We start from the raw sequence: 72,089 nt of genomic DNA on the forward strand, positions 1-72,089 counted from the left end.
CTCTCGTTCTGGCCTATCCTGAAAATGGTGAAGACAAAAGATGCATATCCCAGTGATGTACATGAAAATAGTTAAGATATGTGTGATTTAAATTTTCAAATTAAAAACATATGAAATACATTGAATTTAATTACAATCCTAATGAACCTATGCGGTCAGTAACAATAATTTGTTCAAGTAATATTATACGTTAATATATAAATTATATATAGTATACAAAATGTTGCACACTGTATTGTGCTTACCCTTCTTTTCTTCTTTTTGTCTTCTGGATCATCTCTGCTTCGAGATTTCTCTAACATTTTACTTTTGAATTTGCTGTCCTCGCCTGCAGAATCCACTGAAATTTCTGACTTTGTGTCGCTGGAGTCGACATCCATTATTGCCATCTGTTTGTCTGCTTCACGACTTCCACTCCTGCTGGACAAACTCTTGGAACTCTCGACATCATCAGGGGAATCTACTGCCTCTTCTCCATCTCTGCTAGCCGTAGAGGGCTTCCTCTCTTTTACGACATCCTTGTCCTGTGACTCTTTTGATGTGGAGGAGGATTTGGTGCTGTCAGCTTCCAGCTTTTCTTTTAGACTTGTGTCCTATGAATGAAAAAAATATGAATCATTCAGTTCTTTGAATATCACAAATCTAAAAAGTTTTGATTTATTAAAGTTACTATTAAAGCAAAATTACTTGCCTCTCCTTTTGTTGAACCTCTCTTTTCTAAATCTTTTTTTGCACTGCCTCTACAAAATTGTAATTAATCTATCAATGGCATATACTATATACCGACACCCTCATCACTAAGGTTATTTCAAGTACCAGTAAGTTCCCTTCATATAATAAGGGCCAGTGCCAAATTTATTTACATTATAGTACTTTGCCTTGATGCTTTGTTTGCCTTTTCAACTCAATTGCATATAAATGTAATCATGATAGATATCACTAACCCTCTTTCATTATTTCTCCTTTCCCTCTGTCTATCTCTTTCAGTCTCTCTATCCCTGTCCCAGTTTCGGTCTCTTCCATACTTCTTGTCTTCTCTGACCTTCTCTGAACGTCTTCCAGATTCTGGACGTCTATCTGGGTCTTGCCTCTCCTTCCGGCTTTCCATACGATCTTCTCTGCCAAATCCTCTTCCAGACTTTGGACGATCCAGATTGGCTGCTGACTTCTCATTCTTCATTTTCTCTCGGTTTTCTTTGGAGAATCGAAGTTTTTCTCTCTCCTTTCGCTTGGCTTCCTCGTCTCTAGTTGATTTCCCATCTCCCCTACCTTTCTCCTGTTTCTCTTCTCTGTCGGGATTTTTCAGCAACTACAGTGACAGATTCTAATGTTAAAATAATTCTCAATTTGGCTTAGAATACTTCAAATCATTAGAATATACATGTATGTGCATCATGAAGTTTCCCTGCAATTACATCATAAACATTACTTATAGCATAAATTGAAAATAAATATTGAGTTAATTCAAACTGAACAAACAGTTGCAAGTCATGTCAACATTCATATATTTTATCCAAATCATACAAAACATTATGATGCACTTTTATCCAAGAAAAAAGTGTGTTTCAAGACTCCTCATATATTTCCATATTTCATATGACATTTTGAATACCTTCACAGAAGAATCACCGCTGGAAGCTCTCTCTTTATCTTTGTCTCTGCTCCTGTCTTTTTCTTTTTCTCTGTCTTTCTCTCTTTCCCTTTCTCGTCGCCTTCTCCTTTCTTCCTCTCTTTGTCTGCGCTTCTCTTGTTCTCGTCTTTTGCGTTCTTCCTGAATTTTCTGTTTAAATAGGATAACTCGCACATTAGTGAAATGGTAAAACCAGGATACTTTTTGTTCATTCCCCCAAATGAATAAGTTTAAAGACTGTTTATTTGAAATAAATTGACCATAACTAAGGGTTTCTATACATGTACCATCCCCATGGTTCATAATATAAGAGTACTTAATAATACCGATTGATAATGTTAACAATTCACAATATTTTTCAGATTAATATTTTCAATATCATACCAGAAAGCTTTAGGAATAGTTTATTTAACTTACCAAAATATTTGCCCTTTTCTCTTCTTTACGTTTCTTTAAATATTCGATTAGAGGTGTTGAAGTTTTCAAGCAGCCATGGTTTGCTAAAAGGAAAACACTTAAAAAATTCTAGCTCTGAATTCTTCTTTATTGATTAATTCAATTTATTAAAATTCTTTTATATTAAATACAGGATATCAAAACACAATTCAATTTCAATCCATATATACTATATTTTTAAGGTGGCTGATTAAACTAAAATTTTATTGATTTGGTTAATGTTCTGCCTATATCAAATTGGCTTGATTTCTACAACATGTTCTAAGTTACTACCCTTTGGTAAAATGCCATGTGATGTCATTACTCATTATTATATACAGAAATGCTTGTCTTCATTTTGTGAACAGAAAAAAAAGCAGTTAATCAGCTGGACTAAAGTTATGTATATTCTAATTATTAAAAACTATAGCAAGACAACGCTCAAATTTCAAGACATACAATAATCTTACAATGTTGGAAATACCACAAAGGGAGATAATTCATAGTGACTATACAGACAGGGTGTGTGTATAACAAATCTTTTTTCCCCAAAAATCATTGTACCAGAAAAGACAAAAATTGCCTGATAGTTTATTTGAATACTAAAGATTCAAGTTTGTTCAACCATGATCCTTCCCAAACCAGGGCACAATACAGGTTTAAAGTTTTACATAGTAATCTCTAAGATTCATCAAATTGGGACTCATTTCTTGTTACATTCCATTAGTTTTGTGATGCAATGTTAAAATTCTGGCTACATGAAATATGGCTTTACTTTAGCAATAGGTGGCAGTTATCCGGAAATGTGAAAATGAAAGTAGGAATTCAAATGGTGATTAAAAAGTGCTGTAGCTCTGCTCAGCACATTAAATTAGAAGACTATCTAACTCACATTTCATCTCTTTCTCTTTGGATTCCAGTTCCTCCAGGTATTCATCAATTGTCTTGACGTCATCATTTCCTGGAGACTCCAGCAACTCCTTGAATTTTACGTAATCTGCATCTGTAAATATATGTATTAGTAATATTACTGCTATAAAGATCCATCTACTGCAGATTTCTTGACACATCAAGAAATAAATTTCATTCTTCAAAACACATGAAGGTAAGAACTGTGACACTTCACATTGACATACTTTTCACAGAGCGTGTTCGTGCTTCATGAAAAGTATGTCTGTGTGAGGCGTTGCAGTTCATATTCTCATGTATTTTCAAATTTGAAATTTAGTTTTCATTATCATATTTACATTCTATTTTCAATTCAGACAAAATTACCAGCTTTTAAAAAAGATGCACATTTTACTATATTTATCGAGATTCATACGTGCATTGTTCACAACTGCATCACAAATGGATATCATCATGACTAGTAAAGATATAAAGGCAAAAATGTTGAACATGTCAACATTAAATACCTAAAGTTCATACGAAATATAGTATTGCTTGCCTTGAAACTTTTACAGCTAATCTATATCAGACAAGTTTTGTCCCATGTTATTTTCAACCTGACACATGGATTGATTGATCATTGAAAAATGACTTTGCCCCGATTTGAATTCACCCCAAACCATTTATTCCCATTTCAGGGTAATGAGCACATATTTCAATTCACCCATTCAGGATGAGGGCAAAAATAAAATAGTGGGACTGGTGAAAATTTCCCAGTATGCAGTATTTATCAAATCAAATCATACCTTGCTCCAATGTTCCTTTTTTTGAATCGGGTTTCTTTGTTTTCCTTTTAGGAACTTTCTGGAATGGGGCAAATTCCACAATGGCAGGATATTCATTTCCTATAATACACCACATAACATAATTAAAATTCAGCTTGTTTTGGGAAAAAATTAATTTATACACATAATTTTTTTCACATTACATTTACATTAGGCATACCAATATGCTGTTGTACTTGACTGTTTTCAAATATTTCAAATAATAGGAAAATTTTCAGACACTAAACATACCTTTGCTGTCAATGAACACATATCCATCAAATTTGTCTCTAAAGTTGAAGATTTCTGATGAACTTATAAAGTTGATGTAAGCTCTGGTAAATGCATTGCTTCCTAGGCTGTAAGACATGTTGACATATTTTACTACATGTAATTTTGTTCTCCTGGACAAGCACAAATGAATTCTAGCTGTACTTATGGTGTACAGGTTCAGTCTGGTCCTCAAATGTTCCAGCCTCATTTGATTTAAAACAACATACCATAATGGCTCTATTTGCTCAGTCAGAACTGACATTCATGCTTTGTTTTAAAACCAATGTGTTTTGTGCAAGAATTTTGATGCAACTTACTTATTCTCAATTTGATAAAACTGACTTAAATTCCTATCATGACATAAAAAATTGAAAGAAAAAGTGAGCAAGCTCACATACCCCACACTCCAACATTGCTTGACAATGCTCCACATAATGAATGGTAATGCTATGCATTACTGCAAGAACAGGACAGACGGGCTAAAAATTTTAAGTTCAAAAGGGGCATAACTCCCAAAAAATAGATAAATCATAATTCCTTGGGAATATGTACATCTACACAGTGTGTCCTTATTAACTACAAAGTTTAATGAAATTCTGTTGAGCGGTCTTAGAGGAGTTGCACTGACAAGAACAGGACAGACGGGCTTGAAATTCTAAGTTCAAAAGGGGCATCACTCCCAGAAAAATTATTAAATAAGAATTTCCTGAGAATATGCACATCTACAAAGTGTGTTCTTATTAACTACAAATTTTCACGAAATTCTATTGAGCGATCTCAGAGGAGTTGTGCTGACAACAAAGTGTCAAAAACATTATATCCTTTGTAGCTTCGTTGCGTGGGGTATAATGACACATTTCCCTGCTATGTTCAGTATTTCAATACAAATGCCTATTTTTTCATAATGATGTTCTCATTCCTAAAACATTGAGGTTTGGACAAACTTCATATCCTATAAAAATTCATAATTATTGTTCTCTACCATTTACTTTGTATAATGAAAGATATAGAGTATAATTGAATTATAAAGGTTGAATCCATTCTGAAATTAAAGGGTTTGACAATCAAACCCCAATTTAAATTCATTTACGGTAATTCCAGGATCTACCCATGGTAAGTCATTCAGAAGTACAAATTTAATTTCCTCTTAAACCCTGGCATATATTGGGTATCACTTCAAGAACAATGAGAATCAGACTGACCGACAGGGACTGAATAGGGCAAGAATGCCTGTCACTCCTATTCAAACATCATGAATATCCAAACACAAGTTGTCCACGTACTAGTCTTGATCTGAAGCAGGATAGTCCTGAATCAGGTATTTAGATTTATGTAATTTTAATCATGTACTTTTTGTTATCGTATCATTGTTATGTGATAAAATCTCATAATTATCTTTAACAGAACATAAAAAAGGAATATACACATGTACCTCATGTCAGCTTTTACAAAGTAAAAGAAATCATGTTCAGGCAATGGTGAAATCTGTTCAATCAAAGACTCTGGTGTAAGGCTTGGGGGTAGCCTTCTCATCACAACCTATAAATATAATTCCATATGAGAGAAATCCAGTCCATAAAGCATAAAATTAGCAGTGGCCAAAACCAAATGCAAAAGAAAATGTACTGGTACTTGTGTAACACCCCCCCCCCCCCCCCCTTTCCAAATTCTATCTCTTATTGCAGAAGAAATTTAAAAATCGCTATGTAAAATTAGTATTGAAAAGGGAAATAACCCTGTAAATCCATACTTAAAGGGTTATGTACAGAATGGTCCTAATTTGTCCTCCACTTGCATTATGTAACAAATTCCTGTACATAATGTATGACAGAGATTTTATTTGACGTTCCATGTAATACATTGAACTTTTAAATCCAAGCTTAGATCACCTTGTAACTTTGAATCTTGAGATATCAGGCCTCACGATCAAAAACTGAGAATAGACTTAAATCTTAATTTCAAATTCAACTATCTTTTGAAAAAAATTTCCTTAACAAATAAAATCATCAGCATATGTTTGTGTTTAATTGTTTTTATAAACATGCAGTTTCTTTTAAACACATCTGTGGTAGATAAATCTTAAGATATAAGTAATAAAAATTTGCCGTAAGTCTATTCTCAGACTTCCATACCTCAAGATTGGTAGAAAATGTTACTTCAGTATGAAAGTGTCTTCAATAATGAAAAAGTAAGATATTTTTTCAAAACCTTTGAATGTCATATTCAAATAGTTGTGTTTTCGTAATCAACTCTTGTAGAGTTTTCATTTCATTATGTTCACATATGACAATATATAAAGCAGGGGGCAGTACTTAGCACAATAGCACACTATCGGTCAAGCGTCGACTCCTAAAACACTGAAAACAACACATGTCAATTTTCCTTGATTAAAATATTTGCTGTTTCAAGCAAGAACTATGAACAAAAGTAAAAGCTACCTGAAAATTTTCTACAGTCTTTTTCAGTGAATTATCAAACAAACTGAAGAAGAACTCAGCTTTAGACTTTTCTGTCAAAAAATCATGATGACCTTATCTTTGCTGTTCTGTTTAGTGTTCCTACTTTATGTCAATTGGTTGTAAATGCATATTAGACCTAAAACACATTCTACAGTCAGTTTAGTTAGTACTGATGTAAATATAAACTGAGGAGAAGACGGTCACCAGAAAGAACTGTAAGAAAATTTCCATGACATCCTGCAGTGTTTGCTACCATCATATCCCCAATAATTACAGGAAAACTACATGTGAATTAAAGCTAGTCCTTTCTTATAAATACATTTAATTTGCCTGAAGGCAGACCCACTTTATTTGAGTAAGATATTTTCTCTTTGCTGTTTAAATTCAACATAGATGTTGCCCATGACATAGTGATGAAGATGGAAAAACTCAAAACAACCCCACTGACAGTTCCTATATTATTGGCATTTGCTAGTGATTGTACCAAGATTCATGAGGCAAGTAGACCCTATATTTCAAGCAAAGTGAAGTGTCAAAATTTTTACATGATTATCATGAGAATATTGAAATAACATCTACCTTGAAGCTGGGGTGTGTGTGTTTCATACTTCATCGTGGGTGTAAAGTGGGTGAGGATTATATATTATACAATAAGGGCCTCATTTGACCCCCTAAAATGACTGTCAAATTCCTGATGTGTTATCATTCAAAGTGGTAGTTCATTAGGACTGTGTGGTACACCAATAATTTCGGTGCATCATACCATTCAATTTGCTGCACCAATTAAAAATTTCAGTTCAGTATGGTTTAGATTTTATTTACACTAAAAACAACAAATATGGCATCCGGGTGATGTGCAGAACATGTGGATTTTTATGAAACAAAGATTTAAATCACAACTGTATTGAAACTTAGCATTTTCACTACTGAAATACCAATAGAATATGGTCCACCAGATCTTTGCAGTTTATTTTTAAATGACAAATAACATTTCTCAATCTGTCAGTGCTGCAGTGAAATCAACATCGTAGATAATGACAGTTTGATTGTTTTGACAGTTAATATGAGAGAAGTAAATCAATAAAGGAGAGATTTTCAATTGAATTATGACATATAAATGAAAACAATATCATATACGTTTTAGACTGGCAATAGATTTGCTTAAAATAATCCAAAAAATTATCCTGTACATTAATATAACAAATTTAATAGATTGTCAATGTTTTCTTTTTATCTTTTTATCAAAGTTATAATACATGTATAAAACTTTAATAAAATCAAATTAAGTATGCTACTCATTGAAAATGTTAATTTTTTCACTGTCATCAGATAAATTGGACCTAGCACGAACCAAATCAGAATTTAAAAAAAAACCAACAAATCGTACTGTTCTGAATCCAAACCCAATCGAGCTAACCCTGAATCGTCCCAGCCCTATAGTTCATAGTAGTAAAAATCAAATAGTGGTAATAAGGATATCATGGTCTTAAAAATAATATTTCATTTATTCCAAATTATTGAATACAATCTATTCTCTTTAGAGAAGTCGAGAGGCATAGCCTTCATCGACTTCTCTTCGCAAGCATTCATGTTTTGATTCTGGAAAACGTGTAAATGCCGGAGTCAGTGACGGTTTATTCTTCAACCGACGTTTCGACTCTGATGTACCTGGATTTACGCAATAGACAATTTGTTTTCAAACATTTAACAGTAATGCTCAAAACTGTCATAAAGAAATCAACACTTACTTGCTTTTAATCCATTTTCAACATATCCCTGTCCCGGGTTTACGTTAACTGGTCTTGGGAGCTGTCACAATAGGGGACTAGTTAAGAGAAAAGCAGGCTGACGTAATCAGAGTTGTGATTTAAACCCGGGACAGGGGCATATTGAAAATGGATTAAAAGCAAGTAAGTGTTGATTTCCTTGTGACAGTTTTGTGCATTGCTGTTAAATGTTTGAAAACAAATTATCTATTGCGTAAATCCAGACACATCAGAGTCGAAACGTCGGTTGTTCAGCATAAACCGTCACCGACTCCGGCATTTACACGTTTTCCAGAATCAAAACATGAATGCTTGCGAAGAGAAGTCGATGAAGGCTATGCCTCTCGACTTCTCTAAAGAGAACAAGAGGTACTGTGAGCAATGCTCATTAAGAATACCCCCCGCTTACCCCAATCTCCCAAAGGGTGTTGGTAATAGGTATAAACTACCTCTTTTCTGTGTGTAAAAAACAAATGGCATGACAAACCGAACCATATTGCTACTTCGATGTCCAGTGCGCTTGACCTTTGACCTTTTGACCCCAAAATCAATAGGGAACATCTTCATCCCATGGGTAGTCCATATGTATGATATGGTGACTGTAGGTGGAAAGGATAATGCTTTAGAGCCCGGAAACCATATTGCTACTTCGATGTCCAGTGCGCTTGACCTTTGACCTTTTGACCCCAAAATCAATAGGGAACATCTTCATCCCATGGGTAGTCCATATGTATGATATGGTGACTGTAGGTGGAAAGGATAACGCTTTAGAGCCCGGAAACCATATTGCTACTTCGATGTCCAGTGCGCTTGACCTTTGACCTTTTGACCCCAAAATCGATAGGGAACATCTTCATCCCATGGGTAGTCCATATGTATGATATGGTGACTGTAGGTGGAAAGGATAACGCTTTAGAGCCCGGAAACCATATTGCTACTTCGATGTCCAGTGCACTTGACCTTTGACCTTTTGACCCCAAAATCGATAGGGAACATCTTCATCCCATGGGTAGTCCATATGTATGATATGGTGACGGTAGGTGGAAAGGATAATGCTTTAGAGTCAGGAAACCATTGCGTCTACAGACGGACGGACGGACAGACAGACGGACAACCCGATTCCAGTATACCCCCCCCCCCCCACAACTTGTTGCGGGGGGTATAATAAATACAATCATACTGAAGTTGCATTTTATAGGCCTACCCAATACTCACTGATCTATCAAGTTACCATCTACACGATAAAAACTTTTTTAAAATACCCAATATATGAATACATGTTGTATTAGCTTTAACATGCATGTACCTTCAATATCGTGTATATTGTAAACTGTGCTGGAAAAACATATATGGAAAAAATAAAGCTACTAGATTTAACTGTTAGCAGCGAAAGACGTGTTGTACAAAGGCTTATCAGCCGTGAGATTTGATCGTTAAAACTGTTGCTACCTTTGTTGGTAAAGCTCCCGCATCTTTCCTCTTTTCAACACCTTTGCCGATCTTTACAGTTTTATTTTGCGTCATGTTAAATAAAATACAGTTTCAATCATCAGTGTTTATAAATTTTGTCTGCAACTTCCTGTGCTTGAAAAGCGCATGCGCAATTTTTGACACATAATCGTACCAAGAGATATTCGTGTAAAAGCCACCTTCTTCGTGCGCTCAAACTTTTCCTCCTTTCGAAAAAGATGGATAAGACTGTTTTTAATATTTTTTTTAGACAAGGATGAAACAATTTGATGATCAGATTATTAATTTCATTTACCTGTTTTTGTGGAAATGCAGATCAACCAGGCCTAGACCAATTTTAATCTTGAAACTTTTTAGAATTTTTATATTCGGCGTGGTTCAAAGAAGTCTAATCTTGTTTAGATTGGACGAATAATCAGACGGGAGCATGAAAGACCTCTGATTTTAAAATTAAATTGCAATATATGCATGTTCCAAATTGGAGTGCCTATATAGCTTTATTTTTCACTATTTTCAATGTTTGCCAAATTCAAATTAGCTTAAGGTAGATATTGATAGATTGATGCTAAAAAAAATTAACTATTGATTTTTTCTTATTTTGATATATGTTTATGATGAAGCTTTGATATAAAAGGTATCAAAAAATCAATGTAGGTAATCGACCTTGTTTTTGAGAAATATGGCAATTTTGATACCACCTTATTTATAGTCCTTGTAAAGCGTATAAAATGTGAAGAAAAATAAGTAGAGAGCAATATACAAATAGAGCTAAATATAAGAAAGAAATATGCACCATAATGGGGTTCAATATGGAACTAGCAAAAATTTTCTAACCCTACCCCTTTTAACAAACTACACATTTTCGTAAAAACTTTAAAGGGTTATTGAAAGATGTTGTAAACAATCCATCAAAAAAGCTTGCTGAAATTCGAAGATTCTTTGTAATACCTTTTTTAAATTAATAAATATAATACAGAAAGTATGTATTTCAAATTTTAGCTTATACTTTGTTGCATAGTTCTCGTTGTTGACCTTTGTGCACTTGCACTCAGAATATAACTTTATCATACGTCATCATATCTGATGATCAATATTAGAGTTTTCCCAAATAAAAATCCACACAAAGAATTGAAATACAATTTATATTTGTTAAAGCAAATGCCTCCTCGACTCTCAAAATTACATCCCAACCTCTTTATATACTGCATGGTATGGAGGAGAAGGAATGAGCAGGAACATAGATATTATGAATTGCACTCGGTGCATTGAGAAGAAAGATTCAGCCAGCAAAGATAAACTACTGGCCTTTTTATAACTTAAAATGTTTAAGCAGTCACAAATTACCTCTTTGACAATTGAACATGACAATAAGAAGGTTCTATAAGCTATTACAGGGGCGGATTAGTAATTGTAGTCGGGGGGGGGGGGGACTGTATCGGTCAGGGGTCCTGGATTTTACAGATTTTTAGGGCTTAAAATGCACTATGTATGTCTCCTATGTAGTCATTTTTATTAAAATGACGCAAATTTTATGGGTTTTTGGAAAAAATAGCAGTTCTCCCACTAAAAGTAATTCAATAAATCAAAATATTTCTCTAAGAGTGGAGGAAATTATTGCTTCTTTTACCGTATACATTTTTCTAAACAAGAGACCACGATTTACCATAAACTTGAAAAAAAATGGGGGGGGGGGGCTCGCGCCGGTTGTCCCCCCCCCCCCAACTCCGTTAAATCCGCCACTGCATTTATCTATGTGGTCTTGCAATTGACATTTTTGCACTCACAATGATTGCATTAATATTTAATTATTTTTCATACATTTTTTTTTTATAATAACCAGACACAATTACCAATTTGAAGAAATTGATATGATTATACAGCATAATGCACCAACTATGTTTAAATAACAACTTTATATTCAATATCAATGGAAAGATTTCAACCCAAATGACCCATGGATTGATTGATTGTATCTTGTTTGTAACGGCTCTCTGGAGAATTTTTCACTCATATGGAGACGTCAACAAGACCGGTGAAGGGCTGCAAAAGGTCTTTACTTGGCGCTTGCAGCCATCGAACAGTGAGGGTTCTTTAGCGTGCCACACCTACTGTAACACTGGGCATCCGTTTTTAGGGTCATCTCCGAGGATCCGTGACATTCACACCTGATGCCGAGCGTTTGACAATGGAACTGTCACTACCTGTTTCAACGACTTAGTTCTGTTACGGCCGGGATTCGAACTCCGCCTTCCACATGCGCGGAGAACGCTCTAACCTCTAGACCACCACCGCGGCTCGACCCATGGATCTCAAGGCCCATATGAGCTATCTTGCTCTCAAAAATATATATGTCTCTTCATAAGTTTATGAGTCCTACTTGTAGTCCCACACTGAAACAAAAACTCGCTATTGGATAACTCAGAATGCATGCATATTGTATTAACTATATGTATTTGTAATTTCTCCCAGTTCACGGTATATAATATGCACTGTATGTGTTGGGGCGGGGGGGGGGGGGGGGGGGGGGGGGTTAGAAAATGAAACACATTGAATAAAGTTATAAAATTGGTATTTTATTTTCATTTCGAAATGTTTACTGATTTTGATATATCAGAAACTTAGAATAATCAACAATGACACATCCTCTATATTTATGCAATATCATTGTCTTTAAAAAAGAAATGTAATACATGAGTACATGTACTTGTTTTCCATTAAATTCACTCTTTGGTATGTTGAACAATATATCCATTGCTCTGGACTCACAAATACATTATTGATTCTATCCAAGTTCCACATTTTGCAGAAGTTCTTGAATTTTCTCTGTAACCTGTAAAGTTGTGGGGTCCAGGGGATATGACATAATCAATGTAAATGAAGTACCTGTTCAAATATATTTTGTATATTCAAATATTGAAAAAAGATGAATATCTAATATACTAAGAATTGTCTTTACAAATGTCTGGTGTTAAAATGAAAAATTATATCTTAGAAAATATTGTACCTTTCTTGCTGATGTTCAAGGCAGATTGCTGTTGAACTCGTTGACTTGAAACCCATTTCAACTTGCACTGGTCCTTAGGGTGATGCTTAGGGGAAAAAAATCATCATAATCAATATTTGCACAGTCAGTATTAACCATTAATTATACTGTGTCAGACAATGTCAATTTTTAAAATTGTGTCTCTCAATGCATGTTCAGTGAACTTTAAAATACTAATATATTGAAAATTACATATACATAGTATGTATTTCATTATGTTAATTTTTAAAATCTTGTCTGAAATCAGTATTACACATGTAACACTATGTTAAATGTGTGCAGTTCAACAATGTGAACTCTTGCAGTAGTATTACATCTGAATGATTATTTATTTTAAATTGTTATAGCTAACTACTATTTTTAAAAAACTGTACATACCCCCATACACCCTCCCCCGGGTCCTTAATGAGGTGAATAAACATCATTATTATTATATTGCAATATGAGATGACATATGTTTTAATAAACTGTCAGTTCATTCTAATAATATCAAAACATTTATCAGACCTGTCTCCTTTACCGAGTGTGGGTCAAAAGAAGGACATACATTTTGTACACATATATATATATATATATCTTATTTTCATACCATACATATATTTGCCTATAAGGGGGCTTGCGATTTTACAAATATTTTAAATAAAGTATTGTAGACCTACATGCGCTTGTGTTTCGTTCACAGGTGCTTGGGTCCACGACCCCTCCCCCTCCCCTCCGAATAAGCTACATGAATGATTTAATTTTTTTGAAAATATTTCTAATACACGTATTCAACGTCTTGCATACCCCTAAAGTCCAAAATAATTCAAAATAAGCCCCTTTTTAAAAAAAATACCCTCATTGGCTATTATAACAGTTCTTGGCCTTCCAGAATATCGCTCTTAAATGCACTTTATGAGAAATCCAAGTAAGTTTTAAATAAATTAAAAATATCTGCAATATGTTACTTCTACCTCCATTGAACACTAAAACCCTTTCCAGTGGCGGATTTAATGTAGCTCTCATATTTAGTGTCGAATTTTTTTTTTGCGAAATTGTCATTTACTATTTCTAAGACAGAAAAAAAAAGTTTATAAACTGTTGTTATTGGTATTTGTGTTAGAAAACCTATCCAGAGGCTCTGAATAAAGTAAAATTACTGTTTTCCATACATGTATGTAAAGCTTGTTTTCTATATAATGCTATATATTTGATAGAACCGAAATCTTTATTTTGATGAAGTCTTCAACTTAATTTTTTATCAATGACTATGGTTAAAGTTACCTACAAAACTAGCACATTTTTATGATAAAATAATCACGTTTTTTGAATTTTTTTCTTCATTTTTGATGCTAAAAATAAAAAATATAACTCATTTAATGTTGACAACCAACATTTGGTCCTTCTGAATTCAAGGATAAGAGCAATATTGTAAAGTGAAAAACAAAATTTCGGGGGAAATCGCGAGTGTCCTGTACATAAAGGGGGGGGGGGGGGGCAGTCCCCTAAAATTTTCAACCTTAAATTTACAATTACAAATCACTGGGTGATCAAGATATCATTTTTATTATTGATTTGGGAGCAGAAACACACGTATACAGACCTATACAACGGAGTTATTTAATATTTATCGATTACATGTAATATCTATTTTTATTGACACTTTTAAATAACTTTCCGAGTTATCCCGCTTTACCATGTATAGGTAAACACTCCTACAGTTCCAGGTAAATATATGCATAGAATGATAGATAAATGGGTCAACGTATTGTCTGTTTTATAAACGAATCAGTCGCTTTTTAAAACATTCTACAATGCACATTACAAGCGTAAAGTAACTTGATAAACTTGTTATTTGGGTAAGTCTCGAGAGTTATTTCCGGGCGGGTGACGTTTTGTTTTGGTTGTGTTTTGAATAGACCAGCGGTTGACTCATTCATGATTGATACACATACGGTATGAGTGTGCAACGGTTTTGAGAAGAAAAAATGATGGGATCTAGAAAAGAGGAGAACAAAATTGTTAATGTGGATGTCTACGAAGTCCAGAAACGACGAAAGCCCAGTAAACATTACGTGAGTAAGATAAGATTGTCAAAGATCAGCTGAAGATTAGTGCTATTTCTGAAAGTATGCAGCAAAGCCTATGTTGTGTTCATTTAATAAATTGGATTAATTAATCTATCTCATGTGATGGCATGACAGTAATGTAAATCATTTAGATAGAGAATTCTTTTCTGACCTTTTAAAATAGATAAACACCCCCCCCCCAAAAAAAAAATCCCAGAAAAAACAAATGATGACATTTAGCTTTTTGTCGGCATTTTTGTCTACAATACATGAAGGCTACATACCAACATTTTTGAAAAAATATGAAAATGGATATGAAATTATATATGTTTTTGAGTTTTGACCATGTTTAAATTTTTAAATTTCTCAAACAATTTGAATGTACCGTGGACAAACTTAAAGATGTATCAATGTTTCAATTCTGTTGGAATTCGTAGTTGTTAGAATACATATGCTTGTAAATGGAAGGGAGAAAATGCAATGGACCAGTCTGGGATTCGAACCTGGGCCCCCAGAATCTCCAATCAGGTGCTCTACCAACTCAGCTATCTGGCCACTGGCGATCAAACCCAGCTGACTGCTACATTCCTCCCTCCTTAAATGTCTTTACACTTGAAGACATCAACTTGGATCTTTATCCCCTGGCAGACATTTTCACCTATCAGTTCCAGGGGCTGGTCTATGGCACCAAATATAACCGGAAGGGAGAAAAATGCAATGGACCAGAGCGGGATTCGAACCCGAGCCCCCTGGATGCTCTACCAACTGAGCTATCTGGTCACCAGCGATTGAGCTAGGCTGACTGCTTCATATTGTATCTATCAAGATTCTTAAGTGCATAATTGTTCACAACTGCAACACATTCATGACAAAATGACTATCATTACAATTTGTAGAAATATAAAAAATTTGGAAATATAAATATATGTATGTAGGTATAAGAAATAAATTTAATTTTTGAAAATACCTGAGGGTATGAATTATGAATTCATATTTTTGGAATTTTATGTGTTACTCAGATGCAGACTCTATACTGATTAAGATCATGCAATGTTAGATACAGTCTGTAACAACGCCCCAAGGATTTTTATTTTCTGAAACTGCATGATTCTGAAATTATTTTTCAGGTATACATCATCAAAGTTACCTGGTCGACAAGGACTGTCAATGTTATTTACAGACGATATAGCAGGTTTTTTGATTTTCAGGTAGAGATCCATTGATTCTTAATTTTTTTTTAGATAATTATAATTTCTATATACTGTCTACTACACTTATTTTGAAGTCACTTATATTGAACTATCTGTTATAATGAAGTCACTTATATTGAACTATCTGTTATAATGAAGTCACTTATATTGAACTATCTGTTATATTGAAGTCGCTTATATTGAACTATCTGTTATAATGAAGTCACTTATATTGAAATATCTGTAATAAATCCCCAGTAACATCATTTAACATTGGTTATATCGAACTTTGGATATAATAATGAACATTTCAGTTTGGTCCCCAGAATTTCAATATAAAACGCCTCAGACAAAATTGTTGAAATCTAATTGGTCAGATCTTGGTAACATGATGCCGTGATGAAAAAAGCTGTATCATGCAAGAAAAATATGTATTGAGCGAGTAATTTATTGTCGGGTTCAACTTGCAGCCGTGACAAACAATTATTCTTAAACAAAAGGAAATTAAGACATTTGACTAAGTTGTATGATATAGACCCTCCACATAGACAGTTAGAGGTCTTCGACATGATAAATTCGTTACACAGTTAGTGACCTGATACGGAAAAATACATAGTGTGTAAAGTAAACCCGTATCGAGCCTCGACCGATACGGGTTTTCTTTTCACACCATGTATTTTTCCGTATCAGGTCACTAACCGTGTAACTAATGATATCTGGGGTAGACTGTATATTGTTTTGTAAGGTGCATTCATATATTTGTTGGTCTGTACTGTTTCTTTTAATTCTATAGCACAGTCTATTAGAGAAATTCCCAGAGGAATCGGGGCAGATAGACCCAAACCAAAGAATTATTCCATTCCTTCCAGGTACAATTATTTTCAATTGAAATCAAACATTTTTGTAGAATAAAAAAAAATGTTTGGAACGTAATATGTTCTTATGCTTATTTATGCTAATGGCTATCATTATTCAATAGATTCTCCATTTGATATTTTATAGGTAAAATATACTTTGGTCGTAGTCAAGTCAGAGAGGTGGCATTGAAAAGATTAAGTCAGATAGATGATTACTGCAAGGTAATATCAATTTTCTTATTATATGATCCTGAGGGGATCCGGGTTAGAATAGGTCCTCAGTAACCCTTGCTTGTCGTAAAAGGTGACTAAATGGCGCAGTCCTTTGGATGACTGCAAAAACTAAGGCCCATGCAGTGTCACAGCAAGTGGGTACAATGAAGATCTCTCCTGCTCAAAGGTCATAAGCACCGAACATGGCCTAAATTTTGCAGCCCTTCACTGGCAATGGTGACTTTCCATATGAGTGAAAAATTCTGGAGAGGAACATTCAACAATATGCAATCAATCTTATTATATGATAGGCTTGATAGGATTCATAGAGAATTGCACATATACAGTAAAGATGCGGACTTCGAATTTGAACATACCCCTCCCCCTTTTTGGACACATTTCTTGATTTTATGATTAATTTTTTTTATGTAGATTTTTAATTTGTGAATTAACCATTTCTTTTTGTAATGACATGACATTTTTTATTGTCACTAATTATACATCCATCAAAGATTAGGTGTATTTTGGTATGACAGAGTTTGTCTGTCTGTCAGCACCAGATACATCAGAAGGGTAGGATCATCAAACTTGATTAGCAGTAGAAGCCTTTTGTTTTTAAGGTCAAAGATGAAGGTCAAACTTGCATATATCTTTTATAGGCACAAAACAAGATAGAGAGAGTACTAATTAGGCTAGGATTTAATTGATTGAATATTGTTTTACGTCCCTCTCGAGAATATTTCACTCATATGGAGATGTCACCACTGCTGGTGAAGGGCTGCAAAATTTAGGTTTATGCTCGGCGCTTATGGCCATTGAGCAGGGAGGGATCTTTATCGTGCCACATCTGCTGCGACACGGGACCTCAGTTTTTGCAGTCTCATCCAAAGGACCGCCCCATTTAGTCGTCTCTTATATGACAAGCAAGGGGGATACTGAGGGCCTATTCTAACCCGGATCCCCATGTGATTAGGCTAGGATAATCAATCTTAATACAGATATTCAATTCATAGATGTGATGTACAATGGTATGGTTAAGTTTTTCTGTTTAATCTGTCTATTTATCCATCAGCAACATGTTAGAAGAATGAAAAAGAGCAGTATATAGGCTAGGATAATCTAACCTGGTGGTACACATGTTCCCATGGTGAGAGGAAGACGCCTCTTATCCTACAAAGTCAGGGGGTTAAGGAAGTACTAGTAATCATAAGGAAAGAACAGTATAGTACTTTCATAATTTCTGTGGAAATGAGGGGGTTATTTATATTCGGTCTTTAAATAACCCCCTTGTTTTCGCAGAAATGAGTACGTATAAGACTAGGATCATCAAACTTGGTGTGGGAAAGAACACTGTCACAGCCATTTTTCTGTTTTAACCAAAGAATTGGCTTATTTGGATGTTAAATCTTTTCTTTGATTACTATTGCATAATTTATAAATGTATTGGGCATTTATGTTTTGCAATGTGGGCATTGCTCTTGTTGCCTGATCTGTAGCTGTAGCAGATATATTTCCACATTATTCAAAATGTGCATAGTGATTCCACACACATTGAAGTGTTACACATCCTATATGTATGAAGTCAGCAATGTGTAATGATTTTGGGGACAACCAAGCAGCCCAGACGTCCTATGAAAATCCCAAATTTCCAATATCGAGATATTTTGAAAATAAACAATTATATGTAAGCAGAATGACCACTGTAGTATTAAACAAGTAGATCCATTCTAGTTCTCTCAAGGAAGTTTTATTTGCAGATGGAGTAATTTGATATGGACATCATCAGGAAATTAAGACTTACATAGGAAGGAGTGTCTATCTCTTAATCAGGGCTACTTGGAAACTAGATACATGCAATCTTTTCTACAATACACACCTGTCACTGAGACAAAATACAAGTTTTCATTATGTTTGGTTGTATTTTATATGGTTGAAAAGCCTGGAAATCATGGCAACACTGAATATGAAACATTTCTCAACGGTTTAAGTAAGGCAAGCCAATGACTTTAATGGGGATAGAGGTTGCTTGATCAGCTGAATTTAAATTTCTGGACAGGAGTATCGATATTGTGGCCATATGTTTTTCCAACACTTACAAGTATATACATAACATGAATTAAATGTTCAAGGACATACAAAGAGTTTCTCAGTAATATATGATTTTTTGTGACATTTCACGAATGTAACTTCACTTGGGTTCTATCTCGTTTCTACAAAACATCTTGGGGTAATTTTACCATGTCTGTTTCAGAGTGATTAGCACATCTTGATAGTTCCTGGTTGTTGTAAGTAAAAATGTTAAGTTAAGTCAGCTCTCATGTTTTACAGTAAGTTCTATAATTGGACATTACTTTAGCAAAGAAGGGGTGAAAAATCTTTGGATCAATCTGGTATCGAACCTAGAACACTTACAATACTAGCTAGATGATCTAACCACTGAACCATGCCGATGTACAAAGGATGGTAATTAATATTAGTACAATATAAAATTTAAACCTAGTTTTGAAATCATACAAAAACTCTATATATTGAACTGAACTGAATTTATTTCTCATCACAATTACACAATTGTATACAGAGATTTAGATATGGAGGAGATGAAACTATAATTTTAGAGAAAACATCAGAAATGTTGCATATGTTCTTTACGAAACACCGATGGGGATGAACAATTTTTATTTGTTAGAGACAGAATTCATTACATCCAATAAGTTCAGAATGCAAGGTGAAGATAACGAACAGTGATCAATCTCATAACTCCTATAAGCAATACAAAATAGATAGTTGGGCAAACACGGACCCCTGGACACACCAGAGGTGGGATCAGGTGCCTAGGAGGAGTAAGCATCCCCTGTTGTTTTAAAACTACAGGGAATGAAAATCACTTCACTGTAAATGTGAATTCATTATAAGCGTGTCCACTGTAACTGTGTTACATTGTAATTCTAAGCATAGCAGTTTTAAAATCATTGATTTCAAAACTCTTTGTTGGGAGAAATGAAGATAAATGGAAAAATTCACATTTCTTTACTTATACTAGTAGTACATACATGTACATTGAGCAATCTAGAGCTTTTCTAATCAGTTTCTTATTATGTTGATGTTAACATTATTAACCCCAGAGATGTCATTTTAGATGAGCATGCATATTCTAATTAAATTTTGTCTGTTAGTGTCAACATCATGAACACACACCAGAGCTATAAGACATGTTTAGTGACTAATGGTAACATTCTTTTCTGAAAAACCCATTGGGGGTGGGGGTATTTGTTCAATTCTGAACAGTTCTGGTTTGGACAAGTAAATTTATTCAAATGTCCAGAATCAACAACCCTGTAAATTATAAATTGATATAGCCCAATCCCCATATAGTATCCTCCTCGATATGACATTGAGTGATTTATAAAATGACATAATATGAATAATCCTCTTATATTATTTTCTTGATATGACAATGGATGAGCATATCGTTTCAAGTATATTACATTCCACAGAGCGGTTTTATTCAGTAAGGATGGTATTATAATGTGTAACAGAATAACTATCTAATTTTAGAAACAATTTGATATCAGATGTGTTCTTGTTCCAGGCACTCATTAGTCTGGAGGAGAAAATCTCCCAGTGTGACGAGGTACTGGATTTCTTCAGTGTTGAAGAGGATGATCTCAGCCCTCCCACAGACGACTTGTAAGTACATAAAGGTCACCTCTTGTCTATTGTTTACTGACACACACAGTATCTACCCCCAGCAGTGGACTAGTTTCACCGTGAATCTGTCTTGTTTGTCCATATGAAATATAGACACAGATAATTTTCATGATGGTAGTGGTCAAAGATAATTTGGCCAATTCTGCCGATACTTTTTACTTGTGATGGTACATGTACATTCAAGAGAGACAATATTGAATTAGGGGTTAAGTAGGTCAGTTTTGCTAGGGAGTAGGTGGTACATGTACTTGGAACAAATGATGGCCAAGGTTTTTAAAACTCCCTTTAGGGAAGTACTACCAGGGGTATATTGACAGAAAGTAAATTCATGGATTTATAAATACGATATCAAATTCAACTTATCTGTAACCATAGTTATAAAGTATGAAATTATAAAAATTTCATCCTCACAACATCAAAGAACCTGAGCCGACTTGTGGCCATGGGACCATGGTCATGAGTGGACTCAGGACCCTGTTGTAATAAGGATGAAAATATTGTATAACAGAGAGAAAGAGCATGGTTGAAGCCATGAGTAAGATTTTAATGAGAGTGATGTACGGTTGCATCATTCCGGAAGACCACCTCAAACTAGGTATTTATAATTTAAAACATGCATGTATTACATTAAAAATTAATTATAAAATTGTATCACAGTATATGCTCTTTATGAAATTCATGTGTTATCGTACATGCATCTCTAAGTCACATTTAGAAAATAAAAGTGTACAATATTTCCTGATCGATACTAGCACTAACTATCTAGTATAATTAGTCGATGGTCAGTTACTGTAGAAGAAAATACGATATTTACTTCAGAACAAATTAACAGAATTTTACCAGACATACATGTATATACCGTATGTCTCGGATTTTATTCAGAAAAATTCATTGAAATCATTTCAAGCTCTGCTTATATATAGTCACATATATTATAAATCAGTATATATATAATATATACACACACACACACATATACACAAAGCACTAAAATGACCAACGACACGAACAACCAGATGTCAATCTGGTTGTTCGTGTTGTATCCATGTTGTGGATCTGACACTTTGAGGTATCGGGTATTCACCTGAGGATGGATGTTAAAATCCAGAAAACGCTAGTGTTTTAAATTGATTTTGGAACTGCATATTTTCATGCTTTAATTATTGAATTATATATATACATATATATATATATATATATATATATATATTTTCAATAAATTCTTTTTTCTTGGTATCGGGATAGAATAAAGTCAAAAAATGAAATCCAATAAAAGTTTGAGTATTGAATTTTATTTTTTGACTTTATATATATATATATATATATAATATACAAAGCACTAAAATAACCAACAACACGAACAACCAGATTGTGAAATTTTTGGGACGACCCGTCCCTTCTTCAGGACAAACAAAAAGAATTACATAATGTGGCCAATATTAACAGAGAATAATAACAAAAACTGCATATAAATACATCTAGCACTACAACTACACTAATTTACAAACATATTTACAACGCAGACTACGTTTTTTGGTTTTTAGGCTTGCCAATCAATGTTAATAGCAGAGCGATTGAATTAGGACATGCCTTATTTGTCCAAAGAGCTGATCCAAAATTTTATTGAAACAAAACACCGTTTGATATGGCACATACGCCTTTAATTTATTAATTTCATATAAAGTACCAGGCGATTTGCACAATATCCCTGTTTCTGATTGGTTCTGTGAAGAATGGAGGAAATATTCAAGTTGATTATTGATTTGGGGGTTAAAAAAGTCCCATAAATTAGCTCAACAAACAGTTATTTACTATAATGCCATGATAATTGTTGAATATTGTATCACTTCTAAATATAGGCACCATTAAGGAGATGGTTCATGGAATCGTAACCCTATCCCAATAAGTGTTCGAGTAGTTATATATATAGTTAGAGCTGATTTGTAAGTTACTTTCGTTTTTAAAATAATGTAAACTTCAAAAACTATCCCCAAATCTTAGTGTAGTATATCAGTGCACTGTATCAATATTCAAGAAATGTATCGGATCATGTCATAACAGCTAAAATCGGGGAGAGAATCCATCAATAGCGGATCTAGACGATAAAGAACTTTTATTGTACACTGCATGTACACTGTAGTTATTCAATTTGACACATTTCATAAATATGATGTTATTCATAATATTTATAACATTGGAAAAGAAAAGACTTGGAAAAAATAAATCATATTCTTGTAGGAAAATGAAAGCTTCTTTGTAATGAATTGTACTGATTTTTATTTCAGATAAATTAAATTTTTAAAAAAAATATTATGTTTGATTTAAAGGGACATTTTCCCTTTCAACAGCAGGGTTTAAGAAATATGTGATTCTAGGAATAATTGCCTAAATATGTATCAGTCGCACTAGGAATAATCATTAATATTATATTCCAATTATGAAGTATTTGCAAAGTTTAATTGGCCAGGTAATTCCTTTGAGATTCCTCCGACTGACTTATCCCTCTTTTGTGGATCTATAAATGAAGGTGAGAGGAATTTTGCATTTTAGACAGAGTTAAAGATTTTAAGAAGGGTTTAGCCTAGTGGACCTATTCACAGACAAGATGTAATGTCCCAGTGTTAATTTCAAAATAAAAAGGGGTCACAACTTTAAGAAAGAAGAAAATCACCTGCAATCATAGTGCAATGTATTGCAACCACTTCTTCATGCAAGCTTTTTCAATATGTATATCTGAAAATGAATATTCTGATGAATAATAAGAAATTAACCAGTGCATGGACAATGCTCTGATGGAAAACTTGTTCCTTATTATAAGTCTTATCTGTCAGATTGATATAGATAATTGTTGTTGTACTGAAAAACACCTGATGTTAATTTGGTTTGGCCTTGTAAAGGTGTCTAGGTGACTGACACATTAAATGCGGGATTTTTTTTCCCCCGGTCCCCAAAGCATGTGAAAGATTTGGACAGGCCGTGACCTTACTACTATGTATTTACTCATCTGAACAAACATCAACTCTGGTGAGTCAGCTAATGAGCTTATCATGTTGCAATGTGTTTCCTTTTCATTTACCTGTAAACATATATATTAAAGTGTCACCAATGTTCATTAGAATTAGAAACAAAGTAACTGTTCTAAGTATCCAGGTACCTGTTTTACATAAAGTTGTCAATATTGTTAGTTTAATGAGTGGCACTCTCAAATTAAAAACTATGGACCCCTAGCTGCATGTAGTTACTTTTGAGTGATCAAAGTTGTACTGACTTCATCTCATGCTAGATATAGTACCTGTAGTATTGCCCAAGTCAAACATCAAATGGATGGACTAAAGCAGCTCTAAGTATCTCTAATTGTTGCTATATCTCTACACTTAGAGGCCTCCATCAGTCAAGTATTAGTAGCCGTGATAAGGTCATCATGCTTGAAAGAGATGGGAAATTGATCCTTTTAAATTTTTAAATTTCCCCCGCAAGGGAGCAGGTGTAAACAAGGAGAACTGTCTGTGTTATTATATCTCAGGTGGAGAGAGAAATGGATTTAGAAAATATAACTTCCTTCAAGGATGGAAATTCTTGCTATCCCATAATTATTTCCTTGCACAGCTTTCTCTATGATGAAATGTTTGACGAATACTGATAGTGTTGAAGTCCCTTGACACATGTATCAAAGTTTTTAAAGATAGAATATGTTGACTGCTGTTTATCGACTTAAGGATAGTGTTTCAGACACTGTTTCAAAGATTCGGAATTCTTTGGCGGTGGACATCAGTGATGCACAGCAAGTATTTTTTTGTTGGTCTACATAGATTTGTGACTTTAGATAACACCCAGATCCCTTATTATCTCGTAGATTATATACGTTTAAAAAGTTGTTGCTTTAAACTTGTAAGTAAATTTTAAAGTCCTAGGGAATTTATATCTTTATGACTTTGTGTTTAAAATTTGAATGTAGGATATAAATGGTGCTTGATTTTATATATAAAACTACTAGTTAAAATATGATTAAATACATACTAGCAGAGTAATGAATGATGGATGCATTGATTCCATTGATTATATTCATTTGGTATATCAAGCAGTTAACAATTATATGACTACTTAGGAATATCGTGTTTGTGTCATACCTGCAGTAAATGTAACAACTTGTTACAGCCGTGGTAACAGTACAATTTTTCTCAGTGGGACTCAACAAACAAGTAACATTGATAGTGACTGGATGTACAAAGATTGCTCATTTAATAAACACCTTCCACTGACATCCTAGGGGCACCATGCCTAGAGTCAATTTTAACTGTTCAAAACGAAGGGAATTCAGTTGTAACTGTTTGATGTCCGATTTTTATTTAAGGAAAACATTCTTAGCGTTGCGTATTATGGGGGAGGGGGTATATAGATATTAAATATACAGATTGAAGCCAATTATATGGAAATATCCCATGTGAATTTCATTGTCACAGTATATATATTTCCCATAGTGCAAACAACCTAGACATTTATTTTTTTATATTCATATTTGGTAAAATAGAAAAAGATACAGAATTTAATATTCTGAATGACTTTCTTTATAATTAAAGTAATGAAGGTCCTGTGATGTAAGCATGAATTCCTCTAAGAGGATATATAGATATTAAATTGACAATTAAAGCATTTCTTATATATATACAAAACCTGAAAATTTAAGAATTTAGATATTTTATGTTTATTTGAAAGTTGATCATTGCCACAAATATAGTTTTAAAGTCAAGGTGATTGTTAACATGCAGTCACGGGGACGTTCATCTAGGACACAAAAAGTGTCGCTCACTTTCAGTTCTGTCATTCATTGTAATAAGTGTAAATTTAAGATTATCAGGATTAAGTTAGAGGAAATTAACTGCTACAATATGGTGCAGTAACTTTGATTAATTGTTTTAACATTCATTTGTCAGTGTTAAAAATGAGGGAAGGAGGGGAGGGGGGGGGGTGGGGCTTTAGTCAGAATATTACAAATAGGGGTGCTACTGTGTCATATTGCTCCTAGTAAAAGTTTGAGGGTCAATTGGGAAAGCAGAAAACAACATTTTGGGAATGGAGCCGAAAGTGTTTAAAGTTGAAATTATGTCAAGTAGTCTTATCAGGGTGTCTAGAAATTTCAGAACACATAAACCTTAGTCAAGTAGTATTTCAAAACAACGAAGTCAAAACGTAATAAATGATTGTTTTTAGAACCATGTAGTATCACGTGATGTTAGTGTGATAATGAATGACTATGAGTCAAACACTTATTGTATATTCATGTCTTTACCTGTTTCAGGTATCTTTAATTTACAACATTTTATCTAGATATTTCAGTTTAATTTCAGATTGAAATATTAGAACAAAACAGATCGAAGGTTACATACGATGTTTTTCTAAAAGTATATTTTTTTATCCTCTTGATAAGAAGAGTTCCTGTATGATTTCATATTGTAGTAATATTGTAGTACTTTAGATATAATTTAAGCCATGGGCCCATTTTACAAAACAATTAACTTATAAGAAAGTTGCAAATCTTAAATGATATTCACAGTTATTAGTTTAAATGATTGAATTGAAACTTTTATGAATTTTCAACATTTGTTTTACTATAAACTGGAAAATTCTAGTATGTAAAAGTTAAGTTTTATAAAACATGCCCCATGTAAAGCTCAGTGTTTCAACCACCTACCTAGTAATGCAAGGGTCCCAGCCTGCCAGGTTTGATTCCTGATTGATCTAAAGATTTTTCTTCCCAATTCTTTGCTGCAATAACTTATACATCAAAGGGGCATATTGGACCAATTTGAGCTGAGAAAATTTTCAGATTTTATTTTTCTATTTTTAATGTTTAGATTTGCTTGAACTAACATATTTCTAATGATTATAAAAATTTTGAATGTCAGTTGTCGAGGTTCATGGAAGATACAGAGCTCACAATTCTTTGTTATGCTTATAGCTTGGCTCATGCCATGGGTTAAATTTACTTGTAAAAGTTTCGTTTTAAGTAGATTTTTAATTCACAATTAAGTTATTTCTGAATACAATTAAACAGTTTCTAGTGTCTGGTGTATCTCATTTTGTTTTAGACATGCTATTTTTTATTAGGCAATCTATACGTAAACAAAAACATGGCACAATTAAGCCTTAATTGTTTACATATAACAAAGAATTGTGAGTGCTGTACGTATCTCGGACACTTGTAACTCGATCAATAACTGATATTCAAATTCTGGTTGACCATTAGAAATACTTGTATACAATAAAAATGGAAAAATAGAATTTGAAAATTTTCAGCTCAAATTGCATCCATGTCCCTTTAATGTCCTTCAGTAATACATAATTTTAAGAGTTTATTTTACATGATACTCGCCACAACTAGGACCTATTAAAATAATGCTAGCTCTTTCTAAAACAGACCTGGTAATATACCCAAAGTTTCTGTAGAAACACGATAGGTTGATGTAAGTGAAATGTACCTGAAATATGTCATGAAAAATCATATATTATTTAGAAATTGAGAGGGTGTCTACATAGGCTTAGTTCAATGCCTGTTGCTTTTGATTGAGTTTCTCAATAAAATATGTTGAAATTGAATTAAGAAATGTAGCATACTGGTAAGGTACGTGTTTTCTGAATGATCAATTTTCACTGATAAGTATAGATATATCAATTGTATGTACCTTTAACGTTAAATACCTCCCACCAGCATACATCTCGTTCTTGTCAATAACATGCTGGCAATGCAATATATGGAAACATTTGTGGTGGCCACATGATTTTCAGTGTGTGGTTTGTAGTGACGAGACAATGAGGGTTCCTTCAAATGTTTAAGTCACCGCAAACACTGGACGTCGATGTTGCCAGATATGAATCCCTGTCCATCATAAGCTTAATTTGTCATGCATTACTTATCATTAGGTGACTCAAACCCAATCTGCATAGCCATCTATATCCTGAAAATTCAGGCCACTCTCAAGTCACCTAATAGTGTGTCAATAATATTTGTTCACAGGAATGTTTATAGTGTTGTGAAATAGTGAGGAACTGATTGTATTCTGTGCATTATGAAATCTGCAGATTCTTCACAGATCTCTATTGGAAGTATCATTGCCCGCATAAAAAATTCCTTTTCATCGGACCCGTAAGTTCATTATATATATGTATAAATACCTTTGATTCTTTTAGAGACTAAACTACACCTGACGTACGTACGATATATAACTTGGAATGATTGACCCTTCTGACCAGTCATTTTATGCTTAGTAAAAGTACAATGCAAAAAAAATAAATCTATATCCTCTTATTCTTTTACAATATTTTAAAATGCAAAAAAGTAAATAAACTACAAAAGATTGATGTGTAAAAAGGGAAAGAAATTTTAAAAATATTTGTCAAAAGGTCTTAACTTTGATTATAAATTCAGTTAATGAACGTAAATGATTTGTGTAAAAAAGAAAAATGCAGAAAACAGCCTGCATGCATGGTTATAAAGATTTATATGAAAAAAGTGCAGAAAAGTACTTTCTAAATTATGTATCAAGGGCCATATAAAGTATTTTTTTCAGAGTTTGTAATGAAGTGTTTTATCCTCTCTAAGTTGAATTTGTTTAACCTGGGTACCTTTTAGATATTGTATGAACTGATACAGTAAACCAGCCTATGACTTTAATTTGTTTAGTTGTGGTTTTGGTCAAACCAGCAGTGTTTCTGGTTGGCAGACATTGCTAAGTGATAGTTTTTTTTATCATTGTGTTGGTCAAATATGTTAGTATTGTTTAAAAAATGATGGTGAATTGGGAATATGAATTTAATGTATCAGTATTTAAGGATGGTAAATTCAGTCAACCATGCAGTTCCTTTTACAAAATTTAATGTCATTTTGATAGATTAAATAGCAACTTGTACATTTCATTAAAGATTAGAGTATTGTACGGTATGAATTGTCATATAAAATCTGCAATTTGATTACTTTGATGATACCCCCTAACAATAACACATTTTCAAATATTATGCACATTCAATATTATGCACAATATGGGTATTTATATTTATGCCCTGTTGCAGTGAAAAATCTAGGCATCTGATTGGACGACACGCTGGGAATATGAGGCCATGTACCCTACCAAGAATAGATGGGATACAAAATGGCTTTAATAGATCTATATACTTAATTGGTTCATGAAATAAATATTATTTTGATCACTCTGCAGTAGGACATATTCATTATAAGGATTCTTGGCAGGGTATATGGACTCACATTCCCTGTCAAAGCTGATCTTCTTCCTTGCCTAATGGCTCGGGAGAATATAAACTTTGACAGGGAATGCGAGTCCATATACCCTGCCAGAATCCATTTATAACTTGTCATATTTGGACGACAATAAAAGGAGAATAATTTACTTATAGATCAACCATTTTTTTTTTTAAACTCTTTATATTATACCACCTTCGATATAACACCAAATTAGGCTGCCCAGTGGGACAAAAGCTGGCGATATAATCAGGTGACACTGTAGATATGTGAATAGAGTGTTACAATGAAACAAAGACATGTAGGTGTGCGTAATGGGCATCTTAAGTGTGTGAATGACTGATACTGAGTGATCAGAAGAGTTTTTGTATGAATAAATCAGTATTAAGGTATACACATGTAGGTTTGTGTTTGATCTTAACAGAGGATGTTATTTTTGTGGTGGTAGAGCTCGGGTTACTGAACCTGAACGTGATCTTAAACCTGCTCACTTCATTGTCTGCTGAACAAACGGAAAGTACTGGTAGTGTTTAGGGTGAACCTTTGCTGTTTTAATTGTTTGTACTATTAGTTTTTGATGTTTCAGTATTGGATAGAAAATGTCACTTTAAGCCCTACTTTCGTGATGTCACGAGTGGTGCTGTGTTTTAATACAGACTCAGTCTGATTGATCATGCATCTGTTTTAATGGGATTATATAGAAGATGCATGAATGTAGTACAATGTACTGATTGCATTATTTCATTATTTCGTGTATTTCTACTTTTAAGTAGTAATGATGAAGTTTTAGTTTGACTGTAAGCTTTAACGTGTGCTGTGAATAATGTAATGAACTCGTGCTTGCTAATTTTAAGATCCCGTATTAGCTAGTTAACATGTTAAATTAAATTTGAACATGACATTGTGGTTTTGTGGTTTGTACATGATGAGTTGTACAATATATTACGAGGAAATTGAAGAATTCTGATAAATACACAAAATGCTAGAAGGAAATTAGAATTCTGCATTAGTTCTGATAGAATTTGTTTTCAGTGATTCTGTTTTTAAGGAGGTATGCTACACCAGAGAAATTTGATGTAGATGAAAAGTGGAGGATATATATGTACAACAATATTTTGAAGTTGAAAATTTTCAAATTTACTTTATTTTGTCAAAAAAGACAGTTTTAGTAGAAGGTAATCTGAAAAAATTTTAAAACCCCTGCTGGACTCGAACCTGCGACCTACATTTCAGCAGTCAGTATTCAAACCTACTGAGCTACTCGGCTAGGTATTTAAATGGAAAAGGAAAAGACAAATATTGCTGATATCGATTTTTTCATCCATGTTTTTAAAGGAAGTCAGCCATTATGACGATGTAGAGTACTACCTTAAGTGATATTGATACTGTACATTGAATATATTAATACTGTGTTTCCTTGAATTATATCATTATCATATGCTTCCTTATTCAGGAAGAAAATGTAAGAGCTAGCTAGCCCTTAAAGCTGCTAGTTTTAGTGAATGTATATTTTTAAAGATTTTCAGCTCGCTGTCTAAATGGACTGAAATTAGATTCTCTCTCTCTCTCATATTTGATAATTAAAATTTATATTCTGTGTTGATAACTTGTTATAATCATTAACTCTCTAAGTATGAAACATACATAGAAATCCTGTTTTTGACAATAAGTATGGGTACTGACAAATAATGAGAGAACAGTAATTGCCATTATATTATTTAACAATTATTCTGAAATGATTTAGATATACCTTTAATGTTTATTTGGATCGGTATATAAAAACAATTCAGGTTCAAGATGGCTTCAAACCGTCAGTCAGGATTTGACATTTTGTTCTTAGTTTACAGGGACTAGAAATCCAGAATATTCAGTACATAGAGTTACCAGAAACTTTAGAAACAGGCAGAACATTACGTTCATAGCTATGTGTATGGAGAGCGATCCCTTTCCGATGCCCTTGTTTACAAAGGCGAGGAAACTAAACAGCGATAAACTTTCTATTTGTTTAGGTCTGTATAGGTACTTGTGTTTACAGCGGACGGATTGTTATCCATCTTTACAATACAATGACACGACCCCTCACTGAGTGCAGTTAAATGTGGTAATATGTAATAATATATATTACACGGGACACGATGGAAAATGAGATTATATAACATTATGTGAGAATAAAAGTTGATTTGTTAATAAGGATTCAATATTGTGATCATGGTTTATGAATTTATCTATCACACAGGTTTACAATCATGCACATGAATTGGAGTGAAATAATTTAATTATTAAAGTGTATAGATAAATTGAAGTTCTAAACAAGCTCAAATCTGATCTTTTAAGCCAAGAAAAGGATAGATAAGACCAAAGTGCATCAGTACAAGCTAGTCAATGTTTACAAAGTGAGGACAGATCCGAATTAGCTAGATGATATTTAAAAGACACAAACAGAAATGGACAAATAAAAGTCAGTATGTATATAAGTATATAGTAAAACTGTCAAAAACTTATTTAAGTCATTTTAAAATAAATTGCATTGACTGCGATGTACATGTTTGAAATTAAAATGCTAATGTTTAAGAAATTTAAAGTAAAAGTGTATATTTGGAATTTTCATTGCTTAAATTGTTTTAATCTTTATATAATTACACCAATTATCACACCCTCTCTAAAGTTTCACGAAATGACACTCTGTCTTACATAACTATACACAACAGTCTGCTAATGTATTGGATGATGGGGCCCTGGGGTAGATCTACCTGTCATTCAGGAAGACAGATTATTGAACACCTGAGCAGGATCGACTGGATGTGAAGCTCCTTCCTTAATTAACATTACAGGTGTCAGAGGTGAATGGATTTACATTGGAGAGTGCAATTAACTGGGATTTTTCTTCTGACTTGATAATTAGTATTTTATTTGAAAGTGAATTAATAACTTTCAAAATTTAGAAAATGGAGTTGAAAAATTGTGACCAATTGGCCTTAGATTCTATATTGTGAACTATGTTGATGTTTGAATTAGAAAAGAAAGCATTAACCTGCATTCCTCAGATGACGAGATTATGAAATTAGTGCATATTGCGTGGTGAAAGGGATAGCCTCTGTTTAATTATAAATTGCGGGATTGGAATATAATGGCTAATCTGGATGATGTAGAATCTTTGTCCGAGAATTCCGACTCGGATTATATTATCATGTCAAACGTGAGCAGGGAGCCCCCGGTACTAGAAGCAGAGGACACACCATCTCTTTTCAATATGCTGATGGAGTTTGTCTGGACTTATTCGTGTACCTTGTGCAGGTATTGTGCATGAGCCATCATCTTATCTCCTCGGTATTTGATGGAAGAGAACAGTTAGTTTTAAATACACTGCAGTCGGTTGATCATCTGCTAATATGTTCGTATCAGAGTCTTATAAGTTTAATTTGATGTTGGGTAGAAGCAGAATTAAGATGATAAAACTTTTTAAAGTGATGCCAATCTTTGCCAAATCAATGTAATATGTACTACAAATACCAATGCAAGTACAGCATCTTTCAAAATGAATTGTCTTGAAAGTATGAATTTTATTTGATGACATTTATAAATATATACATATTTTATTAACTATAATAATAAGTTGACTGAAATGCCCAGTTTCATTCATGTTTTTCTTATTCATGAGTCATTTGTTGTTCATGAATATCGTATATTTTATGAGTATACATTTTGATGAGATTAATAGACAGAGCCCCATATCGAGTCCCTATTGTTAATGTTTGTACCTATTTATACCATGAATACATTATGTATCGGTAGTAAACCTTTTTTTTTGTACTGAGGAAAACGTCATGAATATATGCATTAAACACCAATGGGACGTGAGGTTTGACAGGGGCAGCAGTACATCTGACGTTAGTTGTTTACGTGGGATAGGTATGCAGCATTAAGAACATCAACGTAATACATTTAATAGTCATTCCGTGTCAATGAAGGTGATTGGCAGACTGTGTGTAGAGGCGATCAGGAAATAATGTAATTGTATGAACTTAAGAAAATGGGATCTTTTGTTTTTAAGTTGACCAACCTTACCTCCTTACCTTACACTTGTACCGACTAATACCACATTTATATATACAGAGAGAGAGAGAGAGGGAGAGAGAGAGAGAGGGGGGAGAGAGAGAGGGAGAGAGAGAGAGAGGGGGAGGAAGGGAGTATTGCCATAAATGAGTGCTAGCTTTATTTCTACTATTGTATAATTCATTAAATTAACTGTCACTTTTCTAAATGATACATTGTATATATACATGTAAGATATATCATACATATATATGATTAATGGGGAAAAAAAATGAAGAAATCAGCACAGTTGTTAAATGATTTAAAAGAGAAAAATCCAAAATTATCACCTATTAATCAACCTATTACTTCCTGCTAGTAACTGAAACAATGTTTAAGACAAACTGTCTGAAGAGCTGTAAGGCGAAATTACTAGCAGAATATTATGTGATAATTTTTTATTTTATTCTTTTAAATTACACACACACACACCCACATTTACACACACACCCACATCTACACACACCCACATTTACACACACACCCACATCTACACACACACACACACCTTTACACACACACACACACACACGCTAGTGCGATTCACAGAATTTGCTCCAAATCCATTCATACTGACCATGAACAGCTCAAAAGTGCTGTTCATTTCTTAAATAAATTTCTACAAGCTGGCACTATCTTTACGAATTAAAACAGAGAGAAAATTATTTATCATACTAATAAGCACCTGCTGTGTACTAGTTCTTCAGGAAATGTGTTTTACAGAAGGAAAAAGAAAGCCAGCTTTGATACAGCCAGTAAGATTTCGGAGCCCAGGCTTGGGGAACAGTACAGAGCCATTGCAGATTACACAAAGGAGGACAAATGGGACCTGAATCTCAAGGCCGGCACAGAGGTCGAGGTCATCGAGAAAACGGAGAGTGGTAGGTGATATGTTGTATGTCTTAGACTGTGCTGCAGCTGAAAGTGCAGTACCACTGTATGCCAGTAGAGTAGACCTTCACCTGCAAACATTCTCCTTGTGTGTAAGCACCAGGTTTTTGGAAGTTTGAAATGAACTGTTCAAAATTAACACATAATTGTTTTTAGACCTTAGACATGACTGTAGAAACTAATGTTGTAATGATAGGAAAGAAGAGTGGAAAATTAAGAAAATCTTTAAGTAGGACACACGTACAGTAGAAACAAAAATGAATTTTGCTTTTACAATATTTTATAATACTGTTATAAAGTTTGAATATACATGCAATATAGGTTCAGTAAAGGTATCCTGATTTATATAGATGTAATTTTATTTTTAGCTTTATCTAACAAGTTGAAATGTATATACAATGTATTAGTGAGGCTTTTACCAAGCAAATATGTACATTATTTCAATGACTTGGATACAGTAAATATAAAATCGTACTATTTATAGATATTTTATTTATGTCATACAAATTAATTTTGGATATTTTCTCTCCACATGTATACTATGTCACTAATCTAACTTAAAGCAAGGCTAGGTCTTGATTTTCTTGTAACAACTTGAGGTAGTTTAATCCAACTGGTGTTGGATAAAACTATAGTTTATCCAATGGGTGATATATACACCACATATATGAGTTAAACATTTATAGAGTTATAAACCATGAACCATTGTGTGAAACCTACATGATCAAGTCATACCTCAAACCAGGTTTGAGGTATGATCTAATCTCATGGGTTTCACACAACGACCATGAACATTCCGAGATTGTTTACATTTCAATTTTCATGAATTTCGCTTTGTACACAAGTTTAGATCTTTTTTCTTTTTGAAATTTTTTTCCTGATATTCTGCATTTCTATTCTAATGATATTTAAGGTGAATGCCACTGTCCATTTGTATGCAAGCTAAAATGCATGATTTTTTTAGCACTTTAAAGATTTTGGTATTTTTTCTTGGACATTTTCGTTTACAATGTTTCAGTACCAGAAAATGACGTCTTTGATAGACAAATTGTTGTTCTGAATGAAAATGACACTGAATTAGATGTGGGTGTCTTTTTGTACGAGAATGACTCAAACAGACAGTGTCATACTCATGGTAGTGTATAAATATTTTTATCTAAAAACTTTTGTGCATGTGTTGAGGTTTTTTGCAAAACTATGGTAGTTTGCTGACAAAGATGATTTATGGACCACCGGAAAAAGAAACTACCATATGACTTTTACGACACTGGTATAAAATGATAAGTGTATCTATACTATTCTTCCATGTGTCTCTCTCACATTTGTCAATTGTTTTTCCCGCATAAACTGTTACTAAATGAATGACATTTATTCTAGAAGACTTTTGTTTATTATGAACTCACGTCTGAGATAAGAAAATCACTATACATGTAATTGATAAAGGTAATGAGAGTTGTTCCTATAAGCTTCTACCGTCTGGATAATATACAGTACAGCACAATTATATCCATGAATTGGGATGAAGTAAATTTACATATTAAACAAAGGAAATAATTTCCTTTGCAAACTGTTTGAATAACCTAAATTTGTGAGTATCGGCTTTTCTACAATTTGGATATAGTAATCCCCCCTCCCCTCCTTCCAAACATAATCCTGCTTAAATTAATGTAAATTCCTGAGAGACAGGTTTGTAATACACTAAATAAAAATTCCTGAGAGACTAGTTAGTAATACACTAAACAAAAATCCCTGAGAAACTGGTTTGGTATTGCAAATGAAACAGAACTTGTCAGCAGGCTCTGTAGACTGGTTGTGGTGAATTTTCAGGATGGTGGTTTGTCCATGTTCAGGACCAACAAGGATGGGTACCCAGTACTTACCTCAAACGGGCGGATGGTATCCGGGAGGAACTGAGCGAACGGGCAAGGCCAGGGGAAGGTGACAGGCTTTTCAATAACACACTCCTTCTTTATGGTTCTTTTCATCTCTGCTTATATTGGTTTAACTAATTGCATGACAAGCAGGAATTAAACAATTAACACACCCGTTGTAACTCAACTTAAAAATTGTGTACTAAAGGTATTACGAAAGTGAACAATGAATGGGTGTTTCTGAAGCACTCGACTAGTGGACATTTATTACCATAATATTTTATTTCAATTTTATTTTAATTACATATTATAATTTTATTTGAATTTGTACATAATGAAAGGATTGATATGTATGGATATGCTGGTAGTTTATATATAGTAATCACTGTTTAGATGAAATGCAAAGCTGTGTGTGTTTTTAGTTTAGTGCATTCAAAATTTAGTGCAATAATGTAAGTCAAGTATAAATTGGCAGAATTATGATTTAACACCAACAGTATCACTCTGCTATTTGTATATCAAGTTATATTTTGGTAAATAACTACAATTTAGCACATTCCATGGAAATACCAAGTAAATAGTTACAATTTAGCACATTCCATGGAAATACCAAGTAAATAACTACAATTTAGCACATTCCATGGAAACATCAAGTAAATAGTTACAATTTAGCACATTCCATGGAAACACCCAAGTAAAGAGTTACAATTTAATTTAGCACATTCCATGGAAACATCAAATAAATAGTTACAATTTAGCACATTCCATGGAAATACCAAGTAAATAGCTACAATTTAGCACATTCCATGGAAACACCAAGTAAATAGTTACAATTTAGCACATTCCATGGAAATACCTAGTAAATAGTTACAATTTAGCACATTCCATGGAAATACCAAGTAAATAGCTACAATTTAGCACATTCCATGGAAACACCAAGTAAATAGCTACAATTTAGCACATTCCATGGAAGCACCAAGTTGCATTTATAACATTTCTGGACATGAAATGCTTTGTACCAAAAAATATTCATCAGTTTACCTTAGATAGTGCCTGGAATAAATTTGTATAAGATAACTAAATGAAATATGTATTCATTTAGTCTGTTACTGCAATGTAATGTTTAAATAGGTAACACAGAGCTTTGGATCCAGCAGGGTTCATTGTGCAACATTCTGATGAGACTAATTCGACTATCAGTTGTCTATATCTAATTACGGGTTCATTGTGCAACATTCTGATGAGACTTATTCAACTGTCAGTTGTCTATATCTAATTACGGGTTCATTGTACAACATTCTGATGAGACTTATTTAACTGTCAGTTGTCTATATTTTATTACGGGTTCATTGTACAACATTCTAATGAGACTAATTCGACGATCAGTTGTCTATATCTAATTACGGGTTCATTGTACAACATTCTGATGAGACTTATTCAACTGTCAGTTGTCTATATTTTATTACGGGTTCATTGTACAACATTCTAATGAGACTAATTCGACGATCAGTTGTCTATATCTAATTACGGGTTCATTGTACAACATTCTGATGAGACTAATTCGACTATCAGTTGTCTATATCTAATTACGGGTTCATTGTACAACATTCTGATGAGACTAATTCGACTATCAGTTGTCTATATTTGATTACGGGTTCATTGTACAACATTCTGATGAAACTAATTCGACTATCAGTTGTCTATATTTAATTACGGGTTCATTGTACAACATTCTAATGAGACTAATTCGACTATCAGTTGTCTATATCTAATTACGGGTTCATTGTACAACATTCTGATGAGACTAATTCGACTATCAGTTGTCTATATCTAATTACGGGTTCATTGTACAACATTCTAATGAGACTAATTCGACTATCAGTTGTCTATTTTAATTACGGGTTCATTGTACAACATTCTGATGAGACTAATTCGACTATCAGTTGTCTATATCTAATTACGGGTTCATTGTACAACATTCTGATGAGACTAATTCGACTATCAGTTGTCTATTTTAATTACGGGTTCATTGTACAACATTCTGATGAGACTAATTTGACTATCAGTTGTCTATATCTAATTACGGTTTCATTGTACAACATTCTGATGAGACTAATTCGACTATCAGTTGTCTATTTTAATTACGGGTTCATTGTACAACATTCTGATGAGACTAATTCGACTATCAGTTGTCTATATTTAATTACGGGTTCATTGTACAACATTCTGATGAGACTAATTCGACTATCAGTTGTCTATATTTAATTAAGGGTGTGCAGAAATGAATCCTGACTGTATTTCAGTAAATTTTAACAGTTGATGTCAGGATGGATGAAATTTGGATTAGGATACTATATATTAAACATAATTTTTTTTAAATTTGTGTGCAAGAAATAACTCCCAATTTCTTGCAAATTTATCTTTGCAAACCAGACATATCTTTAATATCAATGCATTTATATCTGCTCACATAGTAATATTCTCTGATGATCGTACATATCTGAATAACACAAAATCTATATAATAGTAATCATTACTATAGCACAGCAGAGACAACTCTTGAATTTATGATCATGCCAAAGAATTTATTGCCTACTATTGCACTAAATTTTTAATGCACTGAAATAAGCACTGTTACATATATTCACATGCAATAAGTATTTATTTTTGAATTTATGTAACACATTTACCAGAGTCAACTTTAACCCAGCATGAAAGGCTTTTTATTTCACTGTAGTAAGGAGGAATAATGCGCTAGGGAAATCTGATATAGATAGAAAGTGGAGGGCATGATGTATAATCATATTTTGAAATTGAATCTAAGAGTTGGCTATAACTTTCGAGTCAGTATTTGTCCCCTACAATGAGCAGAGTTGTCATTTCACAAGAGTTCATGCTGTAGTGACTGACAATTTTCTTCCAACAGAGGAACAGTACATATGCACTGATGACTACTCTCCCTCCAATTCTGACGAGATGGCCCTGGAGAAGGGCACTGTGGTCAAGGTTGTCGAGAAAAACCTGGATGGCTGGTGGTGGATTCGGTAAGTTCTAGTCCCAAGACAACATGATTCATGTACAGTAGTTAATAGCAATAATGATAATTTAATTATGTGAGGTGATCAAAAACTTCAAGAACCATATTTGAATAGCATACGTAATACAAATCAAAAAGGGTTTCTGAGTTTCTTTTTCAAAGTTGGCCCCTCCAGCATTTGTGCATTTTTACCATTGATCTGCCCATGCCCAAAACATTTGATTAAGAATAATATGATTTCTTTTGCAGAAAACAATGATCATAACCTGTAAAGGATTTTCCATATTTTTTTTACGTAAACTTTAAAATCGTTTTTCTGCTCAAGTATGATTGCATCATCCATTTTTATCACAGTCATCTACAAATTGACATCATTTTTACATTGTGAAGTCACAAATGTAATACAAATTATTATATAACTCATGCTACATCTAGCACATGTTTTTGACTATACATATATGTGTCCCAAAATTTATTCTGAACTTAACGTGGTTGTGTAGCTATAGACATAGCTCACAAACTCTTAGATCCCCCCCCCCCCCCCCCCCCCCCCCCCCGTATGTACATTGCATTCTGATGGCCAACATTTGTAGCACTGCAGTATACTATCATCTGATCAGTTCTGTAAATTCAGGTTTAAATTGTCCAAGTTAATAGTTTTTAAAAGTATAATACATTTCCTTTAGTGCAAAATGCAGTGGTGTAACTACCTTCAACATTATGTTTTTGAACAGGAAGAAAATTCTGAATAGTTTGTTTTGTGTGAAGTGATCAGCTCTAAAGCAGTGGACTTGGGATAAACCAGACACAGATAATTGTACATATTTATGGACTGCCATTTTGTGATGTTATATCAGTGAATGTATATTTATATAATTGCAGACAAAACGGCAAAGAAGGATGGGCACCTGCAACCTACATGATGAAAGCGGAGCAAGCCCACATGGAGAGGGTAGCCCGGGCCTCTGGTGTTCAGATTGTGGGTGGGCTACAAGACATCAGTGATCTGATGCAGGATGATGGAGAGGATTCCTGGGATGATGAACCTGACCCTCCGCCCCGCCCCACTAAACCGTACCTGACTAAGAAGTCACGCTCCTTGGAGAGGGGAGGGTCCATTAGGCCACCTCCTAGGCAGAATTCGATAAAAAATGTAGGTGCTTGTATATCAAATGGAGAATAGATTGTGCTGAGGAAAATGAAGTACATGATTAAGCACATGAATTTGATGGGTATTTTGTAGATTAATATGAATATAAAACCTCCGAAACCAAAGAAGTCCCAGTATATAACTATTGCTGACTTTGAGGACACAGTCGGAGATGGAATCAGCTTTTCTAAAGGTGAAAATGTTGAGGTGAGATGTTCATTTAAAAAATATTATTTTGAAAAAATTGTTTCAGTAGTACTATTTGGAAACAAAACCAACCAAAAAAAAAAAAATGTTTGCATTGATTAAAAAAAACAACAAACGAAATGAAATGTTTCTTGATATATATGCATTTTTAGATAAAGATGCTCTTTATTCACAAAGATTTTTTTGTTGACAGGTAAAAGAGAAGACTGTGGATGGATGGTGGTTTGTAAGGATAGGTGACAATGAGGGATGGGCCCCCTCCACTTACATAGAGACCCGCGAGATGGAAGAGATACCGGAGGTACCCAAACACTCAGATAGGACTGCTCTGTATACCGGAAACTCTGCATCATTTTATCTCCAAAAATTTACATAACCATCAAGATACAATTAAAACATAGATGTACCTTAATTCCTCGTGAGAGACAGGAATTTTAAAGTCTAACTGGGAGGGGGGTGTGTATGATGCAGATTTTCTCTCTGTGAATAATTATAATAAATTATGTATAATTTCTTGTAAGAATTTTTTATAGACTATTCAAATATATCTTGGCACGTTCTTTTATGTCATATAATTTCTTTTATTAACAAAGCATTTGAAAAGTATGAAAATTAAAATACATTTATATGATGTACATATGTATTTATATTTACTTTAACAGTAATCTCAGTCTTAATTATGATAAAACTTTTAATAATATCTGAGTTTTTTTCTATCAGTGTAAATTTCAGATTCTCAAAAGTAATAGCCATCTGACATAACATAATCTGATTACTTATTATTATATTTATTTTGCATGAAAATCACACAGGGTTTTCAGTAATAGAAATGAAACAACAAACATGTTTCTGCTTGTTATTGTTCTTTTCAAATTGTCTGTGTTTTGAATTACTCTCAAGATGTACACGGAAAACCCTGTGTGAGAATGAATACATGTATAACCTCTCTCCTATCAGCTATCTCTCTTCCTTTCTCAGGATAATCCCCTCTCCAATGTAAGCTATGATGCAAATTATTCTGAGGTGGCAAATGATAGTGATGAAGAAGAAGAATATGAACATCCTGAGCCCAAAACAAATCGTGATAATGAATATGAAGAAGTTAAATATGAAGTTCCGGTCAATATTAGTGGGGAGGGAGAGAAACCTAAATTTGTATTTTCTGAACAGCCCCAAAACCCTCAACCAGAAATGGTCAAAGAGAATCGTAGTTCAATTCAACCTACTCATGATGAATGGAGGGCGAGGAGGAATCATAAAGCAGCTGTAAAACGACCTACTTCTAAGCCACCTCCTCCTCCAGTTGCTATGGTAGCCAATAGGGAGAGGAGCCCCGGACCACCCCCAGTGGACCGATCCTCATTGACTGCAGCATTACAAAAGAAATTGACATCCAAGGCACCAGAGGAGGTTTCAAAACCTGATCTGGAGGCAAAATCATCTAGTTCAAGTTGTGATTCTGACAAAAAGCCAATTCTTCCTCCAAAATTACCTATAAAACCAGATAGTAGCGGAAAAATCTCACCTAAAGCTCTCTCTCCAAAAGTGCCAAGGGAGAGAATTCATAGTGATGGTGGAAATAATTTAGCTGAAATCCTGAAGGCAAAGTTTGAATCTCGGAGTAACACAGCAGATGAAAATGGAAATGCAGATAATGCAGTTTTTAACACATTTCCTAAAAAATCTGGGGTACAGATTTCCCAGCTGCCAGTATCCCAAACAAAATCAAATCCAGACTTTTCAAACAAGACAGATTCAAAAACAGCAAAGCCGGTTTTTCCCCATAAGTTTAATAAACCAGTTACTCAAATGAAACCAAGTGATAAGAATGAGTTTGCTCCAAAACGACTGAGCATGCAAGAAGAAAACTCAGAACTGGCAAATGTTTTACAAGCAAGGCTTAGAAGACAGTCTAATGTAGAAATGACCACATCACAACATTATAGTGCTGTAGAAAAACCAAAGAAATCCTTTCCTTCTAAACCTATGATTCCAGAGAAGCCACCTAGTGAGGACAGAAAGCCAATTCTTCCTCCAAAAACTGATGGAAAAAAGACTGAGGGAAAAGAGAATTCTGTAACAAATGTGACAAAATCAAAACTTCAAAAGGCCTCCTATCCAGGCTGGAAAAAGGAGTCGTGCAAACCGAAGTCGAAACCACCAGTTCTTGCAAAACCTAGTAAGTCGGTGTTACCTAAAGATGACACAAAAAATAGTAATAGGACAGAAAGTGACTCCGAGTCTCCTACAAAACCTGGCTTTGCGAAAGAGCTGGCTTCAAAATTATCTTCTAACCTCAGAAAACCAGACACAAGTACTGATCCCAAACCTCCAATCCCAAAGAAATCTCCTTTGGTTCAAAATATGTGTAGTGCAAAAATAGAAAACACTGAGCAAGGAATAAAACCTGTAAAATCTTCTGTTTCTGTGCAGTCCTATAGATCCATTGCTAAGTATCAAGCAGAGGGAAGTGGTGAAGTTTCTTTTGAAGAAGGGGTAGAGTTAGAGGTTTTGGATAATAGTAAATCTGATGGATGGTGGCTAGTAAAGGTGGGAACCAGTCAAGGCTGGGCACCAGTCACATACATTGAGCCCTGTGGGTCTGGTCCACGATCCCCTTCCCCTGTGTGTGATTCCGGATTTACCTCACCAGAAGAGGGAAGTAACTCTGTGTCTTCTGTGAAATATAGAACTTGTGCAGAATTCATTCCTGAGAGCGAGACTGAACTGGGGTTTAAGGAGGGCTGTGTTGTGGAGGTGCTGGATGCATCAGAGGACGACTGGTGGTATGCGCGGATTGATGGTAGGGAGGGCTGGATACCAGCTGAGTACCTGGAAGAAGTGTGATTTGCATGTTGTAGGTTAAAATTATGATTTTTATCTTGATTACTATTCCTGTGCAATAATGAATACAATATCTGACTGTATGGCCATTGAAATTTTTAATTTGATGATAATAAAAATGCAAGAGGTTTGAATCTGAGTGCTAGTAAGAATCCATCATAAATGTAACTGTGTACTGTACATCAGAAGTGGTATTGGAAGTGTTTAAACAACAGAGTTTTAAAAGAAGAGAGAATGGACACTTTTTATTTTGTGTGTATGAAATGGATAGTTCTTGTATTGAACTAGACTAGTGTAAGTGGATATTAAATTGTTTAATTTGTGTATGTACAGTTTGTTTGATTGTTGGCTGTTTCTTAATTATGTCAGTTTTTGAACAGCGCTAGTTCAAATTCTTAGTACTAATATAACAACAGTGGTCTTGATATGACATCCTAGATATACTACCGAGTATACATATTCAGTCATTGGATTGAACTCTCAGATAAAAATCTCCTTTCACTCAGCTTCAGGACTATACAAACTGCATATTGATCAACATCAGCATGACCTTACATATCTGTGTAATACTGCCTGCCTGTTTTTCCTAAGAAATGCAATCTTTTGTCCAGTATATGGAATATGCAAAGCATATTTAACATATTTTGAAGGTTATGTTTTACATACATGTGTATCGTATAAAAGTGTCATGATGAATATTACTGTGGTTGTGATTATTGTTATGTGCATATTCATCTACATACTGTATCTTTCATCTACATGTAATATTATATTTTCACGTTTAATATATTTAATTTCCTAAAATACTCTAAGGTGTAAAATGTAAACATTTTATTTTATCAATTTTGTTTATTGTACGTGCACAGTGAAATTTGAAATAACAAATTTTGTTTAAAAATGGAATTTTTCAGTTCCTATTATTTTAGCCTTGCTGTAATGTTCAATGCATCGAGTGTTGTGGAATGATGTTCGATTATTTTACAGAGGAGGGGACACTCTACTGAGCCGGATGATGATTACGATGATATTATAGAATCGGGAATTCCCAGGAAAAATTAATTAGCTTAGTTAGGAAACATAACACTATTACAATGAATTTTGTATAGTCAAAGATTATAGTTGTTTCTAAGAATTATGTTACAGAGTGATATAGAATTTCTATCACTTGTCTGACCACACTTTGCACTATATATAGTCTAAGAGTACTTTTTAAAAAATACTGATCCAAGCAGCTACAGATAAAGGTAAAAAATATTGAATCTTGATAATTTCATATTACTGTAAATGTATTACATTTAACGTGTATAGTATGATATTTGACAGAAATTTATCATTCAACAAGTTAGCATAAACTGGATTTATCACTTTCTAAATGTAAAACATATAAATGTATATATGTAAGACACTTATCGATGTACTTGTTTTAGTGGTAGATACTTTCACGAAAGGCACTACATGTACATAAAATATACAGCCAAATGTATTACATTTACAGTACGTGACATATCGGGGTAGACAGTAAAATGTTCAGCTAATTCCTGGGTGCTGTGGATAATCCACAGCAATTTTATTCTCTTTCATCTCATCATCTTCATAGAATGTATGCAATTTCTTTCCATTTTAATTAAACTTGAATTTAAGGTAATATTCAGTTACCGTTACATATAGATCTATGCACAAACCTTCAGAGGCATGTGTTTATACAACAGTAAAGGGGCTTCTTTCAGTTGAACCACATTGTATCATGATAAAAATCAAATGTCAATTCAAATGTATTTTGTTTAGTGTACATACATGAGACATTTTGAATAGATACAATCAATTATCAACTTTATAATCTATTGTGTTCTGGTAAAATGTCTGTCAAAGTTCTTGTTGCACTCAATATTTCCTGTACTATTTCTTCATCCTCGTGGGAAAAGGAATACACTTCTTACTTTTTGATCAAGAGGTTTTTTTTTGGTCTTGAAAGATCATAATTTGCAGAATTTCAGGAAGATAGGAGGAAATCCGAGATGGACGACGTATGACATAATATGGCTTGTTGATACAACCACTATCATGTTTTTCCATTATTGAATGTTACTACACTCTAAATGCAGTGTACATCTTTCTACAAATCTAAATGTGGTTGCTTTGGTCTTTACCAGTTTCTTGTGAGTTTTGGAGCAGGATTTACCATTGTTGAATTTATTGTTAACATTTGTAAGGGTTATGAAAAATAAAAAAAATTGTTAAAAACTTGACACATGCTTATCGATTGTATCTGTTTTTAGCTCACCTCAGCTGGAAGCTAAAGTGAGCTTTCCTGATTACCGTTTGTCTATTGTCTGTCTGTCCGTCTGTAAACTTTTCATATCCAGAACCACAGGTCCAATTTCAATCAAACTTGGTACAAATCATCCATGGGTGAAGGGGATTCAAGTTTGTTCAAATGAAGGTCCATGCCCTCTTTTGGGGTGATAATCAAGAAAAGGGAAAAATAGGGGTAAAAAAAAATTGCCAGAAATGAAAGCTTCCTTTCAAGATTTTTCAAATCATCTCCTCTGCAGATAGGATGGGGGCATAACTGGATCAACATTTTACATGGGGATATATAGGAGAAATTTTTGCTCAAGAGCAACAGGACCATGATTAATCTTAATTCAGGCATTCCTAGGTAGTGCAGGTTTAAGTTTGTTCCCTCTGAAGTAGGGTGGGGCCACAGTAGGGGATCAAAGTTTTACATGGAAATATTGGGGAAATATCTAAAAATCTTTGTATCAACAACAGAAGGGCTATGATTAGTGCAAATTTAAAGTTGTTCAATTTAGGGGCCCAAGTTTTTTATGCCCCCGTGGCTGTGGTTTTGGGCATATTTTTTCCTATTTGTCTGAAACTTTTAACTTTGCCCATAACTTTTAAATGGTGAGTGATAGGTCTCTCATATTTCATATGCACATGCCTTGTGACAAGACCTTATTTGGGTGCTAAAGATTTTAACCTTGCACCTGATAGTTCCTAATTTTACACCACATAGGGTCATAATGAAGGTTAAAATCAACTTAATCTTTGAGGAGTCAACAAATAGATTTTGTAGACAAGGCTAGGGACCTTTAAAGCTATCATTTTCCACACTCAGTTTGGAACTGGATGGGTACATACCTCTTGGGGCCTCCCAGGGGGGCGGGCACATTTCAGACCCCTTTTGATTGATTATGGGATGATCGACACTAATGAGGAGATGGAGGACAACATCGTTAAATATGTAGAACCCAAAAAGGGGTCACAATGGCCTTTAAGGGCAATTAAGCTTCACCTGAAAGTTCGTTAAATTTTACATCATGTAGGGTCATGTTGAAGGTAATAATCTATTAAAGGAGTATGCAGGCATGATAGGGGACAGTTAACACAACTGATAAGGAGAGAGAACAATGTAAACGATCTCACAAAACCCCAGAAAGGTTTCACGACAGCCTAAGAGGACAATACAGCTCACCTGAAAGTTCCTAATCTAACATCAAATAGAGTTGTAATGGAGGGTAATAACATTTTCATCTTTGAAGAGTCCACAAAAAGAGTATGGAGGCAAGGTAGGGGACGCTTAGGACTATCATTTCAGTTTGGGGTTGTAGGGATACCACTTGGGACCTCCTTAGGCTTGAGTTTTATTGAAATCTCTATAACTATTGATTGATTAGGTATTGTTTAACGTCCCTCTTGAGAATTTTTCACTCATATAGAGACGTCACTATTGTCGGTGAAGGGCTGTAAAATTTAGGCTTATGCTCGGCACTCACAACCTTTGAGCAGGAAGGGATCTTTATCTATCTATCTTTATTGTGACACGGGACCTCGGTTTTTGCAGTCTCATCCGAAGGACCGCCCCATTTAGTCGCCTATTACGACAAGCAATGGATACTGAGGACCTATTCTAACCCGGATCCCCACGGGACTAGGTATGATTGATAATTATAATTATAAATTGTTAGAATACAATTTACATGGACATTGATTTTATGATAAAGAGAAAGTACCTACTCTCATTGGAACGTGTAATTATATAATTGTAATTAACGCTTATGAAGAAAAATTAATCATGAGGAAATGCGTCATTGAAATTTTGTTTACACTCAGTTGAAAATTAATAAGCATAATTTTCCCTCGAATCATAGTGACAAAAGTACATGTAACTTTCAACTTATCGGAAGAAAAATTAGCTGCTATAAGGGCTCTTTCTTGTGTATAATGGTTGGAACGAATTCTTCGTCTGGATCAGTTATGGAAGGAACTGTCAGAAAATCTGAAAGGTCTAAACTACATGAAAAGTAAAAATATTGAACAAATGTATATGCCGATGGGAGATATATGGCAACATAAAATCAAGCAATAAAAGTGCATCTTGATCAAGGGAGCCTGTAAAAATATTACCCCCAGGAGACATCATTCTATACAAAATTATGCCTAATGGATCAGCGGACATGGACCCCTGACCAAAGTCCTATCACTTATCCACCGCAATCTAGAATTGGAGTGGTAATTTTGCAGCCCAATGTAAGATGGAGATTCAAATTCAAAATATAGGTAAACACAGGTGGTGCTTCAATCACTGGAAAAGTAGAAGTGGTGCTTCCAACACCTGAAAAGCACAGGTAGTGTTTCAAACACCTCAAAAGTAGAGATGGTGCTTCAAACACATGAAAAGCACAGGTGGTGCTTCAAACACATGAAAAGCACAGGTGGTGCTTCAAACACATGAAAAGCACATGTGGTGTTTCAAACACCTCAAAAGTAGAGGTGGTGCTTCAAACACCTGAAAAGCACAGGTGGTGCTTCAAGCACATGAAAAGCACAGGTGGTGCTTCAAACACATTAAAAATACAGTTGACCAGTACTTCAAATACAACATGTATGGAAGCACAAGTGGTACCTCAAACACTTGAAAGCACAGGTGGTGCTTCAAACACACAAAGAGCACAGGTGGTGCTTCAAACACAAAATGTATAACTTTAAACACAGTATAAAAAAATAGGGGTTCTTCAAATATGAAATATATGGAAGCTCATGTGGTGCCTTAAACACATGAAACACATATGTGGTGCTTCCAATATATGAAAAAGAAATAAAAAGGGGGTTCTTCAAATAAAAAAATGCATGGAAAGCACAGGTGGTGCATCAAACACAAAATGTATGGAAACACAAGTGGTGCTCCAAACATGAAAAGCACCGATTGCTGCTTCAAATACAAAATACCTGGTATATGGAAAGCACATGTTGTGCTTCAAACACACGGAAAGCACAGGGGGAGTTTCAAACATATGAAAAGCACCAGCAATGCTTCAAGCATATGAAAGGCACAGTGGTACTTCAAATACAAACAAATGGAAGTATAGGTGGCACATCAAGCACATGGAAAGCACGGGCGATCCTTCCAACATAAATCATCTATAGAAGCGTAAATGGTAAGTTGTCATTTACCTTCATTATCATCTTATTTGATTTGATGTAAAATTTGGAACTTTCAGGTGAGCTCAATTGTCCTTAAAGGGGCATGAACACGATTCGAGCTGAAACATTTCAAATTTTATTTTTTCCATTTTTATTGTTTACAATGCTTAACTAAAGTATTTCTAATGGTCAACCAAAATTTTGAATTCAGTTGTTGAGTTACAAGTGAGGTACGCGTTTGCCCAACTCTATTTTGTATTGCTTATAGGAGTTATGAGATTGATCAATGTTAGTTATTTATCTCCACCTTTCATACAGCACTCGCAATTCTTCGTTATGTAAACAGGGCTCGTGTCATGGTTTTGTTTACATATAGATTGCTGAATAGAAAACGTCATGTTTAAAACAAAATTAAATGTCCCAAACACTAGAAACTATTTAATTATGTTCAGAATTAACTTGTAAATTGAAAAGATCTGCTTTGAACGAAATGTTTACTAGTATATTTAACATGTATAAACAAAAACATGGCACGAGCGTTGTTTACATAACAAAGAATTGTGAGCTCTGGATATCCCATGTACCTCAACAACTGACATCAAAAATTTGGTGACCATTAGAAATACCTTAGTTTAGCATTCTAAACATTAAAAGTGGAAAAATAAAATTTTAAAATGTTCAGCTCAAATCGTGTCCATGCCCCTTTAAAGACCTATGTGACCCCGTTTGTAGGTTCTACATTCTGGACTATATTGTTCTTTGTCTCCTTTTTGGTGTTGTTTCATTTGATCACGTTAGAGAGATCTGAATAGTGATCCCACCCTCGAAAGGCCCCAGGTGGTAACCCCACAGCCCCGAACTGAGAGCAAAAATTTATAATCGTAGGGGTCCCCTACCTTGCTTGCATATTCCTTTCGTGAACTCTTCAAAGATTAAGTTATTTACCTTCGTTATGACTGTTGTGATGTCAGGTGGGAACTTTCAGGTGAACTCAATTGCTCTTAAAGGCCAATGCGACCACTTGTTAATGTTCTATATGTTCGAATACATTGTTCTCTGTCTCCTTGTCTTTTTTCAGACTCATTTGATCTCCCCATATTTTATCATTAAAGAGGTCTAAAAATTTGCCTCACCCTCGGGAGACTCCAGGTTATAGCCCTACAGTCCCAAACTGAAGGTAGGAAGTGGGAGTCCAAAGGTTCCCCTACCGTGCATCCATATCCCTTTTGTGGACTAAGATTAAGTTCTTACAAAATGTATTTACTTTCATTGTGACGAAAAATTTCGTACTTTCAGGTAAACTGAATTAATCGTGATGGGTCCGTATACATTGTTATCTATATTTTGATCAGTTTTGTTTCATTTTACCTCCCTCCATATCCAATAATTAGAGAGATCTGAAAAGTGACCCTACCCTTGGGAGGCCCCAGGTGGTACTCCTGCAGCCCCAGAATAAGGACAGGAAATGATAGTCCGTGGGGATCCCCTACCTTGCCTCCATACTCCTTCTGTGGACTCTGCAAAGATTAAGTTGCTATCAACCTCAATTATAACATTATGTCGTGTAAAATTAAGCACTTCCAGGTGAGCTTAATTGCTGTCAAAGGCCATTGTGATCCCTTTTTAGTGTACATTATCTCTTGATTAGTTTCAATCTTTAGAGATTTCTGGAAAGTTATTTCACCCTTGGGACCTCCTTGTCGTACCCCTAAAACCTCAAACTGAGGGCGGGGAATCGTAGCCCAAGAGACTCTCTACCCCCTTTTCATATTTCGTTCGTATGGAGCGCCAAATTGACATAAACTCAAATAATTAAAGATATCTTCAATTATTTGAAGATATCATGAATTTAATTATTGCTCTCTTTAATTGAATTGATGCGCGCATTAAACCAATTAGTGCTCTCATCAAATGAATTAATGCACGCTTCAATTCCATTATTGCTCTCATCAATTGAATAAACTAATGTGCGCATGAATTGAATTAATGAGAGCAGTAATTGATTTGATGCGCGCATTAATCTAATTATTGCTCTCTTCAATTCAATACGCAAGATCGCGCCTACTTTTTCCGTCTTGGTTTTAATTTTTACTTTCCCCTTTCAAAGTCTCGCGAGACCCAGAGTATGCGAGAATTTGGGCATGTTCGTAAATAATACCAGTTCTGCAACTTTTGTCGTGATCGATTCACCCGATTTTAACCATGGTGCACTATCATTGCATTGCATTAGACTGTAGTAATGATTCAAGAAAGAAACATAATACGCAGAGATATCCACAATGATATATTTTAATGGAAATGTGGTGGATTTTCCCCCACTGCTGTCAGCCAGGAAATTCCCAAAGCCGAGAAGAGCTTGCGTCAAAATATATAGCTTCGCGAGCTAAACTCAGAAGTTCATTTTTCCTGTATCCAGACGATTTTACACACCTTTCATTTAAAAATGCTTTTAATTGCGGAAAGCACATGGATGTTAAATCGTCTTCCGATCCCATGTTTTTAATAAACAAAAAATGCCCAAGATCGACACGCTTTTCCGGACTTCTTTACAAGAGAGTTCCGCTAACTCGGTATTTACCATCTTGCGTATTGATGAGAGCATCAATTTCGTAGAAATATTGCTCGCAATAATTAATTTAGAGCTCGGTTTAAATACTTGATCTCTTTAATTCAATTGAAGATATCTTTAATTATTTACAATGCTTTTGTATAAGGAATTAATGCGCTCATCAATTCTTTTAAAGAGAGCAACAATTCAATTAAAGAGATCATTAATTCAATTGTGGATATGTTGAATTGAATATATCTTTCATTATATAGCTGCTCCCTCTAAAAGAATTATTGTTCTCTTCAAATGAATAAAATATATCATTATAATTCAATTGAAGAGAGCGATAATTGAATTAATGCGCACATTAAATCAATTATTGCTCTCATCAAATGAATTAATGCGCGCATCAATTCAATTATTGCTCTCATCAACTGATTTAATGCGCGCATTATATATCAATTATTGCTCTCTTCAATTGAATTGTAGCGTGCATCATTTCAATTGTTGATATCATTAATTCATTTGAAGAGATCATTAATTCAATTAAAGCGCGCATCAATTCAGCTGAAGAATTAATGCTATCATCAATTCAATTAATGCGCGCAATAATTCAGAATTGAAGATATCATTAATTATTTGAAGAGATCTTTAATTGAATTGTTGCGCGCATAAAATGAATTGATGATATCTTCAAATAATTGAAGATACTGTAATGATTAATAGTTATAGTGTATTAGGTCCATGTCTTCCAAGCGCAGAAGTGATTTATAATATGGAATAATCCAAGGACCTGATCGCCCCTTTTGGATAGACATGGTCCAGTAGTATATAAGAGCCTGCAGTGGAGAAATCAGTCAGTCTGATGTGAACAGCTCAAGAAGCGAGAAGGAGCAATTATAGGTAGGCTAAAAATATAAATAGGCTAGGGAGAAAAGGAATAAGCATAAGTGAAAAGAGCTTAAGGAATTGCAGTGGGACACTGGGTGCAATTATCCTGAATAAGGGTGAGGCACCCTGTACTTTCACTAAGCAATAGGAACTTGGCTCAGGAACACAGTGCAAGTAGCCCAGCCAGCAAACTACCCTCTGTGTATAATTAAAAACCCGAGATAAGTAACTCGGTATCAATCAATGCTCGTACAGAGAAATAGAGAAAATTATTTTAATGATAAATCAATAGCTCAAGTAGAGTAAGAGGAAAATTATAAATATATGACCCCATCTCTTGTAAAGAACCCAGTAACACGTTACAATATCTTCAATTATTTGAGTTTATGTTAATTTAGCGCTGCATACGTTCGTGGATTTTTCAAAGATTGCGTGGTTATTAATCTTCATTATGACTCTAAGAGGTGTAAAATTAGGAACTCTAAGGTGAACTCCATTGCCTTCAAGTATCAAACTTAATAATTAAGAATTTGTTTATTAAGTGTTTGAAAAATTATCAATCAATTTTGATCGATTATTTGTTAATTTTTATTATTCAATCTGAGTACTCTCGGTACTTTGATGAATATTCTTTTGGCTGCTACACTGTATTTATTATATGCCCGTCGAAGACGAGGCATATTATGATATGGCGCTGTCTGTCCGTCTGTCTGGACCTTGTGGGTAGGATACAGACCGAACCGTAAGCTCCAGGATTTTACAACTTGGTGCATTTAACCACTATGATGAGAGGAAGATGACTATTGTTTTTCAAGGTCAAAGTCATAGTATCACTTAGTAGGAAACCCCTGTGGGCAGGATACAAATTCAACTGTAAGCTCCAGAATATTGCAACTTGGTACCATCACGAGAGAAATATGTCTATTGGTTTTCAAGGTCACAAATCAAAGGTCAAGGTCTTAGTATTAGTATCCTTAGACGAATTTGACTCCACTTTTTTGGCACACTGTTTTTCCCTATGATAGCTCAAAAACTTTATTGTTATTTCGGATTTCAAATATTTCGGTTGAGCATCACTGAAGAGACATTATTTGTCGAAATGCGCATCTGGTGCATGAAAATTGGTACCGTATATACGTTTTACATTAGTAGGAAAACCTTGTAGGCAGGATTAAGCTCCAGGATATTGCAACTTGGTACATTCGTTCACCATGATGAGAGGATTGATTGATTAAATATTGTTTAACGTCCCTCTCGAGAATATTTCACTCATATGGAGACGTACATGATGAGAGGAAGATGACTATTGTTTTTCAAGGTTAAAGGTCAAGGTCGCAGTATCACTTAGTTGGAAAACCTTGTAGGCAGGATACAAACCGAACCGTACAGTACAGCCATCGCGGTTCTTTTATTTACCCGCGTCACCGCGACGGGAAGTTAATCCTTTCCGCATTACACCGTCGTGGTTTTTCATAGCGGGGCTTCGCGGGACCACGTTTATACCGCGGCGGGTGTGAGTTACAAATGTACCTGTATTTACACTGTTGATAGTTGATGACGCTTACTTCTTATTAATACATGTAGAATGAATTAAATAGTAGAATTTAAATCGTATATGTTGTGAATTAATTTTCGCAATTTTTTAAAACATATATGTACGGTAGTTAACCGAATAATTGACAACTTAATAAAACTTTTTTTCCTGCGATGATCACGAGTTAAGTGTGCTGAAATTTAATAAATCGGGAATCAGCAGTTTAAGTTAAAAGTTAATATTTCTGGAAACATTTTGTCCATAAGAAATTGATCAGAAATTTTATACCTTTTATTTATGCCAATCATTATTTACAGTGTCGAGATTTCAAGTAAGCATGCTGCAGGGATCAAACATGCAAGTTCCACGTGTGTGGACACCTGTCTTTCCTTTACATGTACATGCATGTCATGAATTTCAAAATTAGATAAAATAATTAATTGTATGAGTTCTACGGGGGATAAAATCAAATTAACGATTTCACCAGTAAGAAAAGATTAAAATCCTGATTTAAAAAGAAAAACTCATTTAATCCACCCGCATTTATTTTGATACGTTCATGATCTACATGTACTTCGTTCTCTGCTTTGTAAGACGCACGTTTCTCTGGTAGTTTTAAACGTTGTTTCGTACTGTGATTGCGTAAATACACAGGTTTGACCATTTGAATAAATAAGTTATTAATAAATAATAAAATAAGTTATAAAACTATGAAACAAAATCTAGAAGATCCGGGTGAAATATTCAGCTCTATTACATTTGTTGTTTTACAATTAGTATGGCAATACCATAGCAGGAGATATAAACTCACCCTATTCAAATCAAAAGATTCCTGCGTTTTCACTTGAGCACATTTTCCAAGACCAAAGACTTGTGCCTGGGAAACACCAAAGACAGAGAGCGCGAAAAATAGCAACGGCAACATTTTGGTTTTGATTTCAAGCCTGGCTAAATATTACTGCATACAGATTTATAGTGAAAACTGGACATATTTATACCATAGGCGTAGCTTGGGTTCGAATATTACCGAGGCAGGGGGTCTGGGGGGCACAGCCCCCCAGAAGCTATCGACATTTTAACAACGTAAAAGGTGGGTTTTGTTTTTTTACCGAGGCAGCTGCCTCGGTTGCCTCAATGGAAGCTACGTCACTGTATACCCAGAGAAACTTACATCACACAGGATGGTGAAACACGTGGATCTTCTTTTCCATAAACAAAGATAAGATTGGATACATTCCTCACAAATATTTAAATATTGTTCACCTTTAAGTTCTCGTGTTCATGAATTAATAAATACGTACACCTTTCTCATCTTATTCGCCATATTTCTCTCAGGTAGCCTAATTTACTCTACCCGTATATACCCCAAATGTGATTGTCACACCTGAGTGATTTTTCTAGGTGGACTCGACTAGTGCACATCTCTGATAATAATATATAGGGAATGCGAAACAAATAAAATCACATTTTAAAACATTATGCTATGCTCAAAATTACAAAATATTTTTATGTAATATTGGTGCTCTGGCAGAGTTCCATATAATGATGGAACAACAACATAACATAACACCGGTATTGTGTGAAATATTGTCATTTATTAGATGACAATAAACAAATATTATCATTCTATATAATGATAACAAAAACAGCTAAGGGGAGATCTAGACAATACTGACAGCACAAGTTGCTTCTATAAAATCCCTGAATATGATAAAGTGATCTCCCCTGTTATACAAGTAAAATTAAAAACTTGACAAAATAAAATATCCAAAAATCATCGAATAATATATACAAAACAAAAAAACATCAGCCACAAGAAGCAAACAGCATGTTTGCAACCCCCACACAGAGAGGTAGCTACCTAGTATAATACATCAACATCACAACCCTGAAAGATAAGGAACCAGTAGGCACATCATTATGCAAAAGCTACCATACACCACTATAAATAATGTTGAGAACTAACTTATATCTATGTAAAGAAGCCTAAAGGCTTGTGGCATGGCACCTAACCGTAAGTTATATACATAAGATTCAGGAGTGAGGAATAATTCACACAGCAGTTGACTTCTGACCTGTGTGCTGAGATTTTCAGGAAGGAGACTAGAATATACACAGCAGTTAACTTCTGACCTGTGTTTTGGTTGAATTGTAAGAGAGACTAGAAAGTACACAGCAGTTAACTCACAATAATGTAGTAATTGTATACCAATGCAACATTCCGAAAGTTTAGATAATTTAGAAAAAAAACAAGATGTGTTTGTGAAACACAAATGCCCCCGATAATGACCAATTCCAAAGATGGCCAAGGTCACAAGGGCAAATATCTTGGTACCAGTAGAAAGATCTTGCAAAAGAAATGCTCATGTATAATATGAAAGCTCTAATATTTACCATTTAGAAGTTATGACCAATGTAAAAAAAATTAAAAGTAAGTTAAATGTCAAGGTCAAAAGGTTTAATACCAACGGAAAGGTCTTGTCACAAGGAATACTCATGTAAAATATCAAAGCTCTATCACTTACTGTTCAAAAGTTATTAGCAAGGTTAAAGTTTCAGACAGAATGACAGAATTACAGATTTACAGAATGACAGACAGGACAAAAACAATATGCCCCCCGATTTTCGATCTTGGGGGCATAAAAAATGCAAAAACAAAAAGATCGGTAAAGTTGGCTACTAGTAACCAGCTACTAGTAACTGGCTACTTAAAAAGAGAAAAGTTGGCTACTAGTAGCCAGCTACTTGAACCAGGAAAAGTTAGCTACTAGTATCCAGTTACTAGTAGCCAGCTACTAAAAGTATGAAAAGTTAGCTACTCGTAGCCAGCTACTACAAAATATGAAAGTTATAATTACTGATAGCTCGCTACCAGATAAAAGTTAATGAGTTTGAAAATTATTATCTATCAGATTTATTTCTAAAGAGGACGAGGAGTCGTATGAAATTTCATGCTCAATTATCCCCAATTACATAACATTGCAATGCAAAATACGAATAAACTTTTTCAACTGAGTGTTTACTTTAAAAGTGATACGGATTGAATTCAGACCTTCAATCATTTGATATACCATCCATTTTGAGATATCTGCTACTTTTACAATTTGATTCGAGTTACCCTGAAATTTCAACATAAGTGTGAATACCGTAAGAAACTTTATGTTTGTATTAGATATCTGACGAATTTACGACTATACATATGGCAAGTAGTGATAGATGGTGTTTTGGTACTCCACGAATTTTCAGATATCGCTCTTTAGGAAATCAGTTACTTATACATTTTGATTATCGGTACAATGAAATTTCAAGATCCGTGTGAACTCCGTGTTTATATCATAAATTTAATTAACTTACAACGATACGTATGGCAAGTAGTGATATTGGGTATCGTGATATGTCATCAATTTTCAGATATCACGCTTAAGGAAGTCAGCTACATATACCTTTTGATGGCAGGTAAACTGAAATTTCAAGTTTTTCGCAAATATCTTAAGGAACTCCTTGTTTGTATTAGATATCTGACGAATTTACAATTATCAAAGTGAAGAAGAGTGATATTAGGTATCTTGACATGCCATAAATTTCCAGATATCACGCTTAAGGAAGTCAGCTACTTATACCTTTTGATTCCTGGTATTCTGAAATTTCACGTTTTTCATAAATATCTTAAAGAACCCTGTGCTTGTATTAGATATCTGACGAGTTTACAACTATCCATGTGAAGTGGAGTGGTACTAGGTATCTTGATATGCCATTAATTTTGAGATACCACGCTTAAGGAAGTCAACTACTTATACCTTTTGATTGCAGGTAACCTGAAAATTAAAGTTTTTAGAAAATATATTAAGGAACTCCGTCTTTGTTTGAAATATCTGATTAATTTACCAATGCACATATGACAAAATCTGATACTAGGTATCTTGATATGCCATCATTTTTCAGATATCACTCTTAAGGAAGTCAGCTACATATACCTTTTGATGGCAGGTAAACTGAAATTTCAAGTTTTTCGCAAATATCTTAAGGAACTCTGTATTTGTATTAGATATCTGACTAATTTACAACTACCCACGTGAAGCGGTGTGATATTAGATATCTTGATATGCCAACAATTTTCGGATATCATACTTAACGAAGTCAGCTACTTATACCTTTTGATTCCTGGTAACCTGAAATTTCAAATGTTTTGTAGATATCTTTTAAGGAACTGTGTGTTTGTATTAGATATCAGATTAATTATCTACTTTCAACCTGAAGAGGAGTGGTATTAGGTATCTTGAAATGCCATCAATTGTCAGATAGATATGTTAGATACTTGACTAATTTATCTTTGCCGATATTACAGAGCTTTATATGAACTGTCTTGATATGCAATCAATTTTGAGATATCACGTTCGACGAAGTCAGCTACTTATACCTTTTGATTCCAGACATCTTGAAATTTAAAGTGTTTTGTATATAGCTTAAGGAACTGTTAGATATCTGACTGTAAACTACTATCCACGTGAAGAGGTATGATAATAGGTATCAAGATACCTAATATCACTCTTCTTCACGTGGGTGGTTGTAAGTTAGTCAGATATCTAATACAAACGCAGAGATCCTCAAGATATTTACGGAAAACTTCAAATTTCAGGTTACTTAGAATCAAAAAGTATAAGTAGCTAACTTCCTCAAGGGTGATATTTGAAAATTGATGGCATATCAAGATACCTAATACCACTCCACTTCATATGGATAGTTGTAAATTAGTCAGATATCTAATACAAACAAGGCGTTCTTTAAGATATTTATGAAAAACTTGAAATTCCAGGTTACCTGTAATCAAAAGGTATAAGTAGCTGACTTCCTTAAGGGTGATATCTGAAAATTGATGGCATATCAAGATATCTAATACCATTCCACTTCACATGGATAGTTGTAAATTTGTCAGATATCTAATACAAACAAGGAGTTCTTTAAGATATTTATGAAAAACTTGAAATTTCAGGATACCAGGAATCAAAAGGTATAAGTAGCTGACTTCCTTAAGCGTGATATCTAGAAATTGATGGCATATCAAGATACCTAGTACCACTCCACTTCACATGGACAGTTGTAAACTAGTCAGATATCTAAAACAAACAAGGAGTTCTTTAAGATATTTATGAAAAACGTGAAATTTCAGGATACCAGGAATCAAAAGGTATAAGTAGCTGACTTCCTTAAGCGTGATATCTGGAAATTTATGGCATATCAAGATACCTAGTACCACTCCACTTCACATGGACAGTTGTAAACTAGTCAGATATCTAATACAATCACATAATTCTATAAGATATTTATGAAAAACGTGAAATTTCAGGATACCAGGAATCAAAAGGTATAAGTAGCTGACTTCCTTAAGCGTGATATCTGGAAATTTATGGCATGTCAAGATACCTAATATCACTCTTCTTCACTTTGATAATTGTAAATTCGTCAGATATCTAATACAAACTCAAGAGTTCATTAAAATATTGGTAGAAAACTTGAAATTTCAGGTTACCTGTAATCAAAAGGTATAAGTAGCTGACTTCGTTAAGTATGATTTCCGAAAATTGTTGGCATATCAAGATATCTAATATCACACCACTTCACGTGGGTAGTTGTAAATTAGTCAGATATCTAATACAAATACAGAGTTCCTCAAGATATTTGCGAAAACTTGAAATTTCAGTTTACCTGTCATCAAAAGGTATATGTAGTTGACTTCCTTAAGAGTGATATCTGAAAATTGATGGCATATCAAGATACCTAGTACCACTCCACTTCACATGGATAGTTGTAAACTAGTCAGATATCTAATACAAGCACAGGGTTCTTTAAGATATTTATGAAAAACTTAAAATTTCAGGATACCAGGAATCAAAAGGTATAAGTAGCTGACTTCCTTAAGCGTGATATCTGGAAATTTATGGCATGTCAAGATTCTTAATATCACTCTTCTTCACTTTGATAATTGTAAATTCGTCAGATATCTAATACAAACTCAGAGTTCCTTAAATTATTGTTGAAAACTTGAAATTTCAGGTTACCTGTAATCAAAAGGTATAAGTAGCTGACTTCCTTAAGGGTGATATCTGAAAATTGATGGCATATCAAGATATCTAATACCATTCCACTTCACATGGATAGTTGTAAATTTGTCAGATATCTAATACAAACAAGGAGTTCTTTAAGATATTTATGAAAAACTTGAAATTTCAGGTTACCAGGAATCAAAAGGTATAAGTAGCTGACTTCCTTAAGCGTGATATCTAGAAATTGATGGCATATCAAGATACCTAGTACCACTCCACTTCACATGGACAGTTGTAAACTAGTCAGATATCTAAAACAAACACAGAGTTCTTTAAGATATTTATGAAAAACGTGAAATTTCAGGATACCAGGAATCAAAAGGTATAAGTAGCTGACTTCCTTAAGCGTGATATCTGGAAATTTATGGCATGGCAAGATACCTAATATCACTCTTCTTCACTTTGATAATTGTAAATTCGTCAGATATCTAATACAAACTCAGAGTTCCTTAAAATATTGGTAGAAAACTTGAAATTTCAGGTTACCTGCAATCAAAAGGTACAAGTAGCTGACTTCCTTAAGGGTGATATCTGAAAATTGATGGCATGTCAAGATACCTAATACCATTCCACTTCACATGGATAGTTATAAATTAGTCAGATATCTAATACAAACAAGGCGTTCTTTAAGATATCTACGGAAAACTTGAAATTTCAGGTTACCTGGAATCAAAAGGTATAAGTAGCTGACTTTGTTAAGTATGATATCCGAAAATTGTTGGCATATCAAGATATCTAATATCACACCACTTCACGTGGGTAGTTGTAAATTAGTCAGATATCTAATACAAATACAGAGTTCCTTAAGATATTTGCGAAAAACTTGAAATTTCAGTTTACCTGCCATCAAAAGGTATATGTAGCTGACTTCCTTAAGAGTGATATCTGAAAAATGATGGCATATCAAGATACCTAGTATCAGATTTTGTCATATGTGCATTGGTAAATTAATCAGATATTTCAAACAAAGACGGAGTTCCTTAATATATTTTCTAAAAACTTTAATTTTCAGGTTACCTGCAATCAAAAGGTATAAGTAGTTGACTTCCTTAAGCGTGGTATCTCAAAATTAATGGCATATCAAGATACCTAGTACCACTCCACTTCACATGGATAGTTGTAAACTCGTCAGATATCTAATACAAGCACAGGGTTCTTTAAGATATTTATGAAAAACGTGAAATTTCAGGATACCAGGAATCAAAAGGTATAAGTAGCTGACTTCCTTAAGCGTGATATCTGGAAATTTATGGCATGTCAAGATACCTAATATCACTCTTCTTCACTTTGATAATTGTAAATTCGTCAGATATCTAATACAAACAAGGAGTTCCTTAAGATATTTGCGAAAAACTTGAAATTTCAGTTTACCTGCCATCAAAAGGTATATGTAGCTGACTTCCTTAAGCGTGATATCTGAAAATTGATGACATATCACGATACCCAATATCACTACTTGCCATACGTATCGTTGTAAGTTTGTTAAATTTATGATATAAACACGGAGTTCACACGGATCTTGAAATTTCATTGTACCGATAATCAAAATGTATAAGTAACTGATTTCCTAAAGAGCGATATCTGAAAATTCGTGGAGTACCAAAACACCATCTATCACTTCTTGCCATATGTATAGTCGTAAATTCGTCAGATATCTAATACAAACATAAAGTCAAACATAAAGTTTCTTACGGTATTCACACTTATGTTGAAATTTCAGGGTAACTCGAATCAAATTGTAAAAGTAGCAGATATCTCAAAATGGATGGTATATCAAATGATTGAAGGTCTGAATTCAATCCGTATCACTTTTAAAGTAAACACTCAGTTGAAAAAGTTTATTCGTATTTTGCATTGCAATGTTATGTAATTGGGGATAATTGAGCATGAAATTTCATACGACTCCTCGTCCTCTTTAGAAATAAATCTGATAGATAATAATTTTCAAACTCATTAACTTTTATCTGGTAGCGAGCTATCAATAATTATAACTTTCATATTTTGTAGTAGCTGGCTACGAGTAGCTAACTTTTCATACTTTTAGTAGCTGGCTACTAGTAACTGGATACTAGTAGCTAACTTTTCCTGGTTCAAGTAGCTGGCTACTAGTAGCCAACTTTTCTCTTTTTAAGTAGCCAGTTACTAGTAGCTGGTTACTAGTAGCCAACTTTACCGATCTAAAACAAAAGCTTTTCTTGCATACTTGCAAGTGCATGCAAGTATTTGCAGTTTCTTATGAAATAAATGCGGAGGAATCATTTGCCAATTACATACTGATAGAATGGAATAAGCAAAGAGCATAAAATATACATTATTTATATCAATTCTTGCAAAATACAGGTCCATGCCATATGCATAATATGTAATGCACATGGCATATTCGCCAAAAAAAACCAAAAAACGTATCAAATACGGACTTCTATTCAACAGGTACCGGAGATGTGCACTTACCGAAAATATTAGATTCTCTTTATTCTGATAAATCCACGAAACAAAATGATAAACTCCATTTGTATCTCGTTAGAACTTTACAACAAGTTGTCATTCAATTATACAGACTGCGACACACTTCATCCGTGCCAAATAGGGTGTATTCAATCAGGGGAGATGTCAGAGTCGAAATTTTTTCCTGTATTGAATGCTTGTCTGGTCGAGGTTTTGCAGTTTATAGAAATCGGGAATCTAATCATATACACTGAGCATCTGGTTGGATATACTGCGTGCTCAATTCAAAATTTATCGATGATCATATACAAATTTGGATATACAAATAAGGGAATAATGATCAAAAATATACATCTGTTTAAAAATGCGGGTATTACATTTGCAATCCATAATAAACAGTTGATTACACAAAGACACATATAAAAGGAAATGTATAAACGAAAATATAGTTTTATTGTTTCTTTGGGAACCACATAATTATTTACGGTCTCTGTATGTCCATATTCATTGACTGGACGAGAGAGAGAGAGAGAGAGAGAGAGAGCGAGAGCGAGAGAGAGAGAGAGAGAGAGTCCTACTTCGATGTACAATATATCATTTCACAGAAGGAAAGAAAATTGATCACTGATATAATGGTAAGCTTACAAGCATTAAAAAATTTCAGCTATTTAAAAATTTGTTATTGACAATATATTAAAAACTTACAGGAGTTGATGCTTATAATTGAATTCATCACAAATTTTAAAACAAATATCAGTTTGAACTGTGCATGTAGAAAATACTGACTTTGTATGTTAGAATAACGGAAAAAAGTAAATTGTCAAAAAAGTGGGGAGAGCAGACCAGCCCAGCCTCCCTGCCCACCCCAACCCCCTGTATACGTGCCTGAAACAACATCAATTCGTGTTGAAAGAAAGGTGCATATCTGCATTTCATTAAATTCCAAAGGAGCTCGAATTTATATGTTCCCCTATTAATTATTTTGTATGCAAGATTCGTTCCCGAATTTAGAATCATGTTTACAGTCAGAGCAGAAATAAAATCATTTTGAAGTACATCTAGTTTGAATGCAAATATGGGGTTCCTTCTTTTAATTTAATTAGACTCATTTGAACCCCCTCCCCCAAACTATGCAGCTTTGTTTTTATTGATATCTAAATCGGCATATGAATCCGGATATAAATTATGTTTCTTCGTGATCATATAGATATCGATACTAGAAAATGTTGATACTCTTGCCTTTTGCATATCCTACTAATGCATTACAGATTGACACTGTATCATATAAAAAAAACACCTCAACACGAATTTTACTGATTTATGAATACTAACATCTTATCGAATACATTTGAATTTGAAATTTCGACGTACAGCGGTATGTCTATTTTCAGAACATATCCATTGCGCCAGATCTCCGAAATGAAAATAATCTTTATGGCATGTTACAGAAGCGTTAAAACACACATATGCTATAGTCCTGCAATGCATGCCTGCCATTTTTCTGAATACATGTATCTATGTATTCGTGAATGAAGTTCCTACGCTTAAAACTATCTTGGCCTTTATGTATTTTGTTTTGTGATTTTGGTTTACCATTCCTTACACTGTGTAAATGAAGTAAAACTTGGTAAAGGGTGCCATTCTACACCATACAATTAGTATGCATGCATGTGTTGAAAGCAAAATGTACATGTAATAACGAGACATGTATCGTCATTTTTCATGGGGTGGGGGTGGGGGGGGTGGGGGGTGGGGGGGGGGGGGGTGGGGGGTACAACAGGAAGAAAAAAATGGAAAATTGGATTCTTTAAAATTTCTTGCCATTCAAAATAATAATTAAAAAAGATGAACGAAAACAGCAATAAAATAAAACATAAAACCCAAACAAACCAAGATGTTTTATCCGATGTTCAAAGTCCTAATGTGGGGGGCGAAGGGTTAAAAGAGTCTTTTATTTTGACTGCCTCAATAATTTCCCCCTACACTTCATTTTCTTCCATCGTTAGGGGTCGGATGGGGTGGTTAGAGTCCTCTACTATGAGTGCCTCATATCTTCAATTTCTTAATTGGTGGTGGTGTGTGTCTTCTACTATTATATCAGAACTTTCAAGCTGGGGTCAAGTTTGGGGGGGGGGGGGGGGGGTTGTCACCCAATATATTTTTTACTTGCATTACAAAATAACGGCCTCTCACTTCTGTCGGCGTGGGTTCGAAACCCGCTCGCGCCGGTAAGTGAGAAAGTTTCCCAGTTTACTTTCGGAAGGTCGGTGGTCTCTTCCCAGGTACATTGTATCACAGGGGCTAAGCCCAACTCTGTGATACCATACACTAAATACCCGAAATGTCTAAAACTTTAAAGAAGGGGAAAATGGGTGATAATAATCTAAATGAAATAGAATAAACAAAAACAAAAAATTAAAAAAGCCAAGAAATAATGTTCAATTTTCTTCTCTAAGTGTAATATCACAAGAATAATGTTTTGATCAGTTTTAAGGTATTTGAGATTTTAAGTCTATCGGGTATTTAGTGCGTTCATTAAAACGGCAGCTCTTGTCAACAGTTGATGCGGCTGAGGAAAAATGAGTCGTGTAACGTCTACACGAAGAACATTATTAAAATATGAGGAAGTAAGTAGCGTATAATTGATGTGAAATTTTAATTGACAGGTCCGAAAATCTTCCATACTAGTCTGAATTTCGCTGCTGTCATAGGCGAGAAACGACTCTGTGACCTGGACCGGTAAATGTCCTAGTAAAATTAAACAAGTGAAATCGAGAGAACGATGACGTATATCTTTGTTATTTTAAGAACCAGTGACTTGAGATTTGGCATGCAAGTAGTTAAAACATTAATCTATGCAAGGAAAACGACAAACTACGCACAGCTTACCTAGTTTAAGAGTTTTTAGGCATTTGAAGCGAGTGGTTAGTTTTTTTTATCTGTGTCAGAGTTAGACCCCTTTCTATATTTATGGTATCACAGAGTTCGGGCCCAAAACGGGCTTAGCCCCTGTGCATTGTATCTGGTTTCTCACTTCCACCAACAAAAACTGGGCGCCACCAAATAACTGAAAAATTGTTGAGTGTGGCGGAAAACATAAACAAACAAAATAACAAAAAAGTGGATATTGTTATCAAAGGTGGGGACAGACACTCTTGTCCCCTCCCCTTGATTCTATGTACCTTTGTACTTGACATTTGCATTTGGGAGAGGGCCTACATAGGCTATGCCTGTTGCCCAGTCCTGTTGAGTTTGTCAATAAAATATGCTTAAATAAACAAAAAATTCTATGTGCTTGATAACTACGCATATGATAAACTCAATTATTACATTTTGCATTACTACAATTTGCGTCGAGTTCAACGCAGAATGTAATAAAGCAAAATGGCATAGATATATAAGATCTATTGAGCGCCGAATTAGCATAAAAAGAAGTAATTGAAAACAAGAGGCACATGGGCCACATCGCTCACCTGAGTCACCTTGGCCCATATCTGAAGACTTTCCATATATATTTGCATGTAAAACCTAATAGTCGCTATTATGGCCCAAACTACCCTTTGCAAACTTGAATCTACACTATGTTAGAAAGCTTTCATGTAAATGTCAACTTCTTTGGCCCAATGGTTCTTGAGAAGAAGATTTTTAAAGCTTTTTCCTATATTTGTATGTAAAACCTTGACCCCCCCCCCCCCCCACTTGTGGCCCCATCCTACCCCCCCAGGGGCCATGATTTGAACAAACTTGAATCTGCACTATGTCAGAAAGTTTTCTTGTAAATATCAGCTTTTCTGACTCAGTGGTTATTGAGAAAAAGATTTTAACTATATATTTGTATGTAAAACTTTTATCCCCCTTGTGGCCCCATCCTACCCCCGGGGGCCATGATTTGAACAAACTTGAATCTGCACTATGTCAGAAAGTTTTCATGTAAAAATCAGCTTTTCTGGCTCAGTGGTTCTTGAGAAGATTTTTGCTAAATATTTGTATGTAAAACTTTGATCCCCTATTGTGGCCCCATCCAACCCCCGGAGCCCATGATTTAAACAAACTTGAATCTGCATTATGTCAGGAAGCTTTCATGTAAATCTCAGCTTTTCTGGCTTAGTGGTTCTTGAGAAGAAGATTTTTGCTATATATTTGTATGTAAAACTTTGATCCCCTATTGTGGCCCCATCCAACCCCCGGGGCCCATGATTTGAACAAACTTGAATTTGCATTATGTCAGAAAGCTTTCATGTAAATCTCAGCTTTTCTGGCTTATTGGTTCTTGAGAAGAAGATTTTTAAAGTTTTTTCCTATATATTTGTGTGCAAAACTTTGATCCCCCCTTGGGGCCCCATCCTACCCCCGGGGGCCATGATTTGAACAAACATGAATCTGCACTATGTCAGAAAGTTTTCATGTAAAAATCAGCTTTTCTGGCTCAGTGGTTCTTTAGAAGAAGATTTTTAAAGATTTTTCCTATATATTTGTATGTAAAACTTTGATCCCCTATTGTGGCCCCATCCAACCCCAGGGTCCCATGATTTGAACAAACTTGAATCTGCATTATGTCAGGAAGCTTTCATGTAAATCTCAGCTTTTCTGGCATAGTGGTTCTTGAGAAGAAGATTTTGAAAGTTTTTCCCTATATATTTGTATGTAAAACTTTGATCCCCCCTTGGGGCCCCATCCTACCCCCGGGGGCCATGATTTGAACAAACTTCAATCTGCAATATGTCAGGAAGCTTTCAGCTCTTCTGGCCCAGTGCTTCTTGAGAAGAAGATTTTTAAATGACCCCACCCTATTTTTGCATTTTTGTGATTATCTCCCCTTTGAAAGGGACATGGCCCTTCATTTGAACAAACTTGAAAGCCCTTCACCAAAGGATGCTTTTGGTCATGTTTGGTTGAAATTGGCCCAGTGGTTCTGGGGAAGAAGTCGAAAATGTGAAAAGTTTAACAGACAGACGGACAGACGACGGACAAAAAGCGATCAGAAAAGCTCACTTGAGCTTTCAGCTCAGGTGAGCTAATAACATTATTTAAAGATATGTTTAATTTTTAATTATTGCGTGCTTTAAATGAATCAAATAAATCTGTAATATCAATTAATGAGAGCAATATTGAGTTACTGTTCTCTTATACATGTATTGAATTAACGATATCATTTGTCTTAATAAGAGCGCGATTATTACAAGATCATCGTTTGAATCTCTCTCTCTCTCTCTCTCTCTCTCTCTCTCTCCCCTCTCTCTCTCTCATCCATACACTCGTACAGTGTTGTATATGCAAATTATCTATGCACAAACAATTTATGTACCTAAAAGATTTCCTGATTTATAAATCTGCAATACTCTGACAAGCAAATCATACGGTATAAGGATTCATGCACAATACTTATAGGTTATAGACTTTGTATGGGAAAATATGACGACCGAGTTTTTTTTAGCGTAGACGGACCGAGCTTGCGACAAAAAAACGAGGTCGTCATATTTCCCATACAAAGTCTATAAACTTTTTATTATATACTTTCAATTTCATTTAGAAACTAACAATAATTTTATTTTTAACAATAACTTTATCGGTTTAACTGAGTAAAAGATGAAAAACACGAAAAATTTGAAAATTAACGACGTAGAAATTTGATTGTGACGTAATGTTTGCGGGCCGGAATGTTTCCGGGCATATATCGTGTGATATATGCCCGCAAACTTTTAAAGAAAAAAGAAGAGATGAAATTGAAAGTATATAATAAAAGGTAAATATTCTACTCTGATACTTCCCCTGATTGAAGATAGCTGATCGGCACAGGCTAAATGTGTCGCAGTCTGTACAATGGACAATGTTGTTTACTGTTGGAATACAAATGGAGTGTACCGTTTTGTTTCATGGATTATGCTAATAAAGGAAGTTTTATTACTACTTTGAGTATATTCGACAAGTGTATACGTACATCTTCGGTCCTTTACAGATATTACGAGTAGACCCAGGTAAATAGTCATCCGCATTCGATGCTTTTTCATGGCGAGCATACATGACCATGTCTTTTTTATACGTATAGTAGCATTTATGTATTTGCATTTTGCTTGAAGTAAGTGTGAATGGTATAGATTTTATACCCTTTGATTATTCCATTTCATCATTAGATCTAGATAATAGATGAAATATTTCTCCGCGTTCTTGTATAGTTTTGACGTATTTATTGCAAATGTACGCACATTCACGTAAAGAAAAGACATTCTATATTTATTTATCCAAAGCTTTTAGAATGATTTACTACTGTACGATATGTTTATTGTAATTCTGAGCACTGCATGGTGTTTCAAAACGTGATTTCATTTCTTCTTGGTGTCCTATAAATTAGTATCGGAGATGTACATGTTACCTGTCGAAGCTACCCGAACAGGTAAATCGAAGACACTGATGTGAAGTGAAGCGTAGCAAAACTCGTCCCCTTATATACCATGCGAACCCTGATACATATAACGATAAAATATCCAACTAATATGGCGGATTTGCAAAGAAATATGACGGACATATAGAATTATATTATATTTATTAATTCATGTCAGCTTTAATCCGACGTTTGCACTGATCGTGCCATGATATTGACTTTGACAGAATGGATTATAAGGTGAAAAGAGGGAATAATCTCCATCTTTGTCCATTCGATTCTTCTGTACTTTAGTTTCCAAAAATTATTTTGTGTCGTTGAATTGTATTCCCTGGTCCTTTTAATTTTGGCCCAGTTTTTACTGTTTATTTCGAGGCCTCTGCTGGTAGACTGTTAGTCCCCGAGGGTCTCTACAGCCCAGTAGCTAAGTACTTCGTTACTAGCTTGGAAATACGGATGTATATTTAATTGCTGTTATAAAATTTAGAAATTCATTTCAAAATTAAGGATAATCTCCCTCATGCATAGCTCTTATCCTTGGACGAATTTGGCTCCACTTTTTTGGCACGCTGTTTTTGGCTATATTTAGCTCTAAAACTTCATAGTTATTTCGGATTTCAAACATTTCGGTTGAGCATCACTGAAGAGACATTATTTGTCGAAATGCGCATCTGGTGCATCAAAATTGGTACCGTATAAGTTTTACATGTTTCTAGGTCAAATTAATTGAATAAACATTAAAAACAAATGAAATATTTTTATCAAATTCTATTCAACATCTATCTATCAAAAATCTGGTTAATTTTGCTGTAGATAAATGTTTTGACAAATTTCGGGTCTAAGATAATCCAAAAAACATTTCTCGTAAAAATAAAATCTCATGTGTTGTTCTTTAATGACAAACCTAATTAGCAAATTCCTTGGCCCTGATCCCACACACCTTGCATATATGAAAGTGACGGAGAACATAAATTATAGATATTGGAATACTGGAAATGAAAACGTACACTTCTCTGATCTGGAATCTATATACAATAACGTATATTTCTTTAGAAATACATCCCGTGGGGATCCGGGTTAGAATAGGTCCTCAGTACCCCCTTGCTTGTCGTGAGAGGCGACTAAATGGGGCGGTCCTTCGGATGAGACCGCAAAAACCGAGGTCCCGTGTCACAGCAGGCGTGGAACGATATTTAAAGATATCTCCCAGCTTAAAGGTCGTAAGCGCCGAGCATTGGCCTAAATTTTGCAGCCATTCACTGACAATGATGACGTCTCCATACGAGTGACATATTCTCGAGAGGGACGTTAAGCAACATTCAATCAATCAACCTCTCTGTAATGTGTGACTGTCCATCTATCAGAATAAAGCGTTGATTGATTGATATTTATATCAGCGCATTAAATATAATACATTTCATTCTACCATACACTGTCACAAACGCGATAAATCTCAACCTTCTAGGAATCCCGTGGGGATCCGGGTTAGAATAGGTCCTCAGTACCCCTTGCTTGTCGTAAGAGGCGACTAAATGGGGCGGTCCATCGGATGAGACCGTAAAAACCGAGGTCTCGTGTCACAGCAAGTGTGGCACGATAAAGATCCCTCCCTGCTCAAAGGCCATAAGCGCCAAGCATAGGCCGAAATTTTGCAGCCCTTCACCGGCAGTGGTGACGTCTCCATATGAGTGAAATATTCTCGAGAGGGACGTTAAACAATATTCAATTAATCAAACTTCTAGGAATGTCCCAGATCGTTCAAGATTAATAACTCCATTTTAAAATTGTGTCAGGAATCAGCAGCAGCAATACATAGGATGACACAACTGTTGTAGAAACACTCCATCACAACAAATACATTATTGATCATTACAAAAACAACTCTACCTAATGATTTCAAAAATGGCTTCTCTGAATAATATTCGGGTTTGAGAACGAGTTGAATGCAAGAATATTTCTGCAGAAGAACATCCTGATAAGTACAAGAAAAAAATTCTAAAGAATGTAGGCACAATTCTAGACCCCTTTTCATTAAAATAGGTAGTGACAGTTCCATCGCCAAACCCTCGGCATCAGGTGTGAATGTCATGGGTCCTCGGAGATGACCTTAACAACGGATGTTCCGTACCACAGTAGGTGTGGCACGCTAAAGAACCCTCATTTGCTCAATGGCCGTAGGCGCCGAGTATAGGCCTTAATTTGAAGTCCTTTACCGGTATTGGTGACGTCTCCATATGAGTGAGAAATTCTCGAGGGACGTTAAACAAGATACAACCAATCAATCCTATAATTTACGTCATTTCATTAATTTCACCTTATCAAAAATGACAGAAAATAGTAAAAATTACTGCATATGAGACATATTTTAAGCCCTACGAAATCTGTTAAATCCTGGACCCATTGGGAGCCACAAAGCGGCCCCCAGATCCCCTGCCTCATAAAGTTGCACCCCACCCCTCTAACCGCAATTCCTGGACCAGTTTCCGATACTCAAACCAATTAAGAGCGTTCTGCAACTGTTTCGGTGATTCGGCAAATATTATAGTTTCATCAGCATATAAAAACATTAATAATTTTTCGTATAGGTGCAATTTACTCAAGAACATTTTGGAAATATGGTGTAAACCATCAACAGTATTTGTATCTACATGTACGGTAAGAATTATTCTAAGTCATTTAAGTAAATGGAAAATAGAAATGCGGATATTCCACCCTGTCTTACTCCCAGTTGACATGGAAATGGTTCTGAAAGATCACCATTAAACTTTATTTGTGTTTTATTGCATTATTCATATTACATGTATTGATTATTCTAAAACATTTCTCATCAATCTTTAAAAAAAATACCACCAGAAGTTATATTTTTAACACTTATAAAAATAACTAAAGTATTCAATCCAATTACATGTATATATAAAAAAAAAAAAACCCACAGAGGCTATATTTTTAACACTTATAAAAATAACTAAGCATATCGCCACATTAAAGCTTTTCATGTGTTGAAATTACACAAACATAATTGTATGAAATTGACAATTATTAAATTCCACCGTAACAAACAAGTGACAATAATGCACTCATTAGGGTCTGTAAATAAACAATCAAGCTGTGGACTCTAGAACTGTGTTTACACAGGGGAGTCCTCCTTTGATCTCAGTAGGCTAATTACCAAATTTTGGCCTCAAGAGTTTGTTTGATGAGAGTCCATGAGTAACTCCAAATAAACACAGTACCTATATAAGAGGGGTGTTTTTCAAAGTTGCATCAAATTTGAACTTTGCTTCACACATTGATATTGTCTTCATCTCTCCTCTAGAACCAAAATGGAAGTTCTTAATATTGCCTACAGTATGCTGAGACAAAACAGATACAATGAAAGAGCCAGGCAAGAGATTGCTCTGTTAGGTATGCTTTTATTGAACGTGCTATTGTGTTAAATGATACAAGGTATAATTAACCTTATATAAGAAACATGGGATTCTTTACACCCAACCCCAATTCCTATCATTTTCTAATATTAAATACAGTGTAACTCGACATGTATATCATTTTATGAAAAAAATATTCAGAGGATTACTTGTACTTGAACCTCATCTGTACATTTGTCTTAAAAAAAT

At 34.5% G+C, this 72,089-nt stretch overlaps 2 protein-coding genes across 6 annotated transcripts in view; one reads left to right on the top strand and one right to left on the bottom strand.

Annotated features, from left to right (window-relative positions):
- Positions 1–9,873, bottom strand: part of LOC125657834 (regulator of nonsense transcripts 3B-like) — an 11,046-nt gene extending 1,173 nt beyond the window's left edge. The window contains exons 1-11 of the mRNA XM_048888662.2: positions 9,725–9,873; positions 5,483–5,589; positions 4,030–4,136; positions 3,760–3,858; positions 2,958–3,068; positions 2,048–2,130; positions 1,613–1,780; positions 945–1,309; positions 692–740; positions 246–593; positions 1–18 (exon numbers count right to left, since the gene is read on the bottom strand). The exon at positions 1–18 is cut by the window's left edge and continues 58 nt beyond it. Of these exons, the coding sequence (XP_048744619.1) occupies positions 1–18; positions 246–593; positions 692–740; positions 945–1,309; positions 1,613–1,780; positions 2,048–2,130; positions 2,958–3,068; positions 3,760–3,858; positions 4,030–4,136; positions 5,483–5,589; positions 9,725–9,799 (1,530 nt within the window). The 5' untranslated portion in view covers positions 9,800–9,873. The remainder of the gene's footprint in view (positions 19–245; positions 594–691; positions 741–944; positions 1,310–1,612; positions 1,781–2,047; positions 2,131–2,957; positions 3,069–3,759; positions 3,859–4,029; positions 4,137–5,482; positions 5,590–9,724) is intronic.
- Positions 9,874–14,446: 4,573 nt separating this feature from the next.
- On the top strand, positions 14,447–45,393 carry LOC125657831 (SH3 and PX domain-containing protein 2B-like). 5 transcript variants are annotated; one of them, XM_048888638.2, is made up of 13 exons: positions 14,447–14,494; positions 14,687–14,842; positions 15,964–16,044; positions 16,820–16,895; positions 17,029–17,105; positions 20,686–20,783; positions 33,871–34,028; positions 35,866–35,976; positions 38,836–38,953; positions 39,829–40,099; positions 40,190–40,303; positions 40,497–40,604; positions 41,282–45,393. In XM_048888638.2, exons 2-13 carry the CDS (start codon positions 14,756–14,758, stop codon positions 43,148–43,150), a joined length of 3,168 nt encoding a protein of 1,055 aa, XP_048744595.2. In that variant the 5' UTR covers positions 14,447–14,494; positions 14,687–14,755; the 3' UTR covers positions 43,151–45,393. The 5 variants fall into 5 exon arrangements, with proteins under 5 accessions (XP_048744595.2, XP_056005925.1, XP_048744598.2 ...); XM_056149950.1 differs by having other exon boundaries at positions 14,474–14,842; XM_048888641.2 differs by lacking the exons at positions 14,447–14,494; positions 14,687–14,842; positions 15,964–16,044; ... (1 more) ...; positions 17,029–17,105; positions 20,686–20,783 and adding an exon at positions 22,085–24,585.
- Positions 45,394–72,089: the final 26,696 nt, after the last annotated feature.

This window comes from Ostrea edulis, chromosome 9 (genome assembly GCF_947568905.1).
Source record: "Ostrea edulis chromosome 9, xbOstEdul1.1, whole genome shotgun sequence".
NCBI classification, from domain to species: domain Eukaryota; kingdom Metazoa; phylum Mollusca; class Bivalvia; order Ostreida; family Ostreidae; genus Ostrea; species Ostrea edulis.

What these genes read in the sequence shown, in the direction of transcription:
- LOC125657831 (XM_048888638.2), top strand. Translation starts at nt 14,756, where the DNA reads ATGATGGGATCTAGAAAAGAGGAGAACAAAATTGTTAATGTGGATGTC. An exon ending in GAAAGCCCAGTAAACATTAC is followed by an intron (nt 14,843 to 15,963) that starts GTGAGTAAGATA and finishes ATTATTTTTCAG; the next exon opens with GTATACATCATCAAAGTTAC. An exon ending in AGCCCTCCCACAGACGACTT is followed by an intron (nt 20,784 to 33,870) that starts GTAAGTACATAA and finishes TGTGTTTTACAG; the next exon opens with AAGGAAAAAGAAAGCCAGCT.